The sequence below is a fragment of the Drosophila miranda genome (assembly GCF_003369915.1).
Source record: "Drosophila miranda strain MSH22 chromosome Y unlocalized genomic scaffold, D.miranda_PacBio2.1 Contig_Y1_pilon, whole genome shotgun sequence".
NCBI lineage: Eukaryota > Metazoa > Arthropoda > Insecta > Diptera > Drosophilidae > Drosophila > Drosophila miranda.
The window spans coordinates 46,714,751-46,786,839 of NW_022881603.1; the positions used below are offsets into that span (position 1 = coordinate 46,714,751).

At 31.4% G+C, this 72,089-nt stretch overlaps 1 protein-coding gene and 7 pseudogenes across 1 annotated transcript; 4 read left to right on the forward strand and 4 right to left on the reverse strand.

The window, feature by feature from the left end:
* Window positions 1-8,436: 8,436 nt before the first annotated feature.
* On the reverse strand, window positions 8,437-8,830 carry LOC117191376 (60S ribosomal protein L38). Its single transcript, XM_033396264.1, has one exon. It carries the CDS (start codon window positions 8,751-8,753, stop codon window positions 8,541-8,543), a length of 213 nt encoding a protein of 70 aa, XP_033252155.1. The 5' UTR covers window positions 8,754-8,830; the 3' UTR covers window positions 8,437-8,540.
* A 4,708-nt stretch (window positions 8,831-13,538) lies between these two features.
* Window positions 13,539-14,582, forward strand: LOC117191708 (annotated as a pseudogene).
* A 3,296-nt stretch (window positions 14,583-17,878) lies between these two features.
* Window positions 17,879-18,994, reverse strand: LOC117191709 (annotated as a pseudogene).
* On the reverse strand, window positions 18,807-20,604 carry LOC117191710 (annotated as a pseudogene).
* A 2,112-nt stretch (window positions 20,605-22,716) lies between these two features.
* LOC117189954 lies at window positions 22,717-23,588 on the forward strand (annotated as a pseudogene).
* A 6,405-nt stretch (window positions 23,589-29,993) lies between these two features.
* On the forward strand, window positions 29,994-31,290 carry LOC117189955 (annotated as a pseudogene).
* Window positions 31,291-34,563: 3,273 nt separating this feature from the next.
* On the reverse strand, window positions 34,564-35,791 carry LOC117191711 (annotated as a pseudogene).
* Window positions 35,792-38,135: 2,344 nt separating this feature from the next.
* On the forward strand, window positions 38,136-39,019 carry LOC117189956 (annotated as a pseudogene).
* Window positions 39,020-72,089: the final 33,070 nt, after the last annotated feature.

Genomic DNA, 72,089 nt, shown 5'->3' on the forward strand with positions numbered 1-72,089 from the left:
TGTGCTTTGTATCGGATCCGACCATAGTGTTGTCAACCCGAGCCCTTCCGCTCACTATACCTGAAGACGCCTACCACCCTACTTTCGAGGTGTCGCTAGATATTGGACCAACTGTATTGGATCGGTCGAGTAGGCTACCTGTACATTTCCGCTGCTTTCGTAAAGCTTTCGTTGCGAAGCTTAATAACCTCATTAGGGATTTTGATTGGTCCGCTTTGTCCTTGTGCACTGATGTCATAAAAGGCATAAACATTTTTTACAATGCTTTTGGCACATTTTTTTAATCTTGTGTCCCGCTTTCTTGGCCGATTAGATCTGGAAAACCCTCTTGGTTTACCAAAGAGTTATCCAGTCTAAAAACTTAAAATCAAGACTTTATAAAAAATTTCAAGAAGTGGGTTCTCCTACTTCTCACTCTCGCTATGTAATAGCTCGGGCAAACTTTTCAGTTCTTAATGCTCAATGCTATAAGAACTACCTATCTCGATGCAGGATACGTTTTTCTCAGGACCCTAAACAGTTTTACTGCTTCGTAAACAGTAAGCGTAGAACGTCCGCACACCCACCTCACTATCATTTTGTAATACGTCGGCAATCTTTTTGTCCAATTTTTCCAAACCACCTATTCTGAGGAAAGCTACTCTGGTCATCCGTACCCATACGGTTTACCGAGGTCGAAAGGCATTTTCAGTCCCTTGTTAAATGAATGTTCTTTACTTCATGATCTTCGACTAGTTAAGCCGGTGTTTTCACCGGGTCCAGACGGGCTTCCAGGTTGTGTACTCAGGTACTGCGCCGAGGCTCTGTGTGGACCTTTGCTTAAACTATTCACCCTGTCCATTGATTCTTCTTGCTTCCCCCCGATATGGAAGGAATCGTTTATAATTCCTCTCCATAAAAAAGGTAGCAAGTCTGATGCAAAAAATTATAGAGGTATAGCAAAGTTATCCTAAAATGTTTGAGAAGGTTTTAACTCCGCACTTGCAACATCTCTGCAAGTCACTTATATCTACAACTCAGCATGGATTTATAAGGCGGCGATCAACCACCAAGAACTTGTTAGAGTTTACCTCTTTCATTATTAAAGGCTTTCAAGGTAACTTACAGACGGATGTTATTTACATCGACTTTAGTAAAGCATTCGACTCTGTAAACCATTCCCTTCTAGCGCATAAACTTGACCTTTTAGGGTTTCCGCCCAACCTCCTGAGATGGATTTCTATCTATCTTTGTTCTAGGTCTCAAAGGTCTTCTTCAAAAACTCCCTCTCTTTAGCAGTAAAGGTTTCTTCGGGAGTACCACAGGGCAGCCATCTAGGCCCCTTACTCTTCACACTCTTTATTAATGACTTGCCTTCAGTATTAACATACTCTCGAGTACTTATGTATGCGGATGATTTTAAACTCTGTGGATATTTCATTTCATTACCGCTTGCAATCCGATCTCAATAAATTTGAGTCATGGTGTTGAGCTAACTTGTTACACCTTAATGCCTCGAAATGCAAAGTTATGACATTTCATCGTTCTAGCCCTTGGTGGCTCCCTATACCCTATTTGGTGGTTCTCTTGAGAGAATTACCCTGGTGGATGATCTGGGTGTTATGTTAGACCCCAAGTAAATAAGGCCATGTGCGTGCTTGGGTTTATAAAGAGGTGGTCAAAGGAATTTGACGACCCCTATATAACAAAGACTCTCTATACCTCGCTTGTTCGTCCGATCTTAGAATACGGCTCCTGTGTATGATGCCCTCAGTACAAAGTACACCAGGACCGTATAGAATCAGTACAGAAAAACTTTTTACTCTTTGCTCTGCAGGGCCTTAACTGGGATGCGGGTGTAAGACTCCCATCTTACTCTAGTAGACTACTATTAGTAAACCTCCCATCCTTAGTTAACCGCAGAAAAATGCTTGGTGTGATATTTATGCACAACTTGATCAGGGGTGACATAGACAGCCCTGATCTGTTGAGCCGCATAAACTTCACGATTCCTATTAGACTGACTAGAAATTTTATACCGTTGTTCCTTCCACTTTGTAGATCGAATTATTCCTTGCATGAACCGTTTAGGGTCTTATGCTCGGATTATAATTCCCTCTACCATATTATATCCACCACTAGTTCTCTTCCTCTTATTAAATTACTTATCCTTACACACCGTTCTAGTAATTAGTAATTGTAGTGGTATTTGTATTTTGATTGCATGCTTAGTTTCTTAGTAAGTTTAGTGCTAATTTTCGTCGAATGTTAGTCTAATAGCTATCTTTCTAGCATGTTCGCGTTCGGTTCGGCTACGCACCGTGCGTCATGCGGCAGCGCCCCTCGGTAGGTTGGGCGGGAGGAGGGCTGCGTCTTGCCTGGGATCCGCGCGTAACAACCTTCTGATGGTTTCACACGGGCCACTTGACGGTGCAGTAACTGCATCGCCTCTTGAAAGATGCAGTCATTGCATGTCAACGTCCAACGTCTGGTGGCGGTGAAGTAGAAGTTTGATCCTTCTCTATCTTCGCTAAGAGACATTTCTCATAACAAAACGCGTTTTAACCGCAGTATTGTGAACTATTCTTGTTGCTCCGAGCGATGTCATTTGGAAGCACGAATTGAATTTTCGAATGGACTTCAGGAAGAGGTTTTAATCTAGCCGTTCAATGGTTCCAGTGGGGTCTCAATTTTAGGTGACTTATGTTTGGTTTTGAGCGCCGGACAATAATATTCAATATTCTAGACGAATAAACGAAGCTCGGTGTACTTTTTGGGGTTGTCTTCTATATTCTCTTTAAGTGCCAATTACGTAACGCGTCCGTCCCAATTGTCGTTGATATCGTTCATCTCGTGCCTTTCGTGATTGAGTTTCACGCAATTGCACTATGTCCCAACATGCTCACACTCCCATTTTCGTTATCCTCTTGTATTCATTCATCTGTTCTTTCTACTCTACTATGTCGCATGTTTCTTGCTTTAGCACACACAAAAATTTAACAAATTGATATTCTTACTGCTGAAAATCGGTATGCCAACCTCGTAACACATTTGTGTTAATGTGTGTAGGAGGTTCTGAAGACACGGCAACAGCCTCTGATGATTGCAATGGAAGATGAGTGACAGGCAGTTGTGGTACTGTTTCTGAAACTGACTGTATTGAAAAAATGGATTCTTATTTATAGGTAACCAAAGGTACAAAATGGGTGACTCTGTAAAAATATATTTTTATGTATTATGGATAAGTTTATGGTCAGCAATTGCACCGATGTCTTCGCTCTCTGCGGAGAGAGTGCATTGTCAGCAGAACTCTCTGCAGTGGCTAGTGTTTTATCGTGAGATATTGTATTAAATTTAAATTGGGAATTGTGTCACACATATTATATGCATATTTCGGAACAACTGAACAATTTCGTATGGGATATTTGTATACCGTTCATGCAAATAGCGTAAGTGTAAATTCTTTATTCATCTTTCTATTACCTATCCTATTAACTCGTTCTTTTTACCTTTTTTTCCTCTGCCGTCGCTATGCCGTCAGCAGCTGCGCCTGGTCTAGTCAGTTACCACTTGAAATAGCTGGAGAACAGACATTTTTTGTCCCGAATCTATTACTTTGGCTCGAGATCAGCTCGCTTGCCTCATCCAAGTGTATCACTCTTTCATACTCTGGCTCTGGCATCTTCGGGCACCTTCAACACACAAATTACCAATTACCGACCTACAATGGTGGACGGCGGACCAGTCCCACGAGGGGGATGACAGAGTGGAGGGGCGTGTGGGTCCCTGAAGGGCGCCCTAAATGGACTGGAGGGGATAACCAGGTAGCCCTTTTGTGGGTAGGGGGGCGGCCAACTTCGGGGCCTGGGGGAACCTAACGGGGTGTACAGACGAATCTCGCCGAGAGCATTTAGGTAATGCGCTGGACCTCGTTTTCGGGGTCCTACCACGGCTTCGAACTACCACGGAGGCCTTTGCCAAGCGAGGATGCCAACAAGTATCGCCGAGAGTGCCTAGGCTAACGCCGGATGGCACTTACGGGACCCTTTCGGACTAAGAATTACTACGAAGGTCTTTACTATGTGGAGATACCGACAGATATTGCCGAGAGTACCTAGGCTATCGCCGGATAGTACTTACGGGACCCTGTCGGACTAAGAATTACTATGAAGGTTGTGAGGAAATGTATTCCCACACGCAGGGGGCGGTGTAGGGTTAGGGACTAACGGCCGTTATCTGGGGATATCCGGACACGGCGAATTCCCTAGGGGCGCTCTCCCGGAGATCCCAGATGAGAGGAGAGGACCCCCGGGGAGAGAGCCGCGGGACGACGGGATCGGGCCGTCAGTGGTCCAGCGCATGACCAAATATAGTCATGAGATCACGCCACCAGCCTGATTCCGTTATGAAGCGAATGGAGAATGAAGGAAACACCGATGGAAAAGTACGGGCACCGCAAGGCGGAAAGTGCCGTTAGCGCCAGGTGGCGTCGGCGGCGCCAACGCAGAAGCGAGCCTATAAGAGGAAGGCCGCACCCTTGAAAAGAGACAGTCAGCTAGTGGATAGAGTGAAAAGTGAGCAACAAGGGTGAGACCCAACAAGAGACGAAGAACTTTGGAAAGCGAACACGTTGTGTGAGGATTGAGAGACGGACTCGTGCCTATAGCGAAGAGCCAAAGGTCCCAATCCCTAGAACCAACGGTGCAACGCTCGGAGTACATCTCACAGTGGGCGAGACACTTTCGGGCCGAAAAGCCAAGTGAGTCGAGTGAGAGCGAACGCGTCAGGCGCCGACTGAGATGCGGATTTGGGCTTCGTAAAAAGAATCGCTGGCCCCAGTCGTTAGAGCTGGCTGAGCCACGCTTGGAGACGCCTTGGGGTGTCCAAAGTGGAGCGCACCCACTAAGAACGAGGAGGAGAACCGACAGCCGAACCAGGACCAGAGGCAGAGTAGAGTAAGATAGCCCTAAGATATCAATAAAGTATAATAACATATCAGTAACAAAACCTAACCCATGCATTCTTACTTGTCTTCGGGGCAAGTCTTTAAATTTGTTGCGGAGAGCCCACTGACCGCTGAGACAGCCCAGCTGAATCAGACGGAACAAAAACGGTTCGTTACAAAGTCTTTGCTATGCGGAGATACCGACAGATATCACCGAGAGTATATAGGCTATCGCCCTTTAGTACTTACGGGGTCCTGTCAAACTACTGGGATCACGTGGGGGCGCCAACAGGTGTCACCTAGAGCGCCTAGGCGATCGCCGGACAGCGGCCTCGGGATCCTGCTGGGCCTCAAACTACTGGAGGGGATCATGCGGGGGCGCCAACAGGTGTCACTGAGAGCGCCTAGGCAATCACTGCATAGCGGCCCTGGAATCCTGTTGGGTTACGAACTACTGGAGGGAATCATGCAGGGTACCGACGAGCATTTGTATGGAAAGAGAAGGAAGGACCCCGGACATCCAGTTTCCCCAGTGAATAGATGGGGACTGTTGGTGGCCAGGCTATGTTTTCATTATATACTCAAAATGAGTATTGGGGTATATTAGATTTGTGGTAAAAGTGGATGTGTGTAACGTCCAGAAGGAATCGTTTCCGACCCCATAAAGTATATATATTCTTGATCAGCATCAATAGCCGAGTCGATTGAGCCATGTCTGTCTGTCCGTCTGTCCGTCTGTCCGTCTGTCCGTCCGTCCGTCTGTCCGTCCCCTTCAGCGCCTAGTGCTCAAAGACTATAAGAGCTAGAGCAACGATGTTTTGGATCCAGACTTCTGTGATATGTCACTGCTACAAAAATATTTCAAAACTTCGCCCCGCCCACTTCCGCCTCCACAAAGGACGAAAATCTGTGGCATCCACATTTTTAAAGATACGATAAAACCAAGAACATCTGTTCTGCTCCTGCCCAGCTCTCAGCAGAAGAAGAGTACCTGCGCTCAGCCTTTCTACACGACATCTCAGAGATGTCCAAACTATGTCCCAGGAGGATAGCGAACTTTGTGAGAGCATTTGGATGGGATAATTGCTGACAGGAAGTCTCACAACGCAGGAAGGAAATGATCCTATGCGGTATCACAACGGGCCGAAACCGGCCTAAGTGTGACGGGTTCCGAGCGAGCCCGGCAGCCGCCTCAACCTATCCTAACCTAAAGGTGGAGAAGTTTAATTTCTCTTATGCCAGGGAGATATCTTCGTTCAAGATAAGTGTCTCCCCAGCTCACTTTGACACCAATTGCTCTGCCAAATTTTGGCCAGAGCATTTGGTGGTGAAGGAGTTCAAGGCCAAGAAGAAAAATAGTCCCCCCATAACACTCACAAATCATCCCAATGCGCCTAATTGCAGTGGACTCTTACTTCACGTCGGAACACTTCACAGTCCAAGTTCAACAGGAACTGGAATTCCTGTGTGTAAAACTGATTCTTCCCGCTTTCGCAATATTCGTTACTTGATCCCACCTTCTTCGGATATTTCAATTTATGAGCAGCACTTGTCCGCTTTAACCGCTGTTTCTTCCTCGCTATCTGATAAAGATCGTATGATAGTTCTTGGTGACTTCAACTTGCCAGGAACTGTTTGGTCTTCAGTAAACGAGTCTAGTATCCTAGTGCCCATGTCACGACATGACTTTGTTGACGGCTTGCTTGACCTGTCCCTGTCTCAAGTCAACCATGTAAAAAATTCCTTGGGTCGATTGCTTGATCTGTGCTTTGTATCGGATCCGACCATAGTGTTGTCAACCCGAGCCCTTCCGCTCACTATACCTGAAGACGCCTACCACCCTACTTTCGAGGTGTCGCTAGATATTGGACCAACTGTATTGGATCGGTCGAGTAGGCTACCTGTACATTTCCGCTGCTTTCGTAAAGCTTTCGTTGCGAAGCTTAATAACCTCATTAGGGATTTTGATTGGTCCGCTTTGTCCTTGTGCACTGATGTCATAAAAGGCATAAACATTTTTTACAATGCTCTTGGCACATTTTTTTAATCTTGTGTCCCGCTTTCTTGGCCGATTAGATCTGGAAAACCCTCTTGGTTTACCAAAGAGTTATCCAGTCTAAAAACTTAAAATCAAGACTTTATAAAAAATTTCAAGAAGTGGGTTCTCCTACTTCTCACTCTCGCTATGTAATAGCTCGGGCAAACTTTTCAGTTCTTAATGCTCAATGCTATAAGAACTACCTATCTCGATGCAGGATACGTTTTTCTCAGGACCCTAAACAGTTTTACTGCTTCGTAAACAGTAAGCGTAGAACGTCCGCACACCCACCTCACTATCATTTTGTAATACGTCGGCAATCTTTTTGTCCAATTTTTCCAAACCACCTATTCTGAGGAAAGCTACTCTGGTCATCCGTACCCATACGGTTTACCGAGGTCGAAAGGCATTTTCAGTCCCTTGTTAAATGAATGTTCTTTACTTCATGATCTTCGACTAGTTAAGCCGGTGTTTTCACCGGGTCCAGACGGGCTTCCAGGTTGTGTACTCAGGTACTGCGCCGAGGCTCTGTGTGGACCTTTGCTTAAACTATTCATCCTGTCCATTGATTCTTCTTGCTTCCCCCGATATGGAAGGAATCGTTTATAATTCCTCTCCATAAAAAAGGTAGCAAGTCTGATGCAAAAAATTATAGAGGTATAGCAAAGTTATCCTAAAATGTTTGAGAAGGTTTTAACTCCGCACTTGCAACATCTCTGCAAGTCACTTATATCTACAACTCAGCATGGATTTATAAGGCGGCGATCAACCACCAAGAACTTGTTAGAGTTTACCTCTTTCATTATTAAAGGCTTTCAAGGTAACTTACAGACGGATGTTATTTACATCGACTTTAGTAAAGCATTCGACTCTGTAAACCATTCCCTTCTAGCGCATAAACTTGACCTTTTAGGGTTTCCGCCCAACCTCCTGAGATGGATTTCTATCTATCTTTGTTCTAGGTCTCAAAGAGTCCTCTTCAAAAACTCCCTCTCTTTAGCAGTAAAGGTTTCTTCGGGAGTACCACAGGGCAGCCATCTAGGCCCCTTACTCTTCACACTCTTTATTAATGACTTGCCTTCAGTATTAACATATTCTCGAGTACTTATGTATGCGGATGATTTTAAACTCTGTGGATATTTCATTTCATTACCGCTTGCAATCCGAACTCAATAAATTTGAGTCATGGTGTTGAGCTAACTTGTTACACCTTAATGCCTCGAAATGCAAAGTTATGACATTTCATCGTTCTAGCCCTTTGTTGGCTCCCTATACCCTATTTGGTGGTTCTCTTGAGAGAATTTTTTTTGATGTGCGAGCTTTGTATATTTAAAGCAAACCAGTTTCATGTTCTTAAAGATCGAAAACTAATGACACTGTTAGGAGCTTCATTAATAAAATTAGTTTTTAGCTTCTAGTGGGGGCTAGTGCCACCGTAGGAATATTTGCTGTTTTTTTTCAATCGTTGTACATGTTTTGTTTGCTATTTTTAAAAATCGATTTTATTTAAAGAAGTATTTGAATCCAGACAAATCGAATTTATGCACTGCTCGTGATGATTCGGATACGAACGAAGCACTACTTGACCTCCTTGACTTGCAATCCTGGGGGCAAAGATTGCTTAATTTTGTCCGCTTTTTCCTTATCCTGTACCACTAGCGTGTACAAAAAGCGCGAGCAGCGGATCTTGAATTTAGTATTCGTAGGATTCTTCTTGATTTTCACAGCACGCGCATCTGAACGACGTGCTTTATTAAGAAAATCTTTAACTTCTTTTATTTCTCGTGGCATGTTGCGTTATTTCTACAGTTTCAACTACAATCTCGAAAATTCCGTATTGTTCGGTCCAAAGCAGAAAAGGAAAGGGATTACCCTGGTGGATGATCTGGGTGTTATGTTAGACCCCAAGTAATTAAGGCCATGTGCGTGCTTGGGTTTATAAAGAGGTGGTCAAAGGAATTTGACGACCCCTATATAACAAAGACTCTCTATACCTCGCTTGATCTTAGAATACGGCTTCTGTGTATGGTGCCCTCAGTACAAAGTACACCAGGACCGTATAGAATCAGTACAGAAAAACTTTTTACTCTTTGCTCTGCGGGGCCTTAACTGGGATGCGGGTTTAAGACTCCCATCTTACTCTAGTAGACTACTATTAGTAAACCTCCCATCCTTAGTTAACCGTAGAAAAATGCTTGGTGTGATATTTATGCACAACTTGATCAGGGGTGACATAGACAGCCCTGATCTGTTGAGCCGCATAAACTTCACGATTCCTATTAGACTGACTAGAAATTTTATACCGTTGTTCCTTCCACTTTGTAGATCGAATTATTACTTGCATGAACCGTTTAGGGTCTTATGCTCGGATTATAATTCCCTCTACCATATTATATTCACCACTAGTTCTCTTCCTCTTATTAAATTACTAATCCTTACACACCGTTCTAGTAATTAGTAATTGTAGTGGTATTTGTATTTTGATTGCATGCTTAGTTTCTTAGTAAGTTTAGTGCTAATTTTCGTCGAATGTTAGTCTAATAGCTATCTTTCTAGCATGTTCGCGTTCGGCATGCGGCAGCGCCCCTCGGTAGGTTGGGCGGGAGGAGGGCTGCGTTTTGCCTGGGATCCGCGCGTAACAACCTTCTGATGGTTTCACACGGGCAACTTGACGGTGCAGTAACTGCATCGCCTCTTGAAAGATGCAGTCATTGCATGTCAACGTCCAACGTCTAATGGCGGTGAAGTAGAAGTTTGATCCTTCTCTATCTTCGCTAAGAGACATTTCTCATAACAAAACGCGTTTTAACCGCAGTATTGTGAACTATTCTTGTTGCTCCGAGCGATGTCATTTGGAAGCACGAATTGAATTTTCGAATGGACTTCAGGAAGAGGTTTTAATCTAGCCGTTCAATGGTTCCTGTGGGGTCTCAATTTTAGGTGACTTATGTTTGGTTTTGAGCGCCGGACAATAATATTCAATATTCTAGACGAATAAACGAAGCTCGGTGTACTTTTTGGGGTTGTCTTCTATATTCTCTTTAAGTGCCAATTAACGCGTCCGTCCCAATTGTCGTTGATATCGTTCATCTCGTGCCTTTCGTGATTGAGTTTCACGCAATTGCACTATGTCCCAACATGCTCACACTTCCATTTTCGTTATCCTCTTGTATTCATTCATCTGTTCTTTCTACTCTACTATGTCGCATGTTTCTTGCTTTAGCACACACAAAAATTTAACAAATTGATATTCTTACTGCTGAAAATCGGTATGCCAACCTCGTAACACATTTGTGTTAATGTGTGTGTAGGAGGTTCTGAAGACACGGCAACAGCCTCTGATGATTGCAATGGAAGATGAGTGACAGGCAGTTGTGGTACTGTTTCTGAAACTGACTGTATTGAAAAAATTGATTCTTATTTATAGGTAACCAAAGGTACAAAATGGGTGACTCTGTAAAAATATATTTTTATGTATTATGGATAAGTTTACGGTCTGGTGGGCAATTGGGTCATTTTGATGGTCAGCAATTGCACCGATGTCTTCGCTCTCTGCGGACAGAGTGCATTGTCAGCAGAACTCGCTGCAGTGGCTAGTGTTTTATCGTGAGATATTGTATTAAATGTTAAATTGGAACTTATTTCGGAACAACTGAACAATTTCGTATGGGATATTTGTATACCGTTCATGCAAATAGCGTAAGTGTAAATTCTTTATTCATCTTTCTATTACCTATCCTATTAACTCGTTCTTTTTACCTTTTTTTCCTCTGCCGTCGCTATGCCGTCAGCAGCTGCGCCTGGTCTAGTCAGTTACCACTTGAAATAGCTGGAGAACAGACATTTTTTGTCCCGAATCTATTACTTTGGCTCGAGATCAGCTCGCTTGCCTCATCTTTCATACTCTGGCTCTGGCATCTTCGGGCACCTTCAACACACAAATTACCAATTACCGACCTACAATGGTGGACGGCGGACCAGTCCCACGAGGGGGATGACAGAGTGGAGGGGCGTGTGGGGCCCTGAAGGGCGCCATAAATGGACTGGAGGGGATAACCAGGTAGCCCTTTTGTGGGTAGGGGGGCGGCCAACTCCGGGCCTGGGGGAACCTAACGGGGTGTACAGACGAATCTCGCCGAGAGCATTTAGGTAATGCGCCGGACCTCGTTTTCGGGGTCCTACCACGGCTTCGAACTACCACGGAGGCCTTTGCCAAGCGAGGATGCCAACAAGTATCGCCGAGAGTGCCTAGGCTAACGCCGGATGGCACTTACGGGACCCTTTCGGACTAAGAATTACTACGAAGGTCTTTACTATGTGGAGATACCGACAGATATCGCCGAGAGTACCTAGGCTATCGCCGGATAGTACTTACGGGACCCTGTCGGACTTAAAAATATAATTATTTTACAATAATAATAATAAAATTATTAACATTAATTAAATAATTTTTATAAATTAAAAAAAAATTAATTAATAATTAAATTATTGATATTAATTAAATATTTTTATAAATTAAAAGAAAATTCATTAATAATAAGATTTCTCCTATTTTTTTTTTTTTTTTTTTTTAAATTTACAATTTATATAATATTATTTTTTATATAAATTTACAATTTATAAAATATTATTTATTAAATAAATTTATATTTTATTAATATTTCATGAATTTTATTTTTATAATATTATTAAAAATTTTTTATATACTAGTTCTAGATTAATAGATAATATATATATATATAAATGTTTAATATATTATTATATAGTTAACAATTTAAATAAAAAATTTCGCAATCCAAAAATTACTACATAAAATGTAAATAAGATAATTGTTAATAATTTATCTAACATTTCTTTTATTTATATATATATATATATGTTTATTAAATTATTATATATTTATATATTTATATATAGTTGATGATTTATATAACATATATATATATACTAAAAAAAAATTATTTAATTATTTTTTTTTATTTAAAAATTTTTATACTAAAATGTATTATTAATTAAAAAACTAATTATTTTTTAATTTTGTAATTTACAAAAAAAAAATAATAGAATAAAAAAAAAAAAAAAATAGGAGAAATTTTATTATTAATGAATTGCCTGATGAAAAGGGTCACCTTGATAGGGTGGATTATGTAGTATACTGCATTCATTGACAGGTTTTATTGTTTTTTTTTATAAAGACTTTATATTTAATAGAATTAAACTATTTCTAAAAGTATCAAAAACTTTTGTGCATCATACACCAAAAAATATATATATATATATTTATATTAATTTTAAAAAGATAAGCTAATTAAGCTACTGGGTTCATACCCCATTTATAAAGGTTATAATCCTTTTTTTTAATTTTTAATAATTCTTCAAAAATTTTATTTTTAACAATTATAATTATCGGAACAATAATTACAGTTACATCTAATTCTTGGTTAGGAGCTTGAATAGGACTTGAAATTAATTTGTTATCTTTTATCCCCCTGCTAAGAGATAATAATAATTTAACTTCAACTGAAGCATCTTTAAAATATTTTTTAACCCAAGCATTAGCTTCAACTGTTTTATTATTTTCATCAATTATTTTAATATTAAAAAATAACATGAATATTGAAATTAATGAATCATTTACTTCAATAATTATTATATCTACTCTTCTATTAAAAATAGGAGCTGCTCCTTTTCATTTCTGATTTCCCAATATAATGGAAGGTTTAACTTGAATAAATGCATTAATATTAATAACTTGACAAAAAATTGCCCCACTAATATTAATTTCTTATTTAGATATTAAAAATGTATTGCTTATTAGAGTAATTTTGTCAGTAATTGTGGGAGCAATTGGTGGATTAAACCAAACATCTTTACGTAAATTAATAGCATTTTCTTCAATTAATCATTTAGGATGAATATTAATAAGTTTAATAATTAGAGAATCTATATGATTAATTTACTTCACATTTTATTCTTTTTTATCATTTATTTTAACTTTTATATTTAATATTTTTAAATTATTTCATTTAAATCAATTATTTTCTTGATTTATAAATAGAAAAGTTTTAAAATTTACTTTATTTATGAACTTTCTATCTTTAGGTGGATTACCTCCATTTTTAGGATTTTTACCTAAATGACTAGTAATTCAAGAATTAACATTTTGTAATCAATATTTTATATTAACAATTATAATAATATCAACATTAATTACACTATTTTTTTATTTACGAATTTGTTATTCAGCATTCATGCTAAATTATTATGAAAATAATTGAACAATTAATACTCAATTTAATAATATAAACACAAATTTATATTTAATTTTTACTTTTTTTTCAATTTTTGGATTATTTTTAATTTCTTTATTCTTTTTTATACTTTAAGGCTTTAAGTTAAATAAACTAATAGCCTTCAAAGCTATAAATAGGGGTAATCCTTTAAGCCTTAGTAAATTTTTACTCCTTCAAAATTGCAGTTTGATGTCATTATTGACTATAAGACTTTGATTAAGAAGAATAACTCTTATAAATAAATTTACAATCTATCGCCTAAATTTCAGCCACTTAATCGCGACAATGATTATTTTCTACAAATCATAAAGATATTGGAACATTATATTTTATTTTTGGAGCATGAGCCGGTATAGTAGGAACATCTTTAAGAATTTTAATTCGAGCTGAATTGGGACATCCAGGAGCTTTAATTGGAGATGATCAAATTTATAACGTAATAGTTACAGCTCATGCATTTATTATGATTTTTTTTATAGTAATACCTATTATAATTGGTGGATTTGGAAATTGACTAGTTCCTTTAATACTAGGAGCTCCTGATATAGCTTTTCCACGAATAAATAATATAAGATTCTGACTACTACCACCTGCCCTTTCTCTTTTATTAGTAAGAAGAATAGTTGAAAATGGAGCTGGTACTGGATGAACAGTTTACCCTCCCCTATCATCAGGAATTGCACATGGAGGTGCATCTGTTGATTTGGCAATTTTTGCTCTTCATTTAGCCGGGATTTCTTCTATTTTAGGAGCAGTAAATTTTATTACAACTGTAATTAATATACGATCTTCAGGAATTACTCTTGATCGTATACCATTATTTGTATGATCAGTTGTAATTACAGCTTTATTATTATTATTATCTTTACCAGTTTTAGCAGGAGCAATTACTATATTATTAACTGATCGAAACTTAAATACTTCTTTTTTTGACCCTGCTGGTGGTGGAGATCCAATTTTATACCAACACTTATTTTGATTTTTTGGTCACCCAGAAGTTTATATTTTAATTTTACCTGGATTCGGAATAATTTCTCATATTATTAGTCAAGAATCAGGTAAAAAGGAAACTTTTGGATCTTTAGGAATAATTTATGCTATATTAGCTATTGGATTATTAGGATTTATTGTATGAGCTCATCATATATTTACAGTAGGGATAGATGTTGATACACGAGCTTATTTTACATCTGCAACTATAATTATTGCTGTACCGACAGGAATTAAAATTTTTAGTTGATTAGCAACTCTTCATGGAGCTCAACTTTCTTATTCTCCAGCTATTTTATGAGCATTAGGATTTGTATTTTTATTTACAGTTTTTTGAATGATATCAAAATACTCCACCCGCTGAACATAGCTATTCTGAATTACCTCTTTTAACTAATTAATTTCTAATATGGCAGATTAGTGCAATGGATTTAAGCTCCATATATAAAGTATTTTACTTTTATTAGAAAATTAATGTCTACAATTAATTTTTTTTCACGACCACGCATTATTAATTTTAGTAATAATTACGGTATTAGTTGGATATTTAATATTTATATTATTTTTTAATAGCTATGTAAATCGATTTCTTTTACATGGACAATTAATTGAAATAATTTGAACAATTTTACCAGCAATTATTCTTTTATTTATTGCTATGCCTTCTCTTCGATTATTATATTTACTAGATGAAATTAATGAGCCTTCAATTACACTAAAAAGAATTGGACATCAATGATATTGAAGTTATGAATATTCAGATTTTAATAATGTAGAATTTGATTCTTATATAATTCCAACAAATGAATTATCAAATGATGGATTTCGACTACTAGATGTAGATAATCGAATTGTTTTACCTATAAATTCTCAAATTCGAATTTTAGTAACAGCCGCTGATGTTATTCATTCATGAACAGTTCCAGCTTTAGGAGTTAAGGTAGATGGAACACCTGGACGATTAAATCAAACTAATTTTTTTATTAACCGACCTGGTTTATTTTACGGACAATGTTCAGAAATTTGTGGAGCTAATCATAGTTTTATACCTATTGTAATTGAAAGTGTTCCAGTAAATTATTTTATTAAATGAATTTCTAATAGAGTAAATTCTTCATTAGATGACTGAAAGCAAGTACTGGTCTCTTAAACCATTTTATAGTAAATTAGCAATTACTTCTAATGATATTATTATTATTAATGAATTTTCTTTTAATTTATAAAAAATTAGTTAAATCATAACATTAGTATGTCAAAATAAAATTATTAAATTTTTAATATTTTTTGATTCCACAAATAGCACCAATTAGATGATTACTTTTATTTATTGTATTTTCTATTACATTTATTTTATTTTGTTCAATTAATTATTATTCATTTATACCTTCTTCACCTAAATCTAATGAATTAAAAAATATTAATTTAAATTCAATAAATTGAAAATGATAACAAATTTATTTTCTGTCTTCGACCCATCAGCAATTTTTGGATTATCATTAAATTGATTAAGAACATTTTTAGGACTTTTAATAATTCCCTCAATTTACTGATTAATACCATCTCGATTTAATATTTTTTGAAATTCAATTTTACAAACTTTACATAAAGAATTTAAAACATTATTAGGACCTTCAGGTCATAATGGTTCAACATTTATTTTTATTTCATTATTTTCTCTAATTTTATTTAATAATTTTATAGGTTTATTTCCATATATTTTTACAAGAACAAGTCACTTAACTTTAACACTTTCTTTAGCTTTACCTTTATGATTATGTTTTATACTTTACGGTTGAATTAATCATACACAACATATATTTGCCCATTTAGTACCTCAAGGAACACCAGCTATTTTAATACCATTTATAGTATGTATTGAAACTATCAGAAATGTAATTCGACCTGGAACTTTAGCTGTTCGATTAACAGCTAATATAATTGCAGGACACTTATTATTAACTTTATTAGGAAATACTGGTCCTTCTATGTCGTATTTTTTAGTAACATTTCTATTAATTGCTCAAATTGCTTTATTAGTTCTTGAATCAGCTGTTGCTATAATTCAATCTTATGTATTTGCTGTATTAAGTACTTTATACTCTAGAGAAGTAAATTAATTGATAATGTCTACACATTCAAATCACCCATTTCATTTAGTTGATTATAGCCCATGACCTTTAACAGGAGCAATTGGTGCTATAACTACTGTTTCAGGAATAGTAAAATGATTTCATCAATATGATATTTCTTTATTTTTTTTAGGAAATGTAATTACTATTTTAACCGTTTATCAATGATGACGAGATGTATCACGAGAAGGAACATATCAAGGATTACATACTTACGCCGTAACTATTGGATTACGATGAGGAATAATTTTATTTATTTTATCAGAAGATTTTTTTGAGCTTTTTTCCATAGAAGTCTATCTCCAGCTATTGAAATTGGAGCTTCATGACCTCCTATAGGAATTATTTCTTTTAATCCATTTCAAATTCCTTTATTAAATACAGCAATTTTATTAGCATCAGGAATTACAGTAACTTGAGCTCATCATAGTTTAATAGAAAGAAACCATTCACAAACAACTCAAGGATTATTTTTGACTGTATTATTAGGTATTTATTGAAGCCCCTTTCACAATTGCAGATTCAGTTTATGGATCTACATTTTATATAGCAACAGGATTCCATGGAGTTCACGTTTTAATTGGAACAACTTTTTTACTTGTATGTTTATTGCGTCATTTAAATAATCATTTTTCAAAAAATCACCATTTTGGATTTGAAGCAGCAGCTTGATATTGACATTTTGTTGATGTAGTTTGATTATTTTTATATATCACAATTTACTGATGAGGAGGTTAATTAAATATTAATATCTATATAATATAAAAGTATATTTGACTTCCAATCATAAAGTCTGTTAATAGCAGTGTAGATAATTTTTTCAATTATTTTAATTGCTTCATTAATTTTAACAATTGTTACTATTGTAATATTTTTAGCTTCAATTTTATCAAAAAAAGCTTTAATTGATCGAGAAAAAAGATCACCGTTTGAATGTGGATTTGACCCTAAATCATCTTCACGACTACCCTTTTCTCTTCGATTTTTTTTAATTACTATTATTTTTTTAATTTTTGATGTAGAAATTGCTTTAATTTTACCTATAATTATTATTTTAAAATTTTCAAATATTTTCATCTGAACTTTTACTTCAATTATTTTTATTTTAATTTTATTAATTGGACTTTATCATGAATGAAATCAAGGTATATTAAACTGATCAAATTAATTAGGGTTGTAGTTAATTATAACATTTGATTTGCATTCAAAAAGTATTGATATTCAATCTACCTTAGAATATGAAGCGATTTATTGCAATTAGTTTCGACCTAATCTTAGGTAATCTTACCCTTATTCTTTAATTGAAGCCAAAAAGAGGCTTATCACTGTTAATGATACAATTGAGAATTAACTCCAATTAAGGAAGTATGGTGATCAAGTAAAAGCCGCTAACTTTTTTCTTTTAATGGTTAAATTCCATTTATACTTCTGTTTATATAGTTTAATAAAAACATTACATTTTCATTGTAAAAATAAAATAATTTTTTTTTATAAATTACTAAAATTAATTCACTATATTCAAAGATAAATTTATCTCCATAACATCTTCAGTGTCATACTCTAAACATAAGCTATTTGAATAAATAAATAATAAAAAATTAAATAAAATTAAAATTCAAAATACAAATAATATTAAATAAATTTTTAAATTATTATTATGTATTAAAAATAAAATTTGAGAATAATTAACTAATTTTTGATACAAATGCTGACCACCAAAATACTCTGATCACCCTTGGTCAAAACTTTTTACAACAATTTGACCATAATTTAAATGATAAAAAATTATTCCATAAGTTCTAATATAAGGTATAAATCATATTGATCCTAAAAATGTTGAAAAGTTATAAAAAATAAAAGATTTATTTAAACTATATAACTTAGTTAAAGAAATTAAATAACCTAATAATCCCCCAAAAATACAAACAAATAATGTTAATAATTTTATTGATAAAGGTAAACAAATTATAAAAGGGCAAGGAAAAATTAATCAATTTAATATTCTACCCCCAATTATTCTTATAATTAATAACCCTATTATACCACGTAATAAAATTCATCTTTCATCATTTAATATATTTAAACTACCACAATTTAAATCACCAGTTATTGAATAATAAACTAACCGAAAAGAATAACTAACAGTTAACCCCGTAGAAAAAAAAAATAGGAAAAATGAAAATAAATTAATATTACTAATTATGACAATTTCTAAAATTATATCTTTTGAGTAAAACCCAGCTAAAAAGGGTATTCCACATAAAGCTAAATTAGAAACATTAAAACAAGCAGAAGTCAAAGGCATATGAATTCTTAAACCTCCTATTAAACGAATATCTTGAGAATTATTTATATTATGAATAATAGCACCTGCGCATATAAATAATAAAGCCTTAAATAATGCATGAGTTAATAAATGAAATATAGCTAATTTATAAAATCCTATAGAAAGAATTCTTATTATTAATCCTAATTGTCTAAGAGTTGATAAAGCAATAATTTTTTTCAAATAAAATTCAAAATTAGCTCCTTAACCAGCTATAAATATAGTTAAACCAGATAATAATAATAATAATTGACCTAATCAAGAAGTTCTTAATAAAATATTAAACCAAATTAAAATTATAGACTCTCTATACCTCGCTTGTTCGTCCGATCTTAGAATACGGCTCCTGTGTATGGTGCCCTCAGTACAAAGTACACCAGGACCGTATAGAATCAGTACAGAAAAACTTTTTACTCTTTGCTCTGCGGGGCCTTAACTGGGATGCGGGTGTAAGACTCCCATCTTACTCTAGTAGACTACTATTAGTAAACCTCCCTTCCTTAGTTAACCGTAGAAAAATGCTTGGTGTGATATTTATGCACAACTTGATCAGGGGTGACATAGACAGCCCTGATCTGTTGAGCCGCATAAACTTCACGATTCCTATTAGACTGACTAGAAATTTTATACCGTTGTTCCTTCCACTTTGTAGATCGAATTATTCCTTGCATGAACCGTTTAGGGTCTTATGCTCGGATTATAATTCCCTCTACCATATTATATCCACCACTAATTCTCTTCCTCTTATTAAATTATTAATCCTTACACACCTTTCTATTAATTAGTTACTGTAGTGGTATTTGAACTTTGATTGCATGCTTAGTTTCTTAGTAAGTTTAGTACTAATTTTCCTCGAACGTTAGTCTAATAGCTATCTTTCTTGCATGTTCGCGTTTGGTTCGGCTCCGCACCGCGCGTCATAACAGCCTTCTGCTGGTGTCACACGGGCCACTTGACGGTGCAGTAACTGCATCGCCTCTTGAAAGATGCAGTCATTGCATGTCAACGTCCACACATATACTCCAGCTGTAACCAAAGTAGAAGAATGAACCAACGCAGAAACAGGAGTAGGAGCAGCCATAGCAGCTGGCAATCAAGATGAAAAAGGAATCTGAGCTCTTTTAGTTATAGAAGCTAATATAACTAAAAACCCAATTATTAATATTTCATAATCATTTTTTATAACTTCTAAATAAAAAATATAATTTCAACTCCCATAATTTAATATTCAAGCAATAGCTAACAATAAAGCTACATCTCCCACGCGATTTGATAATGCTGTTAATATACCAGCATTATAAGATTTTACATTTTGAAAATAAATAACTAAACAATAAGAAACTAATCCTAAGCCATCTCAACCCAATAAAATTCTAATTAAATTAGGACTAATAATTAACATTATTATTGATAAAACAAATATCAAAACTAATATAATAAATCGATTAATATTTTCATCTCTACTTATATATTCTTTTCTATAAAAAATAACTAAAGAAGCAATTATTAAAACAAAAGATATAAATAATAAACTTATTCAATCAAATAATAAAGTTATTACAATTCTCAAAGAATTTAATGAAACCAATTCAAATTCAATAAAATAAACTATATTATTTAATAAAAATATAAACTTAATAAAAAACAACTTAATCTAATAGAAATTAAATTAACAAATCTAATTCTACAAATTGATAAATATTTCACGATCTAAAACGAATTATTTCATATCACTAACACCACAAATTAGTATTTTTATTAAACTATTTAAATTTATAATCATAATATACATGAATCTCTTCTTAAAATTAATAAATTTAGAGGTAATCAATGTAAAATTATTAATAAATATTCACGAATTTTCCCTCCTCTAAAAGAATACACACCAGAAAATAATTTTCCATGTTGACTAAAAGAATATAAATATAAAGTGTAAGCTGCTCTAAAATATGATAAAAATGATAATATAATTATTGTTAATCATGATCAAGAAACAATTCTATTTGATAAAGAAATTTCTCCTAATAAATTTAATGTAGGAGGAGCTGCTATATTAGCTGAGCTTAATAAAAATCATCATAATGTTATAGCAGGTATAAAATTTAATAATCCTTTATTAATTAATAAACTTCGTCTACCTAAACGTTCATAAGATACATTAGCTAAACAAAATAATCCAGAAGAACAAAGCCCATGAGCAGTTATTAATGTGTATGAACCACATAATCCTCAATAAGTTATTGTTAAAAGACCAGCTAATACAATTCCTATATGAGCAACTGAAGAATAAGCAATTAAAGCTTTTAAATCAGTTTGTCGTAAACAAATTAATCTTACTAAAACACCACCCACTAAACTAATTCTAATCCAGATAAATCTATATTTTAAATTTATTAATTGAAGAAACGAAATAACCCGTAACAAACCATAACCTCCTAATTTTAATATAATTCCAGCCAAAATTATAGAACCTGAAACAGGAGCTTCAACGTGGGCTTTTGGCAATCTTAAATGAACTAAAAACATAGGTATTTTTACTAAAAAAGCACACAATATACAAAAATATAATAAATCATAATTAAATATATAATTATTTATTAAATAAAAATTTATTGAATTTACTTCATTTATTACATAAAAAATACCAATTAATATAGGTAAAGAAACTAATAAAGTGTAAAATAATAAATAAACACCAGCCTGTAAACGTTCAGGTTGATAACCTCAACCTAAAATTAAAAATAAAGTAGGAATTAAACTTCTTTCAAAAAATAAATAAAATATAAATAAATGTATTCTTCTAAATGTTAAAACTAATAATAACAATAATAAAATAACATTTGATAAAAATAAATTTTTATGATATTATATTTATTAACACTTTCTCTAGCTAATAATATTAAAGAACAAATTCACAAACTTAACAAAATTGATCCATAAGAAAGCATATCACTCCCTAAAAAATAAGAAATTTCAGATCAATAATTTATAAAATTATTTATAATTAAAAAAATAAATCTAATAAAAAATAATAAAATTTGTACCATCCAGTACATATTATTAATAAAACAAATTGAAGATAAAAATACTAAAAAAAATACTAACTTTAACATTATATAATTCTAAAAGATTGAAAATAATCATTACCATGAGTACGAATTATAGAAACTAAAATAGATAAACCAAGAGCACCTTCACATACACTAAAAGTTAAAAATATTATTCTAAAATAAATTTCATAATTTAATAAATTTAAATAAATAAATAATATAAAAAACAATATTAAAACAATAAATTCTAAACTTAATAATATAGAAAGTAAATTTTTTCGATTAGAAACAAAACAAAATAAACCTAAAATAAATAAAATTATAGGTAATCTTCAATATAAAATTGGTCTTGTAAATCAAAAATAAAATATATTTTTTTAAAACTTCAAGAGAAAAGAAATTTCTTTTTCATTAATCCCCAAAATTAATATTTTAAATAAACTACCTCTTTATATTATACAATTAATTCTATATTCATTAATTTTAACAACTTCAATTATTTTTTTAAATATAATTCATCCTTTAGCTATAGGATTAACTTTATTAATCCAAACAATTTTTATTTGCCTAATTTCAGGATTAATAACAAAAAGTTTTTGATATTCTTATATTTTATTTTTAATTTTTTTAGGAGGAATACTAGTATTATTTATTTATGTAACATCATTAGCATCTAATGAAATATTTAATTTATCAATTAAATTAACTTTATTTTCAACATCAATTTTATTTATTTTATTTTTTATAAGATTTTTAATTGATAAATCATCTGTTTCATTTTTTTTAATTAATAATGAAATAGAATCAGTTTTTAATTTTAATTCATATTTTTTAGAAAATTCTATATCTTTAAATAAATTATATAGTTTCCCAACAAATTTAATTACAATTTTATTAATAAATTATTTATTAATTACATTAATTGTTGTAGTAAAAATTACTAAATTATTTAAAGGTCCTCTTCGTGTAATAAATTTACTAATGAATAAACCTTTACGAACTTCCCATCCATTATTTAAAATTGCTAATAATGCATTAGTAGATTTACAAGCCCCTATTAATATTTCAAGATGATGAAATTTTGGTTCATTATTAGGATTATGCTTAATTATTCAAATTTTAACAGGGTTATTTTTAGCAATACATTATACTGCTGATGTTAATATAGCTTTTTATAGAGTAAATCATATTTGTCGAGATGTAAATTATGGATGATTATTACGAACTTTACATGCTAACGGAGCATCATTCTTTTTTATTTGTATTTATTTACATGTAGGACGAGGAATATACTACGGATCTTATTTATTTACACCTACATGATTAGTAGGAGTGATTATTCTATTTTTAGTAATAGGAACAGCTTTTATAGGATATGTTTTACCTTGAGGACAAATATCTTTTTGAGGAGCTACTGTAATTACAAATTTATTATCCGCCGTACCTTATTTAGGTATTGATTTAGTACAATGAGTATGAGGTGGATTCGCTGTTGATAATGCAACTTTAACTCGATTTTTTACTTTTCATTTTATTTTACCTTTTATCGTATTAGCAATAACAATAATTCATTTATTATTTTTACACCAAACAGGATCTAACAATCCTATTGGTTTAAATTCTAATGTTGATAAAATTCCTTTTCACCCTTATTTTACATTTAGGGATATTGTTGGTTTCATTGTAATAATCTTTTTATTAATTTCTCTTGTACTTATTAATCCTAATTTATTAGGAGACCCTGATAATTTCATTCCAGCTAATCCATTAGTTACACCAGCTCATATTCAACCTGAATGATATTTTTTATTTGCTTATGCAATTTTACGTTCAATTCCTAATAAATTAGGTGGGGTAATTGCATTAGTGTTATCAATTGCTATTTTAATAATTTTACCTTTTTCTAATCTAAGAAAATTCCGAGGAATCCAATTTGATCCTTTAAATCAAATTTTATTTTGAAATATATTAGTAACAGTAATTTTATTAACTTGAATTGGAGCCCGACCAGTTGAAGAGCCTTATGTATTATTAGGACAAATTTTAACAGTAATTTATTTTCTATATTATTTAATTAATCCTTTAGTTAGAAAATGATGAGATAATTTATTAAATTAATTAGTTAATGAGCTTGAATAAGCATATGTTTTGAAAACATAAGATAGAATTTAATTTTCTATTAACTTTACTAAATTAAATTCACTATAATAAAGAAAATAATAAAATTTTAAATCCAATAAAAAATAATAAATAATTTAAAGAAAAAGATAAAAAACATTTTCAAGCCAAATATATTAATTTATCATAACGAAATCGAGGTAAAGTTCCTCGAGCCCAAATGAAAACAAAATAAATAAAAGTAAGCTTTACATAAAATAATAAATTAAAAACATCACACCCTAAAAAAATTACACAAAATAATATTCTTATAAATAAAATTCTTGCATATTCAGCTATAAAAATTAAAGCAAACCCACCTCTTCTGTATTCTACATTAAACCCTGAAACTAATTCTGACTCACCTTCAGCAAAATCAAAAGGAGTTCGATTTGTTTCAGCTAAAGAAATAGTTAACCAAACTAAAGCTATAGGAAATAAAATAATTAAAAATCAAATATAAATTTGGTAATGAAAAAAATACATAATATTATAACTACCAATCAAAAATACAAAAGATAACAAAATCAATGCTAAACTTACTTCATAAGAAATTGTTTGAGCAACAGCTCGTAATCCACCTAATAAAGCATAATTTGAATTAGAAGACCAACCAGCAATTATTACAGTATAAGCCCCTAATCTAGTACAACATAAAAAAAATAATCCTCCTAAATTAAAAGAATATAATTTAACGAAAAAAGGTATACATATTCAAACAAATAAAGATAAAAATAATGAAAAAATAGGAGAAATATAATATCTTAAATAATTAGACAAAAGAGGATAAGTTTGTTCTTTTGTAAATAATTTAATTGCATCACAAAAAGGTTGAGGTTCCTATTAAACCTTCTTTATTTGGACCTTTACGAATTTGAATATATCCTAATACTTTACGTTCTAATAAAGTTAAAAAAGCGACACTCACTAATACACAAATAATTAATAATAAACTTCCAATTAATGATAAAATAAATTCTATATAAAACAAGTACTATTTGTAATAAAAATTACATAAATAAATTCTAAATTTATTGCACTAATCTGCCAAAATAGCTTTATTTATATTAATAATATTCTTTTTTAAAATATAATTATTCTAATATTTGGTCCTTTCGTACTAAAGTATTATAATTTTTTAAAGATAGAAACCAACCTGGCTTACACCGGTTTAAACTCAGATCATGTAAGAATTTAAAAGTCGAACAGACTTAAAATTTGAACGGCTACACCCAAAATTATATCTTAATCCAACATCGAGGTCGCAATCTTTTTTATCGATATGAACTCTCCAAAAAAATTACGCTGTTATCCCTAAAGTAACTTAATTTTTTAATCATTATTAGTGGATCAATTATTCATAAATTAATGTTTTTAAAAATTAAAAGTTTTTTAAATTTTAATATCACCCCAATAAAATATTTTTATTTATTAAAATAAAATTAATCTTTACAATTAAAATAAAAAAAATATAAAGATTTATAGGGTCTTCTCGTCTTTTAAATTTATTTTAGCTTTTTGACTAAAAAATAAAATTCTATAAAAAATTTAAATGAAACAGTTAATATTTCGTCCAACCATTCATTCCAGCCTTCAATTAAAAGACTAATGATTATGCTACCTTTGCACAGTCAGAACACTGCGGCCATTTAAAATTTCAGTGGGCAGGTTAGACTTTAAATTTAATTCAAAAAGACATGTTTTTGTTAAACAGGCGAACATTATTTTTGCCGAATTCTTTATTTAAACTTTTCATTAAAATTTATCTAAACATAAAAATATACTAATTCTATCATTATTTCTTAACTTTAAAAATTAAAATTAATATTCTAATAAATAATTAAAATATAATAAATAATTTAATTTATAAAATAAATTATAACACATTTTTTAATAATTGCTACTTCTAAGCATATATTTATTAAATTTATTTATTATTTTTAAAAATTTATTTTATAGCTTATCCCATAAAATATTAAAATTATAAATTATTAATTTAAATAAAATTAATAAATTTATAATTTCTGAATTAAATTCATTTCTTAGAAAACTAGATACCTTTAAAAACGAATAACATTTCATTTCTAATATAATATTATAAATAATTTTATTACATTAACTTATATATTATATTAACTCTTTTAAAATCGAGAAAAATATATTAATACTTTTTATTTAATAAACACTGATACACAAGGTACAATAAATTAAATTTTCTTTTTAAATAAAAATTTTTCAAATTATTTCAATTTTCTTTTACAATACTATTAAACTATTATTAAAATTATTTTTTCTTTAAACAATACTAAAACTTTAAATTTTACAGTTATTTCTAATATTTAAATTTTAAACAAAAAAAATTAATAAATAAAAACTAATCAATCTATATTGATTTGCACAAAAATCTTTTCAATGTAAATGAAATGCTTTACTTAATAAGCTTTAAATTGTCATTCTAGATACACTTTCCAGTACATCTACTATGTTACGACTTATCTTACCTTAATAATAAGAGCGACGGGCGATGTGTACATATTTTAGAGCTAAAATCAAATTATTTATCTTTATAATTTTACTACCAAATCCACCTTCAAAAACTTTTTCATAATTTTATCCGTATAAATAATTTTATTGTAACCCATTATTACTTAAATATAAGCTACACCTTGATCTGATATAAATTTTTATTAAAATTATTGAATATTATTATTCTTATAAAATATTCTGATAACGACGGTATATAAACTGATTACAAATTTAAGTAAGGTCCATCGTGGATTATCGATTACAAAACAGGTTCCTCTGGATAGACTAAAATACCGCCAAATTTTTTAAGTTTCAAGAAAATAACTATTACTACTTTAATATTTATATTTACATTTTAAATAATAGGGTATCTAATCCTAGTTTTTTTTTTAAATTTTTTAGCTTCAATTATTTTTTATAAAAATATTTTGAATATAAAATTTCACTTAATAAATTCAATTTTCTTTTAATTTATAAATTTAACTAATACTAAAAAAATTTATTTGTATTATTAGTGTAACCGCGACTGCTGGCACCAATTTGGTCAATACTCTTTAATATTGCTATTTCTAAATTTCTTTAATTAATAATACTAATTACTGCGAATAAATAAATTATAAATATTTTTAAAATAAATATAAATTCATACAAAAATTTACATATAAAAGAAAATAATAATAAATTTTTAAGCCAAAATAAAACTTTAAAATTATAATAAAAATTGTTAATAAAATTCACTAGTAAAATTTTATTTATAAAAATAATCAAATTTAATAAATAAAATTTTATAAATAAATTTTTATAAAAATAATTTTTATTAATTACTAAATCTGATAAAATCCCTGCAATAAAATAATAATTACAATTAATAAATTAATGATTTTAAATTTTAATTACTAGTAAATAAATTAATTATCTGATAATTTTATTCCCCCGAATAAAAAATTTCTTATTAAATAAAAATTCTTGTAAAAAAAAATCATAAAAATTTAATTATTTATTTATTATACTTATTATAAATTTTAATATATATAATAATAAAAAAAAAATTTCAAAATAAATAATATTTTAATAATAAAAATTAAATTTATTTATAAAATTTTATAAAAATATTTAAAATTAATTAAAAAATACAATGATATATTATAAATAAATTTATAAAATTATTAAAAATTTAATAAAAATATAATTATTTTACAATAATAATAATAAAATTATTAACATTAATTAAATAATTTTTATAAATTAAAAAAAAAATTAATAATAAAATTATTGATATTAATTAAATATTTTTATAAATTAAAAGAAAATTCATTAATAATAAGATTTCTCCTATTTTTTTTTTTTTTTTTTAAATTTACAATTTATATAATATTATTTATTATATAAATTTACAATTTATAAAATATTATTTATTAAATACATTTATATTTTATTAATATTTCATGAATTTTATTTTTATAATATTATTAAAAATTTTTTATATACTAGTTCTAGATTAATAGATAATATATATATATATAAATGTTTAATATATTATTATATAGTTAACAATTTAAATAAAAAATTTCGCAATCCAAAAATTACTACATAAAATGTAAATAAGATAATTGTTAATAATTTATCTAACATTTCTTTTATTTATATATATATATATATGTTTATTAAATTATTATATATTTATATATTTATATATAGTTGATGATTTATATAACATATATATATAAATAGAAAAAAAAATTATTTAATTATTTTTTTTTATTTAAAAATTTTTATACTAAAATGTATTATTAATTAAAAAACTAATTATTTTTTAGTTTTGTAATTTACAAAAAAAAAATAGTAGAATAAAAAAAAAAAAAAAAAAAAAGGAGAAATCTTATTATTAATGAATTGCCTGATGAAAAGGGTCACCTTGATAGGGTGGATTATGTAGTATACTGCATTCATTGACAGGTTTTATTGTTTTTTTTTATAAAGACTTTATATTTAATAGAATTAAACTATTTCTAAAAGTATCAAAAACTTTTGTGCATCATACACCAAAATATATATATATATATATTTATATTAATTTTAAAAAGATAAGCTAATTAAGCTACTGGGTTCATACCCCATTTATAAAGGTTATAATCATTTTTTTTTTAATTTTTAATAATTCTTCAAAAATTTTATTTTTAACAATTATAATTATCGGAACAATAATTACAGTTACATCTAATTCTTGGTTAGGAGCTTGAATAGGACTTGAAATTAATTTGTTATCTTTTATCCCCCTGCTAAGAGATAATAATAATTTAACTTCAACTGAAGCATCTTTAAAATATTTTTTAACCCAAGCATTAGCTTCAACTGTTTTATTATTTTCATCAATTATTTTAATATTAAAAAATAATATGAATATTGAAATTAATGAATCATTTACTTCAATAATTATTATATCTACTCTTCTATTAAAAATAGGAGCTGCGCCTTTTCATTTCTGATTTCCCAATATAATGGAAGGTTTAACTTGAATAAATGCATTAATATTAATAACTTGACAAAAAATTGCCCCACTAATATTAATTTCTTATTTAGATATTAAAAATGTATTGCTTATTAGAGTAATTTTGTCAGTAATTGTGGGAGCAATTGGTGGATTAAACCAAACATCTTTACGTAAATTAATAGCATTTTCTTCAATTAATCATTTAGGATGAATATTAATAAGTTTAATAATTAGAGAATCTATATGATTAATTTACTTCACATTTTATTCTTTTTTATCATTTATTTTAACTTTTATATTTAATATTTAATAAATAGAAAAGTTTTAAAATTTACTTTATTTATGAATTTTCTATCTTTAGGTGGATTACCTCCATTTTTAGGATTTTTACCTAAATGACTAGTAATTCAAGAATTAACATTTTGTAATCAATATTTTATATTAACAATTATAATAATATCAACATTAATTACACTATTTTTTTATTTACGAATTTGTTATTCAGCATTCATGCTAAATTATTATGAAAATAATTGAACAATTAATACTCAATTTAATAATATAAACACAAATTTATATTTAATTTGTACTTTTTTTTCAATTTTTGGATTATTTTTAATTTCTTTATTCTTTTTTATACTTTAAGGCTTTAAGTTAAATAAACTAATAGCCTTCAAAGCTATAAATAGGGGTAATCCTTTAAGCCTTAGCAAATTTTTACTCCTTCAAAATTGCAGTTTGATGACATTATTGACTATAAGACTTTGATTAAGAAGAATAACTCTTATAAATAAATTTACAATCTATCGCCTAAATTTCAGCCACTTAATCGCGACAATGATTATTTTCTACAAATCATAAAGATATTGGAACATTATATTTTATTTTTCGAGCATGAGCCGGTATAGTAGGAACATCTTTAAGAATTTTAATTCGAGCTGAATTGGGACATCCAGGAGCTTTAATTGGAGATGATCAAATTTATAACGTAATTGTTACAGCTCATGCATTTATTATGATTTTTTTTATAGTAATACCTATTATAATTGGTGGATTTGGAAATTGACTAGTTCCTTTAATACTAGGAGCTCCTGATATAGCTTTTCCACGAATAAATAATATAAGATTCTGACTACTACCACCTGCCCTTTCTCTTTTATTAGTAAGAAGAATAGTTGAAAATGGAGCTGGTACTGGATGAACAGTTTACCCTCCCCTATCATCAGGAATTGCACATGGAAGTGCATCTGTTGATTTGGCAATTTTTGCTCTTCATTTAGCCGGGATTTCTTCTATTTTAGGAGCAGTAAATTTTATTACAACTGTAATTAATATACGATCTTCAGGAATTACTCTTGATCGTATACCATTATTTGTATGATCAGTTGTAATTACAGCTTTATTATTATTATTATCTTTACCAGTTTTAGCAGGAGCAATTACTATATTATTAACTGATCGAAACTTAAATACTTCTTTTTTTGACCCTGCTGGTGGTGGAGATCCAATTTTATACCAACACTTATTTTGATTTTTTTTCACCCAGAAGCTTATATTTTAATTTTACCTGGATTCGGAATAGTTTCTCATATTATTAGTCAAGAATCAGGTAAAAAGGAAACTTTTGGATCTTTAGGAATAATTTATGCTATATTAGCTATTGGATTATTAGGATTTATTGTATGAGCTCATCACATATTTACAGTAGGGATAGATGTTGATACACGAGCTTATTTTACATCTGCAACTATAATTATTGCTGTACCGACAGGAATTAAAATTTTTAGTTGATTAGCAACTCTTCATGGAGCTCAACTTTCTTATTCTCCAGCTATTTTATGAGCATTAGGATTTGTATTTTTATTTACTGTTGGTGGATTAACAGGAGTAGTTTTAGCTAATTCATCTGTAGATATTATTTTACATGATACATATTATGTGGTAGCTCACTTTCACTATGTTTTATCAATAGGAGCTGTATTTACAATTATAGCAGGATTTATTCATTGATTCCCATTATTTACTGGTTTAACAATAAATAATAAATTATTAAAAAGTCAATTTGTTATTATATTTATTGGAGTAAATTTAACTTTCTTTCCTCAACATTTTTTAGGATTAGCAGGAATACCTCGACGATATTCAGATTATCCAGATGCTTATACAACTTGAAATGTAGTATCTACAATTGGTTCTTTAATTTCACTTTTAGGAATTTTATTCTTTTTTTATATTATTTGAGAAAGTTTAGTATCACAACGACAAGTAATTTACCCAATTCAATTATGTTCATCTATTGAATGATATCAAAATACTCCACCCGCTGAACATAGCTATTCTGAATTACCTCTTTTAACTAATTAATTTCTAATATGGCAGATTAGTGCAATGGATTTAAGCTCCATATATAAAGTATTTTACTTTTATTAGAAAATTAATGTCTACAATTAATTTTTTTCACGACCACGCATTATTAATTTTAGTAATAATTACGGTATTAGTTGGATATTTAATATTTATATTATTTTTTAATAGCTATGTAAATCGATTTCTTTTACATGGATAATTAATTGAAATAATTTGAACAATTTTACCAGCAATTATTCTTTTATTTATTGCTATGCCTTCTTTTCGATTATTATATTTACTAGATGAAATTAATGAACCTTCAATTACACTAAAAAGAATTGGACATCAATGATATTGAAGTTATGAATATTCAGATTTTAATAATGTAGAATTTGATTCTTATATAATTCCAACAAATGAATTATCAAATGATGGATTTCGACTACTAGATGTAGATAATCGAATTGTTTTACCTATAAATTCTCAAATTCGAATTTTAGTAACAGCCGCTGATGTTATTCATTCATGAACAGTTCCAGCTTTAGGAGTTAAGGTAGATGGAACACCTGGACGATTAAATCAAACTAATTTTTTTATTAACCGACCTGGTTTATTTTACGGACAATGTTCAGAAATTTGTGGAGCTAATCATAGTTTTATACCTATTGTAATTGAAAGTGTTCCAGTAAATTATTTTATTAAATGAATTTCTAATAGAGTAAATTCTTCATTAGATGACTGAAAGCAAGTACTGGTCTCTTAAACCATTTTATAGTAAATTAGCAATTACTTCTAATGATATTATTATTATTAATGAATTTTCTTTTAATTTATAACAAATTAGTTAAATCATAACATTAGTATGTCAAACTAAAATTATTAAATTTTTAATATTTTTTGATTCCACAAATAGCACCAATTAGATGATTACTTTTATTTATTGTATTTTCTATTACATTTATTTTATTTTGTTCAATTAATTATTATTCATTTATACCTTCTTCACCTAAATCTAATGAATTAAAAAATATTAATTTAAATTCAATAAATTGAAAATGATAACAAATTTATTTTCTGTCTTCGAGCCATCAGCAATTTTTGGATTATCATTAAATTGATTAAGAACATTTTTAGGACTTTTAATAATTCCCTCAATTTACTGATTAATACCATCTCGATTTAATATTTTTTGAAATTCAATTTTACAAACTTTACATAAAGAATTTAAAACATTATTAGGACCTTCAGGTCATAATGGTTCAACATTTATTTTTATTTCATTATTTTCTCTAATTTTATTTAATAATTTTATAGGTTTATTTCCATATATTTTTACAAGAACAAGTCACTTAACTTTAACACTTTCTTTAGCTTTACCTTTATGATTATGTTTTATACTTTACGGTTGAATTAATCATACACAACATATATTTGCCCATTTAGTACCTCAAGGAACACCAGCTATTTTAATACCATTTATAGTATGTATTGAAACTATCAGAAATGTAATTCGACCTGGAACTTTAGCTGTTCGATTAACAGATAATATAATTGCAGGACACTTATTATTAACTTTATTAGGAAATACTGGTCCTTCTATGTCGTATTTTTTAGTAACATTTCTATTAATTGCTCAAATTGCTTTATTAGTTCTTGAATCAGCTGTTGCTATAATTCAATCTTATGTATTTGCTGTATTAAGTACTTTATACTCTAGAGAAGTAAATTAATTGATAATGTCTACACATTCAAATCACCCATTTCATTTAGTTGATTATAGCCCATGACCTTTAACAGGAGCAATTGGTGCTATAACTACTGTTTCAGGAATAGTAAAATGATTTCATCAATATGATATTTCTTTATTTTTTTTAGGAAATGTAATTACTATTTTAACCGTTTATCAATGATGACGAGATGTATCACGAGAAGGAACATATCAAGGATTACATACTTACGCCGTAACTATTGGATTACGATGAGGAATAATTTTATTTATTTTGTCAGAAGTATTATTTTTTGTAAGATTTTTTTGAGCTTTTTTCCATAGAAGTCTATCTCCAGATATTGAAATTGGAGCTTCATGACCTCCTATAGGAATTATTTCTTTTAATCCATTTCAAATTCCTTTATTAAATACAGCAATTTTATTAGCATCAGGAATTACAGTAACTTGAGCTCATCATAGTTTAATAGAAAGAAACCATTCACAAACAACTCAAGGATTATTTTTTACTGTATTATTAGGTATTTATTTTACTATTTTACAAGCATATGAATATATTGAAGCCCCTTTCACAATTGCAGATTCAGTTTATGGATCTACATTTTATATAGCAACAGGATTCCATGGAGTTCACGTTTTAATTGGAACAACTTTTTTACTTGTATGTTTATTGCGTCATTTAAATAATCATTTTTCAAAAAATCACATTTTGGATTTGAAGCAGCAGCTTGATATTGACATTTTGTTGATGTAGTTTGATTATTTTTATATATCACAATTTACTGATGAGGAGGTTAATTAAATATTAATATCTATATAATATAAAAGTATATTTGACTTCCAATCATAAAGTCTGTTAATAACAGTGTAGATAATTTTTTCAATTATTTTAATTGCTTCATTAATTTTAACAATTGTTACTATTGTAATATTTTTAGATTCAATTTTATCAAAAAAAGCTTTAATTGATCGAGAAAAAAGATCACCGTTTGAATGTGGATTTGACCCTAAATCATCTTCACGACTACCCTTTTCTCTTCGATTTTTTTTAATTACTATTATTTTTTTAATTTTTGATGTAGAAATTGCTTTAATTTTACCTATAATTATTATTTTAAAATTTTCAAATATTTTCATCTGAACTTTTACTTCAATTATTTTTATTTTAATTTTATTAATTGGACTTTATCATGAATGAAATCAAGGTATATTAAACTGATCAAATTAATTAGGGTTGTAGTTAATTATAACATTTGATTTGCATTCAAAAAGTATTGATATTCAATCTACCTTAGAATATGAAGCGATTTATTGCAATTAGTTTCGACCTAATCTTAGGTAATCTTACCCTTATTCTTTAATTGAAGCCAAAAAGAGGCTTATCACTGTTAATGATACAATTGAGAATTAACTCCAATTAAGGAAGTATGGTGATCAAGTAAAAGCCGCTAACTTTTTTCTTTTAATGGTTAAATTCCATTTATACTTCTGTTTATATAGTTTAATAAAAACATTACATTTTCATTGTAAAAATAAAATAATTTTTTTTTATAAATTACTAAAATTAATTCACTATATTCAAAGATAAATTTATCTCCATAACATCTTCAGTGTCATACTCTAAACATAAGCTATTAGAATAAATAAATAATAAAAAATTAAATAAAATTAAAATTCAAAATACAAATAATATTAAATAAATTTTTAAATTATTATTATGTATTAAAAATAAAATTTGAGAATAATTAACTAATTTTTGATACAAATGCTGACCACCAAAATACTCTGATCACCCTTGGTCAAAACTTTTTACAACAATTTGACCATAATTTAAAGGATAAAAAATTATTCCATAAGTTCTAATATAAGGTATAAATCATATTGATCCTAAAAATGTTGAAAAGTTATAAAAAATAAAAGATTTATTTAAACTATATAACTTAGTTAAAGAAATTAAATAACCTAATAATCCCCCAAAAATACAAACAAATAATGTTAATAATTTTATTGATAAAGGTAAACAAATTATAAAAGGGCAAGGAAAAATTAATGAATTTAATATTCTACCCCCAATTATTCTTATAATTAATAACCCTATTATACCACGTAATATAATTCATCTTTCATCATTTAATATATTTAAACTACCACAATTTAAATCACCAGTTATTGAATAATAAACTAACCGAAAAGAATAACTAACAGTTAACCCCGTAGAAAAAAAAAATAGGAAAAATGAAAATAAATTAATATTACTAATTATGACAATTTCTAAAATTATATCTTTTGAGTAAAACCCAGCTAAAAAGGGTATTCCACATAAAGCTAAATTAGAAACATTAAAACAAGCAGAAGTCAAAGGCATATGAATTCTTAAACCTCCTATTAAACGAATATCTTGAGAATTATTTATATTATGAATAATAGCACCTGCGCATATAAAAAATAAAGCCTTAAATAATGCATGAGTTAATAAATGAAATATAGCTAATTTATAAAATCCTATAGAAAGAATTCTTATTATTAATCCTAATTGTCTAAGAGTTGATAAAGCAATAATTTTTTTCAAATCAAATTCAAAATTAGCTCCTAAACCAGCTATAAATATAGTTAAACCAGATAATAATAATAATAATTGACCTAATCAAGAAGTTCTTAATAAAATATTAAACCGAATTAAAAGATATACTCCAGCTGTAACCAAAGTAGAAGAATGAACCAACGCAGAAACAGGAGTAGGAGCAGCCATAGCAGCTGGCAATCAAGATGAAAAAGGAATCTGAGCTCTTTTAGTTATAGAAGCTAATATAACTAAAAACACAATTATTAATATTTCATAATCATTTTTTATAACTCCTAATTAAAAAATATAATTTAAACTCCCATAATTTAATATTCAAGCAATAGCTAACAATAAAGCTACATCTCCCACGCGATTTGATAATGCTGTTAATATACCAGCATTATAAGATTTTACATTTTGAAAATAAATAACTAAACAATAAGAAACTAATCCTAAACCATCTCAACCCAATAAAATTCTAATTAAATTATGACTAATAATTAACATTATTATTGATAAAACAAATATCAAAACTAATATAATAAATCGATTAATATTTTCATCTCTACTTATATATTCTTTTCTATAAAAAATAACTAAAGAAGCAATTATTAAAACAAAAGATATAAATAATAAACTTATTCAATCAAATAATAAAGTTATTACAATTCTCAAAGAATTTAATGAAACCAATTCAAATTCAATAAAATAAACTATATTATTTAATAAAAAATATAAACTTAATAAAAAACAACTTAATCTAATAGAAATTAAATTAACAAATCTAATTCTACAAATTGATAAATATTTCACGATCTAAAATGAATTATTTCATATCACTAACACCACAAATTAGTATTTTTATTAAACTATTTAAATTTATAATCATAATATACATGAATCTCTTCTTAAAATTAATAAATTTAGAGGTAATCAATGTAAAATTATTAATAAATATTCACGAATTTTCCCTCCTCTAAAAGAATACACACCAGAAAATAATTTTCCATGTTGACTAAAAGAATATAAATATAAAGTGTAAGCTGCTCTAAAAAATGATAAAAATGATAATATAATTATTGTTAATCATGATCAAGAAACAATTCTATTTAATAAAGAAATTTCTCCTAATAAATTTAATGTAGGAGGAGCTGCTATATTAGCTGAGCTTAATAAAAATCATCATAATGTTATAGCAGGTATAAAATTTAATAATCCTTTATAAATTAATAAACTTCGTCTACCTAAACGTTCATAAGATACATTAGCTAAACAAAATAATCCAGGAGAACAAAGCCCATGAGCAATTATTAATGTGTATGAACCACATAATCCTCAATAAGTTATTGTTAAAAGACCAGCTAATACAATTCCTATATGAGCAGCTGAAGAATAAGCAATTAAAGCTTTTAAATCAGTTTGTCGTAAACAAATTAATCTTACTAAAACACAACCCACTAAACTAATTCTAATCCAGATAAATCTATATTTTAAATTTATTAATTGAAGAAACGAAATAACCCGTAACAAACCATAACCTCCTAATTTTAATATAATTCCAGCCAAAATTATAGAACCTGAAACAGGAGCTTCAACGTGGGCTTTTGGCAATCATAAATGAACTAAAAACATAGGTATTTTTACTAAAAAAGCACACAATATACAAAAATATAATAAATCATAATTAAATATATAATTATTTATTAAATAAAAATTTATTGAATTTACTTCATTTATTACATAAAAAATACCAATTAATATAGGTAAAGAAACTAATAAAGTGTAAAATAATAAATAAACACCAGCCTGTAAACGTTCAGGTTGATAACCTCAACCTAAAATTAAAAATAAAGTAGGAATTAAACTTCTTTCAAAAAATAAATAAAATATAAATAAATTTATTCTTCTAAATGTTAAAACTAATAATAACAATAATAAAATAACATTTGATAAAAATAAATTTTTATAATTATTATATTTATTAACACTTTCTCTAGCTAATAATATTAAAGAACAAATTCACAAACTTAACAAAATTAATCCATAAGAAAGCATATCACTCCCTAAAAAATAAGAAATTTCAGATCAATAATTTATAAAATTATTTATAATTAAAAAAATAAATCTAATAAAAAATAATAAAATTTGTACCATCCAGTACATATTATTAATAAAACAAATTGAAGAAAAAAATACTAAAAAAAATACTAACTTTAACATTATATAATTCTAAAAGATTGAAAATAATCATTACCATGAGTACGAATTATAGAAACTAAAATAGATAAACCAAGAGCACCTTCACATACACTAAAAGTTAAAAATATTATTCTAAAATAAATTTCATAATTTAATAAATTTAAATAAATAAATAATATAAAAAACAATATTAAAACAATAAATTCTAAACTTAATAATATAGAAAGTAAATGTTTTCGATTAGAAACAAAACAAAATAAACCTAAAATAAATAAAATTATAGGTAATCTTCAATATAAAATTATAATCATAAGTTTTAATAGTTTAATAAAAACATTGGTCTTGTAAATCAAAAATAAAATATATTTTTTTAAAACTTCAAGAGAAAAGAAATTTCTTTTTCATTAATCCCCAAAATTAATATTTTAAATAAACTACCTCTTGATATTATACAATTAATTCTATATTCATTAATTTTAACAACTTCAATTATTTTTTTAAAAATAATTCATCCTTTAGCTATAGGATTAACTTTATTAATCCAAACAATTTTTATTTGCCTAATTTCAGGATTAATAACAAAAAGTTTTTGATATTCTTATATTTTATTTTTAATTTTTTTAGGAGGAATACTAGTATTATTTATTTATGTAACATCATTAGCATCTAATGAAATATTTAATTTATCAATTAAATTAACTTTATTTTCAACATCAATTTTATTTATTTTATTTTTTATAAGATTTTTAATTGATAAATCATCTGTTTCATTTTTTTAAATTAATAATGAAATAGAATCAGTTTTTAATTTTAATTCATATTTTTTAGAAAATTCTCTATCTTTAAATAAATTATATAGTTTCCCAACAAATTTAATTACAATTTTATTAATAAATTATTTATTAATTACATTAATTGTTGTAGTAAAAATTACTAAATTATTTAAAGGTCCTCTTCGTGTAATAAATTTACTAATGAATAAACCTTTACGAACTTCCCATCCATTATTTAAAATTGCTAATAATGCATTAGTAGATTTACCAGCCCCTATTAATATTTCAAGATGATGAAATTTTGGTTCATTATTAGGATTATGCTTAATTATTCAAATTTTAACAGGGTTATTTTTAGCAATACATTATACTGCTGATGTTAATATAGCTTTTTATAGAGTAAATCATATTTGTCGAGATGTAAATTATGGATGATTATTACGAACTTTACATGCTAACGGAGCATCATTCTTTTTTATTTGTATTTATTTACACGTAGGACGAGGAATATACTACGGATCTTATTTATTTACACCTACATGATTAGCAGGAGTTATTATTCTATTTTTAGTAATAGGAACAGCTTTTATAGGATATGTTTTACCTTGGGGACAAATATCTTTTTGAGGAGCTAATGTAATTACAAATTTATTATCCGCCGTACCTTATTTAGGTATTGATTTAGTACAATGAGTATGAGGTGGATTCGCTGTTGATAATGCAACTTTAACTCGATTTTTTACTTTTCATTTTATTTTACCTTTTATCGTATTAGCAATAACAATAATTCATTTATTATTTTTACACCAAACAGGATCTAACAATCCTATTGGTTTAAATTCTAATGTTGATAAAATTCCTTTTCACCCTTATTTTACATTTAGGGATATTGTTGGTTTCATTGTAATAATCTTTTTATTAATTTCTCTTGTACTTATTAATCCTAATTTATTAGGAGACCCTGATAATTTCATTCCAGCTAATCCATTAGTTACACCAGCTCATATTCAACCTGAATGATATTTTTTATTTGCTTATGCAATTTTACGTTCAATTCCTAATAAATTAGGTGGGGTAATTGCATTAGTGTTATCAATTGCTATTTTAATAATTTTACCTTTTTCTAATCTAAGAAAATTCCGAGGAATCCAATTTGATCCTTTAAATCAAATTTTATTTTGAAATATATTAGTAACAGTAATTTTATTAACTTGAATTGGAGCCCGACCAGTTGAAGAGCCTTATGTATTATTAGGACAAATTTTAACAGTAATTTATTTTCTATATTATTTAATTAATCCTTTAGTTAGAAAATGATGAGATAATTTATTAAATTAATTAGTTAATGAGCTTGAATAAGCATATGTTTTGAAAACATAAGATAGAATTTAATTTTCTATTAACTTTACTAAATTAAATTCACTATAATAAAGAAAATAATAAAATTTTAAATCCAATAAAAAATAATAAATAATTTAAAGAAAAAGATAAAAAACATTTTCAAGCCAAATATATTAATTTATCATAACGAAATCGAGGTAAAGTTCCTCGAGCCCAAATGAAAACAAAATAAATAAAAGTAAGCTTTACATAAAATAATAAATTAAAAACATCACACCCTAAAAAAATTACACAAAATAATATTCTTATAAATAAAATTCTTGCATATTCAGCTATAAAAATTAAAGCAAACCCACCTCTTCTGTATTCTACATTAAACCCTGAAACTAATTCTGACTCACCTTCAGCAAAATCAAAAGGAGTTCGATTTGTTTCAGCTAAAGAAATAGTTAACCAAACTAAAGCTATAGGAAATAAAATAATTAAAAATCAAATATAAATTTGGTAATGAAAAAAATACATAATATTATAACTACCAATCAAAAATACAAAAGATAACAAAATCAATGCTAAACTTACTTCATAAGAAATTGTTTGAGCAACAGCTCGTAATCCACCTAATAAAGCATAATTTGAATTAGAAGACCAACCAGCAATTATTACAGTATAAGCCCCTAATCTAGTACAACATAAAAAAAATAATCCTCCTAAATTAAAAGAATATAATTTAACGAAAAAAGGTATACATATTCAAACAAATAAAGATAAAAATAATGAAAAAATAGGAGAAATATAATATCTTAAATAATTAGACAAAAGAGGATAAGTTTGTTCTTTTGTAAATAATTTAATTGCATCACAAAAAGGTTGAGGTTCCTATTAAACCTACTTTATTTGGACCTTTACGAATTTGAATATATCCTAATACTTTACGTTCTAATAAAGTTAAAAAAGCGACACTCACTAATACACAAATAATTAATAATAAACTTCCAATTAATGATAAAATAAATTCTATATAAAACAAGTACTATTTGTAATAAAAATTACATAAATAAATTCTAAATTTATTGCACTAATCTGCCAAAATAGCTTTATTTATATTAATAATTTTCTTTTTTAAAATATAATTATTCTAATATTTGGTCCTTTCGTACTAAAATATTATAATTGTTTAAAGATAGAAACCAACCTGGCTTACACCGGTTTAAACTCAGATCATGTAAGAATTTAAAAGTCGAACAGACTTAAAATTTGAACGGCTACACCCAAAATTATATCTTAATCCAACATCGAGGTCGCAATCTTTTTTATCGATATGAACTCTCCAAAAAAATTACGCTGTTATCCCTAAAGTAACTTAATTTTTTAATCATTATTAATGGATCAATTATTCATAAATTAATGTTTTTAAAAATTAAAAGTTTTTTAAATTTTAATATCACCCCAATAAAATATTTTTATTTATTAAAATAAAATTAATCTTTACAATTAAAATAAAAAAAATATAAAGATCTATAGGGTCTTCTCGTCTTTTAAATTTATTTTAGCTTTTTGACTAAAAAATAAAATTCTATAAAAAATTTAAATGAAACAGTTAATATTTCGTCCAACCATTCATTCCAGCCTTCAATTAAAAGACTAATGATTATGCTACCTTTGCACAGTCAGAATACTGCGGCCATTTAAAATTTCAGTGGGCAGGTTAGACTTTAAATTTAATTCAAAAAGACATGTTTTTGTTAAAGAGGCGAACATTATTTTTGCCGAATTCTTTATTTAAACTTTTCATTAAAATTTATCTAAACATAAAAATATACTAATTCTATCATTATTTCTTAACTTTAAAAATTAAAATTAATATTCTAATAAATAACTAAAATATAATAAATAATTCAATTTATAAAATAAATTATAACACATTTTTTAATAATTGCTAATTCTAAGCATATATTTATTAAATTTATTTATTATTTTTAAAAATTTATTTTATAGCTTATCCCATAAAATATTAAAATTATAAATTATTAATTTAAATAAAAAAATTAATAAATTTATAATTTCTGAATTAAATTCATTTCTTAGAAAACTAGATACCTTTAAAAACGAATAACATTTCATTTCTAATATAATATTATAAATAATTTTATTACATTAACTTATATATTATATTAACTCTTTTAAAATCGAGAAAAATATATTTATACTTTTTATTTAATAAACACTGATACACAAGGTACAATAAATTAAATTTTCTTTTTAAATAAAAATTTTTCAAATTATTTCAATTTTCTTTTACAATACTATTAAACTATTATTAAAATTATTTTTTCTTTAAACAATACTAAAACTTTAAATTTTACAGTTATTTCTAATATTTAAATTTTAAACAAAAAAAAATTAATAAATAAAAACTAATCAATCTATATTGATTTGCACAAAAATCTTTTCAATGTAAATGAAATGCTTTACTTAATAAGCTTTAAATTGTCATTCTAGATACACTTTCCAGTACATCTACTATGTTACGACTTATCTTACCTTAATAATAAGAGCGACGGGCGATGTGTACATATTTTAGAGCTAAAATCAAATTATTTATCTTTATAATTTTACTACCAAATCCACCTTCAAAAACTTTTTCATAATTTTATCCGTATAAATAATTTTATTGTAACCCATTATTACTTAAATATAAGCTACACCTTGATCTGATATAAATTTTTATTAAAATTATTGAATATTATTATTCTTATAAAATATTCTGATAACGACGGTATATAAACTGATTACAAATTTAAGTAAGGTCCATCGTGGATTATCGATTACAAAACAGGTTCCTCTGGATAGACTAAAATACCGCCAAATTTTTTAAGTTTCAAGAACATAACTATTACTACTTTAATATTTATATTTACATTTTAAATAATAGGGTATCTAATCCTAGTTTTTTAAAAAAAATTTTTAGCTTCAATTATTTTTTATAAAAATATTTTGAATATAAAATTTCACTTAATAAATTCAATTTTCTTTTAATTTATAAATTTAACTAATACTAAAAAAATTTATTTGTATTATTAGTGTAACCGCGACTGCTGGCACCAATTTGGTCAATACTCTTTAATATTGCTATTTCTAAATTTCTTTAATTAATAATACTAATTACTGCGAATAAATAAATTATAAATATTTTTAAAATAAATATAAATTCATACAAAAATTTACATATAAAAGAAAATAATAATAAATTTTTAAGCCAAAATAAAACTTTAAAATTATAATAAAAATTGTTAATAAAATTCACTAGTAAAATTTTATTTATAAAAATAATAAAATTTAATAAATAAAATTTTATAAATAAATTTTTATAAAAATAATTTTTATTAATTACTAAATCTGATAAAATCCCTGCAATAAAATAATAATTACAATTAATAAATTAATGATTTTAAATTTTAATTACTAGTAAATAAATTAATTATCTGATAATTTTATTCCCCCCGAATAAAAAATTTCTTATTAAATAAAAATTCTTGTAAAAAAAATCATAAAAATTTAATTATTTATTTATTATACTTTTTATAAATTTAAGTTAATAAAATAATAAAAAAAAAATTTCAAAATAAATAATATTTTAATAATAAAAATTAATAAAATTAAATTTATTTATAAAATTTTATAAAAATATTTAAAATTAATTTAAAAATACAATGATATATTATAAATAAATTTATAAAACTATTAAAAATTTAATAAAATTAAAAATATAAATATTTTACAATAATAATAATAAAATTATTAACATTAATTAAATAATTTTTATAAATTAAAAAAAAATTAATTAATAATAAAATTATTGATATTAATTAAATATTTTTATAAATTAAAAGAAAATTCATTAGTAATAAGATTTCTCCAATTTTTTTTTTTTTTTTTTTAAATGTACAATTTATATAATATTATTTATTATATAAATTTACAATTTATAAAATATTATTTATTGTTGAAGAATGACCATCTCTAGCAATGCACGCATGTATTGACAGACATATGAGTATGTAGACGTATGTATGAGTGAGAGACGTAACGAAGCGACGTTCTCTTATCTCCCTTTTTGTTCTCCCTTTCGTTCGGTCTCTATCTGCCTGCGAGCAGAGCATTTATTAGTCACAAATAAACCTTACATATGAATGGTTGCGTTTTTACTTTTCGGTACAAGAACTTCCCTCGCAACGGCAGCAAAATTCTGTCCAACAGGTTATGGGCCCAGATTCGGATTTTGTAAATTAAAAGTAAAGTGATTGTTTTAGTTACGAACTATTAGTTACGAACTATTAACATCGGTGTGACTCAGAGACTAAACGATAATCAGCAATGAGCGGGATGTATCAAATAGACAAATTAGAGGAGGGAAATTATGACTCCTGGTGTATTCAAATGCGGTCTGTGTTGGTGCACGCTGAATTGTGGAGTGTGGCATCTGGTGACCTGCTACCAACGAATGTTCCCGAAGGTGTGAATTGGCAGGCCAAGGATGAAAAGGCGCTGGCCATGATCACATTGAGTGTGAAAACTTCACAGTTGGGATACATTAAAAATTGCAGTAAGTCGTCCGAAGCATGGAACAAATTAAAGAGTGTTCATCAACCAAGTGGACCTGTACGAAAGGTTCAACTGTACAAGAAATTGCTAAGCAAGCGCATGGACCAAAGGCAAAGCATTTCAAGCTACATTAATGAGTTCGTGGATATTCTTGATGGCCTTGGGTCAGTAGGAATCGAGCTAAATGATGAACTGCGCTCAATTGTTTTGTTGTCAAGCCTTCCAGAACAATTCGAAAATTTCGTTGTCGCCATAGAGACGCGCGACAGTCTGCCGACTTTCGATGTTCTATGCGTAAAACTGAAGGAAGAAGGCGAACGAAAGGGAAACACAGAAGATCAAAAGGAATACGCAAAGGCATATACCGCAGTACATAAGCCGGCCGCGCACAGAGCGCTAAAGAAGAGAAACAATACAATGATATGTTTCAAGTGTGGTGAGCGCGGGCATATGAAGGCTCAGTGTAAGAAGGAGAGCGCAAATGTGGAAAGGGCAGCAAGAGTGGAGAACAAGCAGTGCAGTCTATTAAATGCGTTGGACGCAGATAATTTGAAAAAGAGTATGTGGTGTTTGGATAGTGGTGCCACAAGCCACATGTGTTGTGAGAAACAGTTATTCACAAAGTTCGAGAAACACACAGAAATGATTGGTCTGTCTGACTCCGGTTTCCTAAAAGCTGAAGGAAAAGGGGAAGTAGAGCTGAAGACAGAGATATGCACGCTGCTGTTAAAGAATGTTCTCTATGTGCCCGAAATGAATGGAAATTATTTCTCGGTGAGCAGCGCTGTACAGAATAAATGTTTCGTCACTTTTGGACAAGAATATGCACGAGTTATCCAAAATGGCGAATGCATTGTAAAGGCGAACAGAGTTGGAAACTTGTATATGTTTCGAGGAAAACAAAACAACTGTTTTGCGGCGGTTAAGGCTGATGGTGCCCTGTGGCATAAAAGGTACGGCCACTTGAACATCAGTAGTATGAAAGATTTGATCAGCAAAGGAATGGTGCGCGGCATTGAAAATATGGTTTTCCCGGCGAATATGAATTGCAAAACATGTATGGTCAGCAAGATTCATGCGCAACCATTTCCTGTTGCAACCACCAGTAGAGCTCAAGATATATTGGAACTAGTTCATGCAGATGTGTGCGGGCCCTTTGGCACACAGTCGCTTGCTGGATCAAAGTATTTTCTAACCTTCATCGATGACAAATCAAGGCGTATATTTGTGTATTTCCTGCGGACAAAGGATGAAGTCTTCCAGAAGTTCGTCGAGTTCAAAACCCTGGTTGAACGGCAAACGGGAAAAAGTCTCAAATGTATCCGGAGCGACAATGGCGGTGAATTTGTCAACAAATCGTTTGATGAATTTCTGAAAACTAATGGGATTGAGAGGCAGCTGACAATGGCGTACACTCCACAGCAAAACGGCGTTGCTGAGAGGGCAAACCGCACTCTGGTGGAAATGTCAAGATGTATGCTGGTCCAGTCAGGATTAGGCGAATCCTTGTGGGCTGAGGCAGTCAACGCAGCTGTGTATGTACGGAATCGATCACCGACCAAGGCGCTGACCAGTGGAAGCCTATGGAAGCGTGGACTGGTAAGAAACCTTTTGTTGGTCATCTAAAGGTTTTTGGCTCCGTTGCAGTAGCTTTGGACAAGGGTCCAAGGAAGAGTAAACTTCAACCAAAAGGCAAAGAATATCGCATGATTGGATATTCAGTAGCGGCTAAGGGCTATTGACTGTATGACCCTGTGTCTCATCAGGTGATTGAGAGGCGAGATGTTGTCTTTGACGAGATCCAAGACGACAAGGATACAGTCACATTCGAACTTCCGAAGGCAGAAGTTAGCATGCAGTCAGGCGGCGATACTGATGACATTGACAGCAGCGGTGGAGACAGCAGCCATGGTGCAAGCGTTGACGGGGAGAATCCCAGTAGCAGCGGTACTGATGGGTACGAGAGCGCAACAGAAAAGGTTGAGTCAGATGAGCCAGCTCCTCGCGTTGGACCTGGCAGACCAAGGCTGATTCGGACCGGCAAACCTGGCCGTCCGAGAAAGGAGTACAACATTCTTGGTGCTCTGGTTGCCAGCGACGTAAAGATTCCAGTATCCTACGAGGAGGCGTTGATCAGTATTCATGCATCACATTGGTCCGAAGCGATGCAACGCGAATATGAGGCATTAATGGCAAACGAGACATGGCAGTTGGCAGACTTACCGGCAGGACAACGAGCAGTTGGATGCAAATGGGTATATAGCCTGAAACGCGACAAAGATGGTCAAATCGAACGATTCAAGGCGCGGCTGGTGGCAAAAGGTTGCTCCCAGCAGTACGGCATAAACTATGCGGAAACATTTTCTCCAGTCTGCAGACTGGAGAGCGTGCGATTTATTCTTGCGCTAGCAGCAGAATTGAAATTATATGTCAACCAAATGGATGTATGTACGGCATACCTCAACAGTTACCTGAGCGATACGGTGTACATGAAGCAACCACAAGGGTACATTGATCGAGCTTATCCAGCGAAGGCTATGCTGCTTAAAAAGGCAATATATGGATTGAAGCAGTCAGGAAGGGAATGGAATTCGAAGCTGAATGGCGTCCTGACTAATCTGGGTTTTGTTTCCTGTGACAACGAGCCGTGCCTCTACCAGCAGAGAGGGAAAGGTAACTTATCGTTAATCTTGGTATATGTTGACGATTTACTTATAGCATGTCAGTCCAAAGAGGACATGCTCGGTATCAAATCGGCTATTTCAAATGCGTTCGAATGTATCGACAAAGGTGTTCCAGAGCTGTTTTTAAGCATGGAGGTGCACCGTGAAGGTGAGCTTGGGCCTATCACCATAGGCCACTCGCAATACATCAAGGAACTATTGCAAGCTCACGACATGGACAAATGTAGACCAGTGGCTACTCCGTTGGATGCGGGGTTCCAGGTGGATTGTACTAATGAGCAGTGTCAAAAGGTTGATCCTGTCATGTATCAATCCATGATTGGTGAGCTGATGTGGCTGGCACTCACAACCAGACCGGACATCTTGCATTCAGTTGCAAAGTTGGCCCAGAGGAACAAAGATCCGCACGCAGAGCATCTGGCTGGTGTGAAGCACGTTCTGAGGTACTTGGCAGCGACGATGAACTTCAAACTACACTACAAAGGGTGTCACCAGCCACTTACTGGATATGTGGATGCGGATTGGGGCGGCGATCGAACTAACCGGAAGTCGTATACGGGCTATGTTTATTTTTTGGCAGGTGGCCCAATTTCTTGGCGATCAGAGAAACAACGCAACGTGGCACTTAGCAGCACGGAGGCAGAATACATGGCACTGTCGGCTGCGTGTAAGGAGTCCATATTCTTACGTCGCTTAATCATTGAAATTGGCTGTGGAGATGAAGCTACCTCAACTACCTTATATGGCGATAATCTGAGCGCACAAGAGCTGACTAGGAACCCAGTGCATCACTCAAGGACCAAGCATATTGATATTAGATATCACTTTGTACGACAGATTGTAGAAGAAGGTCAAGTTAAGTTAAAGTATGCTAGTACAACAGATATGATTGCAGATATCTTGACCAAGAAGAGAAAGCATGTCGAATTTACAAAATTATTAAATTTAAATTGAGTTAAATGGAAGCATGCACGCATTGAGGAAGGGTGTTGAAGAATGACCATCTCTAGCAATGCACGCATGTATTGACAGACATATGAGTATGTAGACGTATGTATGAGTGAGAGACGTAACGAAGCGACGTTCTCTTATCTCCCTTTTTGTTCTCCCTTTCGTTCGGTCTCTATCTGCCTGCGAGCAGAGCATTTATTAGTCACAAATAAACCTTACATATGAATGGTTGCGTTTTTACTTTTCGGTACAAGAACTTCCCTCGCAACGGCAGCAAAATTCTGTCCAACATTTATTAAATAAATTCATATTTTATTAATATTTCATGAATTTTATTTTTATATTATTAAAAATTTTTTATATACTAGTTCTAGATTAATAGATAATATATATATATATAAATGTTTAATATATTATTATATAGTTAACAATTTAAATAAAAAATTTCGCAATCCAAAAATTACTACATAAAATGTAAATAAGATAATTGTTAATAATTTATCTAACATTTCTTTTATTTATATATATATATGTATGTTTATTAAATTATTATATATTTATATATTTATATATAGTTGATGATTTATATAACATATATATATATATAGAAAAAAAAAATTATTTAATTATTTTTTTTTATTTAAAAATTTTTATACTAAAATGTATTATTAATTAAAAAACTAATTATTTTTTAATTTTGTAATTTACAAAAAAAAAATAATAGAATAAAAAAAAAAAAAAAAAAAAAATAGGAGAAATCTTATTATTAATGAATTGCCTGATGAAGAACGTAGAACTAAAAATAATAAATGTAACAGAGTTTTTCGTGACAGTACTTAGTAATGATTCGTTAAATGTATATCATGATAACGTTAAGTGTGCATTTACAAACATTGTAAATATTCCTGAAAACATGAACGATGACTGGGAAGTAGGAATTACAGACTTATATCTAAATAAATGTATAAAAAGCAGGCCTGAGAATACCTCAATCGCATCTGAAGAAACAACAGAATTCGTTATTAGCTTAGTAAATGGAGAAACATTTCGATATGAAAATGAGTCAATAGAGTCTGAACAGTTTCAAAATGGCTTGATTTTTGTTTACACTGACATTATCAAACCAAGATGTGTTTGAAATAAAAGACCTCGATGTCTTCGAGTATTACATTATAATGGAAAAGAGCAACTTATACAATTCAACAATATTGAATATTATCCCATTGAAATATGGTTTCCAAAAGAAATTTCGATCTTAATTACCGATTCCAAAGGGTATAAAGTACCATTTGAATCTTCAGCAATTCCAATTTTTGTTACCCTTCACTTTAAAAAACGAAAAGAAATGCTATAAATAATACTGTAAAGATGGAAATTTATTCAGAGTAGAAATAACCACCATGACGAAATCTTATCAACAATATTATTTAAATCAGTGTGGAGGATGGTTGAATCATATAGGAAGTCTTTATGTTTCACCCAGAGTTATCCAACAAGTTAGAGGAATTGTGAATTTTTTTAGTGGTCTTTTTAATTACATAAAACCACTATTCCTTTCGGGGATAAACGCTATTAAAAACCAAGCTTCTGAGACTGGAAAGGCAGTAATAAATGAGTTTGGTCGAAAACCTTTAAGAACTATTATCCAAGAACAAAGTAAAATTGCTTTGCAAAACCTGTCAAATAAAGCCATTAATAAGTTAACCCGATTCCAGAATGGGGCAGGTAAAAAGAATAAAAAGAGAAGGTCTAGGAAAAAACTATCTCATTTATCATCTAAAGAAGGAAGCAAACATACGCAGTCGAGACCCAAAAAAAAAAAAATCAACAAAGTAATTAACTATAAGAGACATTTTTTCTAAATCAAAATGACCACCCATATTGAATGTATGAAAAGCGAATTGGATCTCTTTGAGCCACATCCTACACAAAGCTCTATTCTGAGAACAGAAGAAGTTTCATATAACCCCATAGCTTCGTTGGACAGTGCTTCTTCAATTGAATTCGTTTGCTTAGGAAATGGGGAAACATATCGAGACCTGTCAAGTGTTTACTTAAGACTTGTTGTGCAACTAAGAAAAAGTGATAATACCAACATTGAAGGAAACGATGTTTGAGTAGTGAATAATATTTTGCATTCAATGTTTAGAAGTTCGTCCGTATATTTAAATAATATTTTGGTTTCTCAGAGTGATAATAACTATCATTATAGATCGTATTTGCAAACGATTTTAAACTATGGTAGTGATGCCAGTGAAAGTCACTTAGCCACTCAAGGTTATTATCCTAATTATGGTAAATTAATATCTGGTAGATACGTTAACACCGATGGATCCATTATGCTCAAAAATATTTTTCAAAACAGTAATAAGGTTGAACTATTCGGAAAAGTTCATGGAGATATATTTAATCAACCAAAACTGCTTATAAATAATGTAGATTTGAGGATTACTTTTAACATTGAAAAAACAGCATTTTATTGAATGGAATCTGAAACTGAATCAAATGTTAAAATATTGGAGGCCCAACTATTCATGAACCACATAACTATTAATCCGAGCATTTTATTAGCTCATCATCATGTTTTACAAACTAAAAATGCCATTTATCCATACAGCAAAGTTCAAGTAAAATCATTTACAATATATCCAGGAAATAATACATTATCAATTGACAATGCAGTTATTGGACAGCTTCCCAATTTTTTGGCTTTTTGCATGGTAAAAAATAAATCATATTCTGGAAATCGGGCATTAAACCCCTTCCATTTTGATCATTTTAAAATTCAACGCTTTAATCTATTGGTTAATGGAGTACAAGTAACATCGCAGGCACTTGAGTTTGATTTCTCGAACTCTGAAAATGCTCAAAGCTCTAGAGGATATAATATGCTATTCAGATCAAGTGGAATAAAACATTATGATCGAGGCTTACAAATTACAAAGGAAATGTTTGATAAAAATAGTTTTATATTAGCATTTGACCTAACTGCAGACCATCACAATTCAACTGTATGCTCAAATTTAATATCACAAGGAGCCATCCGAATTGAAGGACGATTTTCGGAGCCTCTTACAGAAGCAGTTACTTGATGTAAAAATGACTCAATAAATTCATTCAAAAGCATCAGTATTATTTATTTATTTATTAAATTAAATTAACAAATTATCTGTTAATAATGGTACTTAGATTAAAGGCGGAAAAAGATAAGTTAAAAGTTAGCTAAATTTAAATGATTATAAATATTGCATGCAATTAGTTTAAGAGACAGTTCAGGGGATAGGGTTTGACAGAGGGAGTTATAATTATGGCATAAAACCCTAAAAGGTTCATGATCAGCATAACTAGACCTACATATGGGTAGACGGATAGGCCTAAAAGTACGAGTAGGTCTGGATGGAACGGCCAAGTCAATCTTACCCAAGAGAGTTTGGGAGTCAACAGTCCCAAGAAGGAGCTTGTGCATTTCTACCTGAAATCTACTTATTCTTTTTATGTAATCCTCACTTGGAAGAAACCTGTTTCAAACGAATCCTATGATTCTCTTTTAATAAGAGGAAGTGAAATTCAACCAATCAAAAGTAAAACAGCAAACATTTAAAAATGTCAAACAACCCTCAAACAGGTAGGTCATCCCTTTGCAATGAATCTAATAGCTGATAGCTTAGAGGTATTTTTTAAGTGTTTCCTGAAAAACGGATTCGATGCCCTTGAACCTTTCTACTTTCTCTATAATTTATATTCCTCCTTTGTGTACCTAACACTGTCCCATAGCAAAATGCATATATAATAACTACTTTCCTCATTATACTCTTAGTTAAACGGACAGGTCCATTGATGGCATGGACAGTAAGGTTATCGTCTTTTATCTCGGAATCTGTATAATTTTCTTTCATGATGTTGATCGATGATCCCGAGTCAGCGATACACCTTAATATTCTTTTATTAATGGTAATGTTTATATAGGGTCCTCCTCGGTTTCTTCCGAGGCGGCTTGATGAAAATTTACGTCCATCTTCGTTTGGCCACTCTGGCTCTCCCTCCCTCTTTAAGTAGGTTGGTTGGGTCCACTCCCACTAGCTTGGTTTTGAGATATTTGCTGATTGAATGGATTCTGAGCCCTACCTTGATTCAAGGAATTTTTGAACTCATTGTATAATCCAGGATTTTGGGAATTTTGATTTTGATTTGTTCGATTAGTCTGACCTGTTCCAGATGAACTCTGAGTTTGATTGTGATAGTTAGTAGTATTATAATTTGGATAATAGTTTCCAACATTCTTTCGATTTGATTGAGACGATTTCGATTGATCTTTATTTGTACCTGAATCTGTTGTACTAGCTTCGTACAATCCTTCTTCTTGTGCTGCCTTCTTAAGATAAGACAATGTGGTAATATCTTTCTTGCTAAGGTCATGAACATTCTGTCAGGAAGTTTTCGAGTAATGACATCTTTAATTGTGTTGTTCAAAGCGTTTTTATAAATGACATTATTTTCTGGTATGTTTTCTAAGTTTAGCTTATATTTTATTAATAATGCTTTTATCTCTAATTCTTCTATAAACTTACGAAGACTGCCGTTGAATCTGGTGGTGTATAGTTGTCGTAAGAGTTCTTCATATGGTGTGTGATTTTTGAACTCGTTGATCAGCGCCGTCTTCAGTTCGAGCCACGTGTTGGGTTGTATCATTTGCGATATGCGTTCTGCCTCTCCTGACAGTTGGATCTCGGTCGCTCCAAATAGGATCCTTTGTTGGCGAAGATCTTCAGTTGGATATAATCCGCATACATATTCCATTCGTTTGATAAATGAGCTTAGCTGTCCAGATGAACCGTCATAGGCAGGTATTTGTCTGATCGACAGCAGTGCCTGGTTCAAGTGGATTTCGCTCAATGATAGTGGTGGTAACGCCATGTTGTTGGTGTTGATTGGGTTTTGTTTTGTTTTCAGTAGTTTTTAACTTTATTTTGGTTCACTTGTAAATTTTTTTGATTTTGTATTTAGTGTTTCACTGTTCTTGGTGGATCACTATCTCCGCTTACTTCAGTTCACTTAATTTTAGTTTTGCAAATCGTATGTGCTCGTAACACATAGGTTCTTTGGCGGATTTCACAATTTTATTAACGATTCCGGGATTACGTGATCACAGTAATTAGAAATTACACAAGCTGACCATTACCGAAATATAGGAGTTAATTTTAAACGAAATCCTACCGACTGCGCCAGTTAAATATCCGCAACTCGAAATTTAGTTTTTAAAAAAGATTTTATTTTTAGTACTTAATTTCTTTATGTCACAAGATTGGTTAAATTCCCCGACTTAACTTTACGTCTGCTTGTCTCAAACGGAACTGATCTCTCTCTGCTGCTGGCTAGTTTCCATGAGCCCTTCTTTTGGAACTCTGGCTCTGGCTTCGGGCGTTGCTTTCCTCGGCTGCATCTTCGTGTCGGTGGCGTACGTGCCTGGATCGATGTTGATGAAACAATGTGGTCCATTGTTTATATTATGGGGGGCCCTAGCTTGGAGTATGGGAAGAAAGAGTTATTGATTCTTGAGGGGGGTCCTGTTACTTGTGTGGATGGGGTGGATGAATTGTACATAAACATAATGTGTATGGGATGTGGGGAATTATGGATATGTCACTCCCCCAACGTTTGTTATCAGCCTGTCCCTAGGCGATTACCCTCGGGTATAGTGACGGGGTGTCAAGTGCGGTGGCTGAGGTTGGTTCCTCTTCTGCTTCTATTATAGGGTTAATACATTTAACCGTGACTCTTTTAGAAGTTTTCTTAAATTTAACAACTACATAACTTAGTAGTACTAATATAATTATGACAAATGAAATTAGTAGACTTATTTGTAATAGGTTACTATATTTGGTGTATTGCATAATTATTTCATTAGTTTGGACATACGACAGTGGTTTTATTTTAGTTATGTTGTTGTTGACATAAACATTCTGGGCAAAATCTAACATTGTGTTTGATATTGTAAATTCATTTAATTGGATTGAACAGTTGTAGATTTTTATAATGGTATTTCCTTCCGCTATGATTTCTTGGTTTACACAATTTTGGTTTAGCGTTGTTTTTGGAAGATTCCATGTGATTAGTATATTGGGTTCAAAGTTGAAAGTTTTGAAAAGTTTTGGAATATGTACATTTAGTGGGAATTTGCATTAAAATTTTGGATTAAATATACCGAGCCTAGTTAATTGCATACCTAGTTCTATATCTTCGATATATTCTGTGAAATATTGTAGATTGAATATCAAAATTTCTATTTGTTGATTCCTGTCTTTTTCTTCATTTAGTTTGTTTATAACGTTTATTCCGCTATTAACTGCATCTATTACCAAATTTAGTTCATTCATTTGAATGCTATGGCTGGCTAAATTTTCTATTTTTGTTCCAAATCGACTTTATCTTCCTGATCTAGTGTTCCAAAGAGATATTTGTGGGCTGTTCCTACTATATTGATTAGGCCTCTTTTATTTCTTTTGGTTATTTTTAGCCCGTTCATTTCTCTTTGCAATTTGTCTACTAGATATTTTATTTGGATTATGTCCTGGAATTTAGTGGCTTGCATTAATAAATTTTGGTATAGTTCTTCGGTTTTAGTTACATTAACAGTTAGATAATGGTTTTCGTAATTGATAGGTATTGTTAATCGATCCAGTTTTGAATATCATATATCCGTTTTGGGATTTTATAGGATTTATTTCTATGTTTTGACCCTGTGCCATTACGATGGTAATTATGAGGGAGATGAGGATTTTAATTGTGTTGAAGTTCGCCGATTCCATTAACTTCCTCGGTTTCTCTGGAATTATTATATTTGCTTCTATTAGATTTCTTCTTTTTCTTGAATTTTGATTTATAATGAGTTATTTTCCTACCCCTATTCTTTTCTTCATAATGTTTTCGTCTACCTGTCTAATTTCGCCCGTCCTTTTGAAAGAATTTGTTACCTTAGACTTAACTAGAGGTGATAGTTTATAGCGGGTATCTACTTCATACTCTATGCGGTTTTTATTTAATTGAGTGATTTTATTCAATTTATTTAGTTGGGTGTCATAATCAGGTGAGCCTGCATAAATGAATATATCAGCTGGTGTCCTATTTGTGGTATTATGTTTGGTTTTATGATTATAAGTATAAAGAATTAATTTAAACTTCGTGAATCTATCTTCTGGGTTATCCTCGCTAGATATTATTCTTAATTTTTCATTTACTGTTTTATGAAATCTTTCTACGTCAGATATTCCATTTTTGCTGGAAGTGATCTCTATTTTGACGTTCTCCGCATTCAGCCATGCTTGCAATGCTGTGCACATAAAAGCTGAATCTTTATCGGCTTTGATTTCAATTGGTTTGCCCATCTCGTTAAAAACTTTCATGATGGCTCTTTTTGCTTCTAACCAGTCACGACTTTTTAATTCTACAAGAGTGGCAAACTTCGAGTATACGTCAATACATGATAGGAACTGTTGGTTACCAACCATATAGAAATCTATGACGTATTTCTCTCTGATGTTCAGTATTTCCGGTGTAGTTTCGAATGCCAACTTCGTATTTCTATGCTCTGTTTTGGCAATATTACAAGTAGGACATTCGTTTATGATGTTTTGGATTAGTTTTTGATAATCCGGGTAATAGTATTTTCCCCTAAACCAATTGACGGTTTTCTCTATCCCTGGATGGAGTAAGCCTTTATAATTCTTTAATATGGTTTCTTTAAATTCAGCGTAATTCTGAATATCTAGGAGTTTCGTGCTTGATTTAATAGCTTTGGTTATATTGTTAGAATTAATGATTTCTAAATAGGCTTTTTGGAATGGAGGAAAATCTATTTCGTTATGGAAATATAATGCGCTCTTTTTGGTGCATAGATATTCCTTTATTATATCCTTCGCTAAGGTGTTAGTCATTTCCTTATATGTGATCTTGATGATTAGCTTGTGAAAATAACGAATTGCTTCTACCTTATCTTCATTGCCTTTTATTAGCTCAATTTGCCGATTGTAATAGTTAATTGGTCTTTCCGTGATAGCAATGTGATTTAGATTGTCTTCCTGTGCGCTATGTACAGTTGCACCAACGCTATTGGAAGCTTCTCCAAGGAGATTTTCATTAATCTTTACCCTTGATAAGGCATCAGCTACATGATTTTCTTTGCCTGGTAGATATTTCATTTTAAAATCAAACTCATTCAGTTTTATTTTCCACCTTTGTAATTTCATATTTGGCTCCTTGAGGTTGTTCAACCAAATCAAGGGTTTATGATCGCTTTGTATCTCGAATGTTCTACCGAACAGGTATGAACGGAAATACTTGGTTGCCCATACGATCGCTAATAATTCCTTTTCGATGGCTGAATAGTTTATTTCATGTTTATTTAGGGTTCTGCTAGCGTAGCAGATCGGTTTGTGTTCTTGTGACAAAACCGCTCCCAATGCTATGTTACTAGCGTCGGTTGTTACCGTGTACATTTTGTCAAAGTCTGGGAACGCAAGGATAGGGTCTGAGGTGATGAGTACTTTTAGTCTCTCAAATGCCTCGACGTACTTTTCTTCCTTGGGGTCTATGACAGCTCCTTTCTTCAGTTTGAGTGTCATGGGTTTTGCTATGTTTGCAAAATTAGGAATGAATTTCCTGTAGAACCCGCACAGACCTAAGAATGACTTTATTTGTTTAGTCGTTTCTGGTATTGGAAATTTGACAATGGCAGAGATTTTACCTGGACTTAGTACTATTCCTTCAGTAGTGACTACATGACATAGGAATTCAGTTTCCTTTTTCATTCACATTTATCCATTTGTAGCTTCAAGTTGGCGTCTCTCAACTTTCCAAATACTCTCCTTAGTGACAACAAGTGTTCTTCCAATGAAGTGGAAAATATAATGATGTCATCTAAGTATACAAAGCAATCTTTGAAGATTAACTCTTCTAGCAGATTGTTCATACATCTTTGGAAGGTAGCTGGGGCAGTGGTTAGCCCAAAGGGCATACGAGTGAACTCGTAATGTCCATGCTTAGTGGAGAACGCAGTTTTGGGGATTGAGCTAGGTTCCATGGGTATTTGATGGAAACCTTTTGCTAAATCGATTGTCGTAAAATACTGACATTTACCTAGTTTGTCTAGGATTTCATCCATTCGTGGAGTTGGGAATTTGTCCTTAACTGTTATTTCATTTAGACTTCTATAGTCTACTACCATTCGATATTTTTGCTTTCCTGAAGCATCTATCTTCTTCGGAATCATAGATATGGGCGAGCAGTAAGGAGAATTCGACTTTCGAATTATTCCCTGCCTGATCATATCTTTGATTTGCTGGTTTACCTCCTGATCATGTATCTGGGCATATTTGTATGGTCGTCTGTAGACCGGGTCTTCATGTTGAGTTTTGATCTCGTGCTTGATTGTACTTGTGAAAGTCAAATTGTCACCTTCTCTGTACTGCACATCCTTAAACTCATATAAGACCTTCTTTAACTCTTTCCTCTCTTCGTCGTTTAAGTGTTCCAATCTTAATTGATTACATTCCCTTAATTCACTGTCTAGAGCGGAAGCGAAGTATTGATCTCCCTCTGGAGATGGGTCAAGGCACTTAGGTGCGATCTTCTCTTCTTTTGTAGAGGGATCAGTGCACTTCTGTGCGGTCTTGCCGGCTTCAACTCTGAATGATTGGGTACGACCTAGCTTCTAGTGTTACAGTGTCATTTCTTTAATCGATGACGGCTTTACTTGCCATCAAGTATTCTCTTCCTAATAAAATATCATAATTTTCGGAAAAGTTATGTATGTAGAACTTTTGTTCGGACGGACATGTTTTGTTCGCATTCCTCATTATACTCTTAGTTAAACGGACAGGTCCATTGATGGTATGGACCGTAAGGTTATCGTCTTTTATCTCGGAATCTGTATAATTTTCTTTCATGATGTTGATCGATGATCCCGAGTCAGCGATACACCTTAATATTCTTTTATTAATGGTAATGTTTATATAGGGTCCTCCTCGGTTTCTTCCGAGGCGGCTTGATGAAAATTTACGTCCATCTTCGTTTGGCCACTCTGGCTCTCCCTCCCTCTTTAAGTAAGTTGGTTGGGTCCACTCCCACTAGCTTGGTTTTGAGATATTTGCTGATTGAATGGATTCTGAGCCCTACCTTGATTCAAGGAATTTTTGAACTCATTGTATAATCCAGGATTTTGGGAATTTTGATTTTGATTTGTTCGATTAGTCTGACCTGTTCCAGATGAACTCTGAGTTTGATTGTGATAGTTAGTAGTATTATAATTTGGATAATAGTTTCCAACATTCTTTCGATTTGATTGAGACGATTTCGATTGATCTTTATTTGTACCTGAATCTGTTGTACTAGCTTCGTACAATCCTTCTTCTTGTGCTGCCTTCTTAAGATAAGACAATGTGGTAATATCTTTCTTGCTAAGGTCATGAACATTCTGTCAGGAAGTTTTCGAGTAATGACATCTTTAATTGTGTTGTTCAAAGCGTTTTTATAAATGACATTATTTTCTGGTATGTTTTCTAAGTTTAGCTTATTGTTTATTAATAATGCTTTTATCTCTAATTCTTCTATAAACTTACGAAGACTGCCGTTGAATCTGGTGGTGTATAGTTGTCGTAAGAGTTCTTCATATGGTGTGTGATTTTTGAACTCGTTGATCAGCGCCGTCTTCAGTTCGAGCCACGTGTTGGGTTGTATCATTTGCGATATGCGTTGTGCCTCTCCTGACAGTTGGATCTCGGTCGCTCCAAATAGGATCCTTTGTTGGCGAAGATCTTCAGTTGGATATAATCCGCATACATATTCGATTCGTTTGATAAATGAGCTTAGCTGTCCAGATGAACCGTCATAGGCAGGTATTTGTCTGATCGACAGCAGTGCCTGGTTCAAGTGGATTTCGCTCAATGATAGTGGTGGTAACGCCATGTTGTTGGTGTTGATTGGGTTTTGTTTTGTTTTCAGTAGTTTTTAACTTTATTTTGGTTCACTTGTAAGTTTTTTGATTTTGTATTTAGTGTTTCACTGTTCTTGGTGGATCACTATCTCCGCTTACTTCAGTTCACTTAATTTTAGTTTTGCAAATCGTATGTGCTCGTAACACATAGGTTCTTTGGCGGATTTCACAATTTTATTAACGATTCCGGGATTACGTGATCACAGTAATTAGAAATTACACAAGCTGACCATTACCGAAATATAGGAGTTAATTTTAAACGAAATCCTACCGACTGCGCCAGTTAAATATCCGCAACTCGAAATTTAGTTTTTAAAAAAGATTTTATTTTTAGTACTTAATTTCTTTATGTCACAAGATTGGTTGAATTCCCCGACTTAACTTTACGTCTGCTTGTCTCAAACGGAACTGATATCTCTCTGCTGCTGGCTAGTTTCCATGAGCCCTTCTTTTGGAACTCTGGCTCTGGCTTCGGGCGTTGCTTTCCTCGGCTGCATCTTCGTGTCGGTGGCGTACGTGCCTGGATCGATGTTGATGAAACAATGTGGTCCATTGTTTATATTATGGGGGGCCCTAGCTTGGAGTATGGGAAGAAAGAGTTATTGATTCTTGAGGGGGGTCCTGTTACTTGTGTGGATGGGGTGGATGAATTGTACATAAACATAATGTGTATGGGATGTGGGGAATTATGGATATGTCACTCCCCCAACGTTTGTTATCAGCCTGTCCCTAGGCGATTACCCTCGGGTATAGTGACGGGGTGTCAAGTGCGGTGGCTGAGGTTGGTTCCTCTTCTGCTTCTATTATAGGGTTAATACATTTAACCGTGACTCTTTTAGAAGTTTTCTTAAATTTAACAACTACATAACTTAGTAGTACTAATATAATTATGACAAATGAAATTAGTAGACTTATTTGTAATAGGTTACTATATTTGGTGTATTGCATAATTATTTCATTAGTTTGGACATACGACAGTGGTTTTATTTTAGTTATGTTGTTGTTGACATAAACATTCTGGGCAAAATCTAACATTGTGTTTGATATTGTAAATTCATTTAATTGGATTGAACAGTTGTAGATTTTTATAATGGTATTTCCTTCCGCTATGATTTCTTGGTTTACACAATTTTGGTTTAGCGTTGTTTTTGGAAGATTCCATGTGATTAGTATATTGGGTTCAAAGTTGAAAGTTTTGAAAAGTTTTGGAATATGTACATTTAGTGGGAATTTGCATTAAAATTTTGGATTAAATATACCGAGCCTAGTTAATTGCATACCTAGTTCTATATCTTCGATATATTCTGTGAAATATTGTAGATTGAATATCAAAATTTCTATTTGTTGATTCCTGTCTTTTTCTTCATTTAGTTTGTTTATAACGTTTATTCCGCTATTAACTGCATCTATTACCAAATTTAGTTCATTCATTTGAATGCTATGGCTGGCTAAATTTTCTATTTTTGTTCCAAATCGACTTTATCTTCCTGATCTAGTGTTCCAAAGAGATATTTGTGGGCTGTTCCTACTATATTGATTAGGCCTCTTTTATTTCTTTTGGTTATTTTTAGCCCGTTCATTTCTCTTTGCAATTTGTCTACTAGATATTTTATTTGGATTATGTCCTGGAATTTAGTGGCTTGCATTAATAAATTTTGGTATAGTTCTTCGGTTTTAGTTACATTAACAGTTAGATAATGGTTTTCGTAATTGATAGGTATTGTTAATCGATCCAGTTTTGAATATCATATATCCGTTTTGGGATTTTATAGGATTTATTTCTATGTTTTGGCCCTGTGCCATTACGATGGTAATTATGAGGGAGATGAGGATTTTAATTGTGTTGAAGTTCGCCGATTCCATTAACTTCCTCGGTTTCTCTGGAATTATTATATTTGCTTCTATTAGATTTCTTCTTTTTCTTGAATTTTGATTTATAATGAGTTATTTTCCTACCCCTATTCTTTTCTTCATAATGTTTTCGTCTACCTGTCTAATTTCGCCCGTCCTTTTGAAAGAATTTGTTACCTTAGACTTAACTAGAGGTGATAGTTTATAGCGGGTATCTACTTCATACTCTATGCGGTTTTTATTTAATTGAGTGATTTTATTCAATTTATTTAGTTGGGTGTCATAATCAGGTGAGCCTGCATAAATGAATATATCAGCTGGTGTCCTATTTGTGGTATTATGTTTGGTTTTATGATTATAAGTATAAAGAATTAATTTAAACTTCGTGAATCTATCTTCTGGGTTATCCTCGCTAGATATTATTCTTAATTTTTCATTTACTGTTTTATGAAATCTTTCTACGTCAGATATTCCATTTTTGCTGGAAGTGATCTCTATTTTGACGTTCTCCGCATTCAGCCATGCTTGCAATGCTGTGCACATAAAAGCTGAATCTTTATCGGCTTTGATTTCAATTGGTTTGCCCATCTCGTTAAAAACTTTCATGATGGCTCTTTTTGCTTCTAACCAGTCACGACTTTTTACTTCTACAAGAGTGGCAAACTTCGAGTATACGTCAATACATGATAGGAACTGTTGGTTACCAACCATATAGAAATCTATGACGTATTTCTCTCTGATGTTCAGTATTTCCGGTGTAGTTTCGAATGCCAACTTCGTATTTCTATGCTCTGTTTTGGCAATATTACAAGTAGGACATTCGTTTATGATGTTTTGGATTAGTTTTTGATAATCCGGGTAATAGTATTTTCCCCTAAACCAATTGACGGTTTTCTCTATCCCTGGATGGAGTAAGCCTTTATAATTCTTTAATATGGTTTCTTTAAATTCAGCGTAATTCTGAATATCTAGGAGTTTCGTGCTTGATTTAATAGCTTTGGTTATATTGTTAGAATTAATGATTTCTAAATAGGCTTTTTGGAATGGAGGAAAATCTATTTCGTTATGGAAATATAATGCGCTCTTTTTGGTGCATAGATATTCCTTTATTATATCCTTCGCTAAGGTGTTAGTCATTTCCTTATATGTGATCTTGATGATTAGCTTGTGAAAATAACGAATTGCTTCTACCTTATCTTCATTGCCTTTTATTAGCTCAATTTGCCGATTGTAATAGTTAATTGGTCTTTCCGTGATAGCAATGTGATTTAGATTGTCTTCCTGTGCGCTATGTACAGTTGCACCAACGCTATTGGAAGCTTCTCCAAGGAGATTTTCATTAATCTTTACCCTTGATAAGGCATCAGCTACATGATTTTCTTTGCCTGGTAGATATTTCATTTTAAAATCAAACTCATTCAGTTTTATTTTCCACCTTTGTAATTTCATATTTGGTTCCTTGAGGTTGTTCAACCAAATCAAGGGTTTATGATCGCTTTGTATCTCGAATGTTCTACCGAACAGGTATGAACGGAAATACTTGGTTGCCCATACGATCGCTAATAATTCCTTTTCGATGGCTGAATAGTTTATTTCATGTTCATTTAGGGTTCTGCTAGCGTAGCAGATCGGTTTGTGTTCTTGTGACAAAACCGCTCCCAATGCTATGTTACTAGCGTCGGTTGTTACCGTGTACATTTTGTCAAAGTCTGGGAACGCAAGGATAGGGTCTGAGGTGATGAGTACTTTTAGTCTCTCAAATGCCTCGACGTACTTTTCTTCCTTGGGGTCTATGACAGCTCCTTTCTTTAGTTTGAGTGTCATGGGTTTTGCTATGTTTGCAAAATTAGGAATGAATTTCCTGTAGAACCCGCACAGACCTAAGAATGACTTTATTTGTTTAGTCGTTTCTGGTATTGGAAATTTGACAATGGCAGAGATTTTACCTGGACTTAGTACTATTCCTTCAGTAGTGACTACATGACATAGGAATTCAGTTTCCTTTTTCATTCACATTTATCCATTTGTAGCTTCAAGTTGGCGTCTCTCAACTTTCCAAATACTCTCCTTAGTGACAACAAGTGTTCTTCCAATGAAGTGGAAAATATAATGATGTCATCTAAGTATACAAAGCAATCTTTGAAGATTAACTCTTCTAGCAGATTGTTCATACATCTTTGGAAGGTAGCTGGGGCAGTGGTTAGCCCAAAGGGCATACGAGTGAACTCGTAATGTCCATGCTTAGCGGAGAACGCAGTTTTGGTGATTGAGCTAGGTTCCATGGGTATTTGATGGAAACCTTTTGCTAAATCGATTGTCGTAAAATACTGACATTTACCTAGTTTGTCTAGGATTTCATCCATTCGTGGAGTTGGGAATTTGTCCTTAACTGTTATTTCATTTAGACTTCTATAGTCTACTACCATTCGATATTTTTGCTTTCCTGAAGCATCTATCTTCTTCGGAATCATGGATATGGGCGAGCAGTAAGGAGAATTCGACTTTCGAATTATTCCCTGCCTGATCATATCTTTGATTTGCTGGTTTACCTCCTGATCATGTATCTGGGCATATTTGTATGGTCGTCTGTAGACCGGGTCTTCATGTTGAGTTTTGATCTCGTGCTTGATTGTACTTGTGAAAGTCAAATTGTCACCTTCTCTGTACTGCACATCCTTAAACTCATATAAGACCTTCTTTAACTCTTCCCTCTCTTCGTCGTTTAAGTGTTCCAATCTTAATTGATTACATTCCCTTAATTCACTGTCTAGAGCGGAAGCGAAGTATTGATCTCCCTCTGGAGATGGGTCAAGGCACTTAGGTGCGATCTTCTCTTCTTTTGTAGAGGGATCAGTGCACTTCTGTGCGGTCTTGCCGGCTTCAACTCTGAATGATTGGGTACGACCTAGCTTCTAGTGTTACAGTGTCATTTCTTTAATCGATGACGGCTTTACTTGCCATCAAGTATTCTCTTCCTAATAAAATATCATAATTTTCGGAAAAGTTATGTATGTAGAAATTTTGTTCGGACGGACATGTTTTGTTCGCATTCCTCATTATACTCTTAGTTAAACGGACAGGTCCTTTGATGGTATGGACCGTAAGGTTATCGTCTTTTATCTCGGAATCTGTATAATTTTCTTTCATGATGTTGATCGGTGATCCCAAGTCAGCGATACACTTTAATATTCTTTTATTAATGGTAATGTTTATATAGGGTCCTCCTCGGTTTCTTCCGAGGCGGCTTGATGAAAATTTACGTCCATCTTCGTTTGGCCACTCTGGCTCTCCCTCCCTCTTTAAGTAGGTTGGTTGGGTCCACTCCCACTAGCTTGGTTTTGAGATATTTGCTGATTGAATGGATTCTGAGCCCTACCTTGATTCAAGGAATTTTTGAACTCATTGTATAATCCAGGATTTTGGGAATTTTGATTTTGATTTGTTCGATTAGTCTGACCTGTTCCAGATGAACTCTGAGTTTGATTGTGATAGTTAGTAGTATTATAATTTGGATAATAGTTTCCAACATTCTTTCGATTTGATTGAGACGATTTCGATTGATCTTTATTTGTACCTGAATCTGTTGTACTAGCTTCGTACAATCCTTCTTCTTGTGCTGCCTTCTTAAGATAAGACAATGTGGTAATATCTTTCTTGCTAAGGTCATGAACATTCTGTCAGGAAGTTTTCGAGTAATGACATCTTTAATTGTGTTGTTCAAAGCGTTTTTATAAATGACATTATTTTCTGGTATGTTTTCTAAGTTTAGCTTATTGTTTATTAATAATGCTTTTATCTCTAATTCTTCTATAAACTTACGAAGACTGCCGTTGAATCTGGTGGTGTATAGTTGTCGTAAGAGTTCTTCATATGGTGTGTGATTTTTGAACTCGTTGATCAGCGCCGTCTTCAGTTCGAGCCACGTGTTGGGTTGTATCATTTGCGATATGCGTTCTGCCTCTCCTGACAGTTGGATCTCGGTCGCTCCAAATAGGATCCTTTGTTGGCGAAGATCTTCAGTTGGATATAATCCGCATACATATTCGATTCGTTTGATAAATGAGCTTAGCTGTCCAGATGAACCGTCATAGGCAGGTATTTGTCTGATCGACAGCAGTGCCTGGTTCAAGTGGATTTCGCTCAATGATAGTGGTGGTAACGCCATGTTGTTGGTGTTGATTGGGTTTTGTTTTGTTTTCAGTAGTTTTTAACTTTATTTTGGTTCACTTGTAAGTTTTTTGATTTTGTATTTAGTGTTTCACTGTTCTTGGTGGATCACTATCTCCGCTTACTTCAGTTCACTTAATTTTAGTTTTGCAAATCGTATGTGCTCGTAACACATAGGTTCTTTGGCGGATTTCACAATTTTATTAACGATTCCGGGATTACGTGATCACAGTAATTAGAAATTACACAAGCTGACCATTACCGAAATATAGGAGTTAATTTTAAACGAAATCCTACCGACTGCGCCAGTTAAATATCCGCAACTCGAAATTTAGTTTTTAAAAAAGATTTTATTTTTAGTACTTAATTTCTTTATGTCACAAGATTGGTTGAATTCCCCGACTTAACTTTACGTCTGCTTGTCTCAAACGGAACTGATATCTCTCTGCTGCTGGCTAGTTTCCATGAGCCCTTCTTTTGGAACTCTGGCTCTGGCTTCGGGCGTTGCTTTCCTCGGCTGCATCTTCGTGTCGGTGGCGTACGTGCCTGGATCGATATTTGGGGATGCGTCGGCTTTGATGAAAGGCATCCACTGCTGGCGATCGGTGTTGCATTACATGACGGAGCTAGGAATGTGATACTCCTTGGTTTTATGTCTAGCTTTGATTGGTCCTCATGAGGGGGGGGATTCTAAAGAATCGATGTCTCGAGAGTGGCGTGATTCTAATGTTGATGAAACAATGTGGTCCATTGTTTATATTATGGGGGGCCCTAGCTTGGAGTATGGGAAGAAACAGTTATTGATTCTTGAGTGGGGTCCTGTTACTTGTGTGGATGGGGTGGATGAATTGTACATAAACATAATATGTATGGGATGTGGAGAATTATGGATATGTCACTATATATATATACATATAATTAAATATGCGACACTTCAGTTTACGTTTTAAAAAAGGTTTTATTCTTCACTTAAACTTTAGCGTACATTGATTAGTTATTTCCCCGACGATGACTGAGGTCTGAAGTCTTGAACGGAATTAACTTTGGTTGAATTCTCCGACGGTGTCGCGATTGACGTTTGTCTTGAACAGAACTGAGTTGGCTTCTTAGATAGACTATTTATATTATGATGCTCGGTTTGGGATTCGGATTTGGATTCGGAGGCGTTGGCTTCGACTTCGGCTTCGGAGATGGAGTACGTGACTCGATCGATATGTGGGAAAGGCGGCTTTTGATGAAAGGCTTCCGCTGCGTATGATCGGTGTTGCATTACTTGGGGGTGGCTGAGAATAGGGCCTCTGATTGGTCAGCTAGGATGGTGTGATTCTTGAGAATCGATTCGTAATTGATCTCTTAAGAGTGGCGTGATTCTGGTGCGGCTGGATTCTAGTGCGGCTGGATTCTAGGGCGGCATCTATTGTTTTATGTTCAACTTCCAGTTTAGGGTGTTTGTTTACATTGCCTGCAATCGGCTGCGCGTGGTCCATTTCGAGCGTGAGATTGTTTATGAGGGTTCGAAGCTGAGGGTGTCGTATTGTTTATAGTATTGTGGGTGCAGGGTAATAGACATAGACAAGGGTATGCGGAGCATGGACTATAGATATGTCACTCCCCCATTGTTAGATTTAAGCCTGTCCTCAGGCGATTATCCTTGGATATAGTTCGGGTGCGTCTAAAACTGTGCCTGCTGGGGATTCCTCGTCTTCGTCTGAAGGTGTTTCTATGTGCGGGTCGGTTTTAGGCTTATTGCTTTTACTTAAATTAAACAATTTGTAGCTTAATCCTATTATGATTATGACAAATAGTAGTATTAAGCTTACATGTAATACATTATTTAATCGCGTATTTTCTATTACGATTTCTTTGGTTTGCAAATAAGACAATGGTTTAATTTATGTTACGTTATTGTTGCTGTAGATGCTTTGTGCAAATTCTGGTATGGAGTTGGATATTAAGAATTCGTTTAACTGTACACTGCAATTATGTATTTTTAATAATGCGTTACCTTCTACTTTTATTTCTTGGTTTAGGCAATCTTGGTTTAATATGGTTTTTGGTAATTTCCAAGTTAACAATATGTTGGGTTCTATGAAACTTATTTGAAAGTTTTGGTGTGCTTTGGTGTATGGACATTTTGTTTCTACTTGTTTGACTATTCCTGAAATACATTCGTCATTTATTTGTCGTTTTGATTCTTTTTCATATACCTCGTTTTCTAGAACGTAATAATTGTTTTGCGTTAGGTCAGTGAGGATGTTATTATCTTCATCTGGATATGGGACAATTTTAAGTATAGGAATATTTCTGATCTCTCGTGGGATGTTGGAAATTATTAGTATTTCGTTAGTGTCTGTTTTCAACCAGGTAGATGTTTTGATATTTAATAATTTCTCTGAATCGATGTGTTTCAGGTAATCCTGCCTCAATAATTTTGGATTAAAGATCCCTAATCTTGTTAGCTGCATGCCTAATTCAATATCCTCTATGTACTCTGTAAAATGTTGAAGGTTAAATATTAATATCTCTAGTTGCTTATTTCTATCATTATCCTTGCTTAATTTATTGACAACTTCTATGCCAGAATTTACTGCTTGAATTACTAAGTTTAATTCGTTAGCTTGAACACTGTGGCTAGCCAGATTGTTTATTTTCCCTTCTAATTCGACTTTATCATCTTGATCTAATGTTCCGAATAGATATTTATATACTGTGCCTACTGCATTTATAAGGCCTCTTTTGTTTCTTTTGGCTATTTTGATGCCGTTGAATTCACGTTGCAATTTCTCGACTAAATATTGAACTTGGATTTCGTTATTAAATTGGGTTGCCTGTTCTAGTAAACTCTGATATGTTTCATCTCTTCTTGTTATATTAATTGTTAGATAATGGTATTCATAATTAATGGGTATGTTAATGGTATTTGTTTTGAATATGAGATATCCATTCCTTGAGTTGATGGGATCTATCTCTATATTCTGTCCGGAAGACTGTAGGACGGTGAACATTAGTAAGATTATAATCTTAATCATGTTGTAGCTCCGGATTCCCAGTACTCTCTTCGGGTACTCTGCAATTATCGTATTTACTTTTATTAGATTTTTTCTTTCTTTTGAATTTCGTTTTATAGTGCTTTTCGTCTACCTGCCTAATTTCCCCTGTTCTTTTGAACGGGTTGGTTGTTTTTGTTTTAACTAGGGGTGCATTCTTGAAGCGTGTGTCTACTTCAAAGTCGATTCTATCGTTATTCAAATGATTGATCTTCCTAACTTTATTCAGTTGAGTGTTATAATCTGGTAGTCCGGCGTACAGGAAGATATCAGCTGGGGATCTTTTTGTAGTATTATGAACCGTTTTATGGTTATAAGTGTATAGAATTAACTCGAATTTTGTGAGCTTGTTTTCTATGTTATCCTCACTTGAAATGATTCTTAATTTTTCATTGATCGTTTTATGTAGTCGTTCTACATCAGAAACTCCGTTTTTACTGGTGGTGATTTCGATTTTCACATTTTCCGCATTCAACCATGCTTGCAATGCTGCGCACATAAAGGCTGAATCGTTGTTGGCTTTAATTCCCTGTGGCTTGCCCATTTCGTTAAAGACTTTTATGATGGCTCTCTTGGTTTCTAACCAGTCACGACTCTTAACTTCTACAAGGGTAGCGAATTTAGAATATACATCAATGCATGATAGGAATTGTTGATTGCCTACCAAATAGAAATCCATGGCATACTTTTCTCTGATATTTTGTATTTCAGGGGTGATTTCGAAGGTTAGATTGGTGTTACGATGCTCAGTTTTAGCAACGTTGCACGTAGGACATTCATTGATAATATTTTGGATTAACTTTTGATAATCGGGGTAGTAGAATTTTCCTTTAAACCAATTAGTGGTCTTTTCGATACCTGGGTGAAGTAGCTCTTTATGATTCTTCAATATTTGTTCTTTGAATTCGGAGTAGTTGGGAATATTTATGAGTTTGGTACTGGATTTAATCAGTTTAGTGAAGTGATTTGGACTGATTATCTCCAGGAATGCCCTTTGGAACAGTGGGAAGTCTACTTCGTTATGGAAATATAGTGCACTCTTTTTGGTACACACATATTCCTTTATTATATCTTTTGCTAATGATTCTGTCATTTCGGTATATGTGATTTTTATCAGTATCTTGTGGAAATAGTGGGATGTTTCTACCTTATCCTCATTACCTTTAATCAGTTATATTTGCCTATTGTAGTAATTGATTGGTCTCTCTGTAAGTGAAATATAATTTGTATTATCTTCTTGCGCGCTATGGACCGTTGCACAATCACTATTAATGGTTTCCCCGAGTAGGTTTTCGTTAATCTTTACTCTTGATAGCGCATCGGCTACATGGTTCTCCTTTCCGGGTAAATATTTTATTTTGAAGTCAAATTCATTTAATTTGATCTTCCATCGTTGTAGCTTCATATTTGGTTCCTTGAGGTTATTCAACCAAATCAAGGGTTTGTGATCACTTAATATCTCAAACGTTCTACCAAACAGGTATGATCTGAAATACTTAGTTGCCCAAACTATAGCTAGTAATTCCTTTTCTATTGCTGAATAATTGATTTCGTGTTCGTTTAAGGTTCTACTTGCATAGCAGATTGGTTTGTGGTCTTGCGACAACACTGCTCCTAATGCAATGTTACTTGCATCGGTTGTTACCGTGAACATTTTGTTGAAATCTGGGAATGCGAGGATGGGGTCTGAGGTGATAAGTACTTTCAATTTTTCGAAGGCCTCGACGTATTTTTCCTCTGTTGGGTCTATGACTGCTCGTTTCTTTAATTTGAGTATCATAGGTTTTGCTATATTAGCGAAGTTGGGAATGAATTTCCTATAGAATCCACATAAACCTATGAATGATTTTAATTTTGTGGTTGTATTGGGTATTGGGAAGTTAATTATGGCAGATATTTGCTTTGGATTAGGAACTATGCCGTTAGTTGTTACTACATGGCCTAGGAATTCCGTTTCTTTCTTCAGGAATTCACACTTATCCATTTGTAGCTTTAAGTTGGCGTCTCTCAACTTTCCAAATACTCTCCTTAGTGAGAACAGGTGTTCTTCCAATGAAGTGGAAAATATAATGATGTCGTCTAAGTATACGAGGCAATCTTTGAAGATTAACTCTTCTAGCAGATTGTTCATACATCTTTGGAAGGTAGCGGGGGCAGTGGTTAGCCCAAAGGGCATACGAGTGAACTCGTAATGACCATGCTTCGTGGAGAAAGCTGTTTTTGGGATTGAGCTAGGTTCCATAGGAATTTGATGGAATCCCTTAGCTAAATCGATTGTTGTGAAATATTGGCACCTACCTAGTTTATCTAGTATTTCGTCCATTCTGGGTGTAGGAAATTTATCCTTGATTGTCACCTCGTTTAGACTTCTATAATCTACTACCATACGATATTTCTGCTTTCCTGAAGCATCTATTTTCTTTGGTATCATAGCGATGGGTGCACAATAGGGAGAGTTCGACTTACGAATGATTCCCTGTCTAATCATATCTTTGATTTGTTGTGTCACTTCTTGATCGTGTATTTGAGCATATTTATATGGTCGACGATATACAGGATCTTCGTGATGGGTTTTTATTTCGTGCTTTATAGTACTAGTGAAGGTCAAAATGTCACTTTCTTTATACTGCACGTCCTTAAATTCATAGAGAACTTTCTTTAGTTTCTCCTTTTCTTCGTCATTTAAATGTTCCAACCTTAGCTGGTTGCATTCCCTTAATTCATTCTCTAATGCGGAAGCGAAGTATTGCTCTCCTTCAGGAGATGGGTCAAGGCACTTAGGTGTAGTTATATCTTCCTTTGAAGATGGCTTAACACCTTTGTGTGCGGTCTTGCCGACGGCAATTGCTTCTCCACTTTTGATGATTGGGTATGACCTTTCTCCTAACGTTACCGTTTCATTTCGGTAATCGATGACGGCTTTGCTGGCCATCAAATATTCTCTGCCTAAGAGTATGTCATAATTTTCAGAAAAATTATGAATACAAAATTTTTGTTTTGTCGGACAGTTTTTGGTTGCATTACGTGTAATGCTCTGAGCCAGACGGACGGGTCCATTGATGGTATGGACGGTGAGGTTGTCGCTATCGACTTTGGAATCTGTATAGTTTTCTTTTATTATATTTATTGACGATCCCGAGTCCGCGATACCTATTAATTTTTTATTATTTACGATTATTTCTATATATGGTCTTCCTCGATTTCTTCCGAGGCACTCTGCTTTATTATTTACGGCATTATTTCCTGAATTATTTCGATTCGATCCAAGATTATTTCTGGAAGTACTTGGGTTTTGATTGTTATAATCGTTACTACTATAGCGAGGGTAATAAGTTCCAACATTCCTACGATTGTTATTTCCGTTTCTTGAATGTTCGTGATTCTTGTTATCAGTTACGAAATTTTCGTAGATTCCTAACTCTTGAGCTGATTTTTCTAGATTAGCCATAGTAGAAATGTCTTTTTTTGCTAAAATGATGAATAGTTTAGATAGAGCATCTTCTATGGTATGTCTGGTGGCATTTGCCAGAGCGTTTTTAAAGATTATCTTATTTTCTGGGCTAGTCTCCAGATTTAGTTTACTTACTATAACATTTGACTTAATTTCTAGTTCTGCTACGAACTTACGAATATTCCCATTGAATTTGGTGTCGTGTAATTGTTGTAGCAGCGTCTCGTATGGAGTGTGGTTGTTGAATTTGCTGATTAGGGCTGCTTTTAGATCGGTCCAGGTGTTGGGTTGAAGGCTTTGTGATAAAAGTTGTGCTCGTCCGCACAGTTGACCCTCAGTGGCTCCGTACATGATGCTTTGTTGCCGGATGTCTTCTGTTGAGTACAATTCGGAGATGTACTCGATCCTACTTATGAACGAGCTTAGGCGTTCTTGGCATCCGTCGTATGGTGGAATTTGCCTGATTGACTTCAA

Excerpts from the sequence above, each read along its gene's own strand:
- LOC117191376 (XM_033396264.1), bottom strand. The coding sequence starts at position 8,753 with ATGCCACGAGAAATAAAAGAAGTTAAAGATTTTCTTAATAAAGCACGT.